This window comes from Dendrobates tinctorius, unplaced genomic scaffold (genome assembly GCF_039654945.1).
Source record: "Dendrobates tinctorius isolate UK_male_01 unplaced genomic scaffold, ASM3965494v1 ptg000241l, whole genome shotgun sequence".
Classification (NCBI taxonomy): Eukaryota; Metazoa; Chordata; class Amphibia; order Anura; family Dendrobatidae; genus Dendrobates; species Dendrobates tinctorius.
In genome coordinates this window covers 21,954,506-22,026,594 of record NW_027361908.1, presented here as the reverse complement: position 1 = coordinate 22,026,594, position 72,089 = coordinate 21,954,506, and the positions used below count along the sequence as shown (strand labels likewise).

Sequence of the window (72,089 nt, the reverse complement as noted above, 5' to 3'; positions counted from 1 at the left end):
GGCTCATCTCAGTTTTGCCAGAAAACAACTTGATGAACCCCAAGACTTTTGGGCAACTACTCTGTGGATTGACGAGAAAAAAGTTGAACTTTTTGGATGTTGCATGTCCCATTACATCTGGAATTGAAGTAACACAGCATTTCATAAAAGGAACAACAATCCAACAGTAAAATATGGTGATGATACTGTGATAGTCTGGGGCTGTTTTGCTGCTTCAGAACCTGGAAGACTTGCTGGGGTAAATGGAACTATGAATACTGCTGTCTACCAAAAAATCTTGAAGAAAATGTCCAGCCATTGGTTCATGACTTCAAGATGAAGCGCGCTTGGGTTATGCAGCAGGACAATGATCCAAAACACACGAGCACGCCACCTCTTAATGTCTTAAGAAAAGCAAAATTAAGACTTTGGAGTGGACTAGTCAAAGTCCTGCTAACATGAAGGGAACCCAAAAATATAATATATAGTAATAAAATTTAACTTTTAATGAGTATAATGAAAAGGACTAACAACAGCCAAACAACACAGATACCACACTGAAAAGTGCACTCTAGGTCAACCCTATAAAAATGCCCTCGCTTTTAATCCTGCCTATCAGCAGAGGTTGGCACCCTATATCAAATGCCACACAAAAGGTGTTCCCACTCCTCAATAGCCATCCCTCTCTGCCCTGGAAACACTATGTACTGTAAGTGATGACAGGGACCCACTCACATCATACCTGGGGTGAATCACACATAGAAAACAGGGGCAAAAAATGGCAATAGGTTTTATGGATGTGGTCAATTCCAAGAAAAAGTGGACCGAGGTGCATAATCCTGATACATCATGATATAAATTAAGATAGCATAAGCAGTAATCCTCTATGGAACCTCAACTGTCTCCTAAAAATTGGACACTTGCGTAGACACCGGAGGTTGGCACCCTACTTAACAGCGGATACGGCTCCCCCGCTCCACGGCGACTATCCCTGGGAAGTCCTATTGTAAATAAATTATCCCAGGGAGTACACAACTGTCCACAGGAACAAAGGCTAGAGTCCCACACTTGAACAAAACAGGTCTCAAGTATTGATATTATAAACCTGTCTCATAGATGTGACAACGTGGAGAAACCAATTAATTATTCCAGTATATGGAAAAATGTGTAACTTGTTGAACCTCTATGCTTTTCACCCAATATAAGCTCATCAGGTGGTGGGATAAATTGATTCTAGTCAAAATCCTGACCTTAATCCGAATGAGATGCTGTATCACGGCCTTAAAAAGGCAGATCATGCTTGGAAACCCTCCAATGTGGCTGAATAACAACAATTCTTCAGTGATGAGTGGGCCAAAATTTCACTATAGCGTTGAAAAGACTCATTGGCAGTTATCACAAACATTTGATTGCAGTTGTTGTTGCTAAGGATGACCCAACCAGTTATTAGGTTTAGGGGGCAATCACGTTCTTCACACCAAGCCCTGTAGGTTTGGATTTCTTTTTCCCTCAATAATAAATACCTTCATTTAAAAACTGTATATTGTGTTTAATTGTGTTATCTTTGTCTAATATTTAAAATTGTTTGGTGATCTGAAACATTTAAGGGTGACAAACATGCAAAAGAATAGGAAATCAGGAATGGGGCAAACACTTTTCCACACTACAGTATGATAGCTAATGGTTTGTAGCTATAGAAAACCTAATGTTAATCACAAGTACCAAATGTTTATTTTTTCTATCCCCCATTCTAGGTACCCCTATCCCCTTGCATGCAGCAACATTTCTTAGGTTTTCGAAAACAGATTGTGGCTCCTCTCCATAGGAGGCCTGTTTTTGGAACTTCTTACAGGATTAATCTCTTTGGATCATCTTCTTACAGAAACCTTTCATGGATGGGTGGATTTCACACTTTCATGGTACTTAATAAGAGAAAGAAAACAGATTTCACAATACAGGTATAAAATCTCTGTACCTTAAGAGTAGAAATGATTATTTTTGCCAAGATCATGTTACGAATATAACATCCAACTTATGTCCCATGTTTTGAAGCTGAAATGGAGAGGAAAAAGGGTTTGGTTCTTAATCCGTTAGTGTTGATCCAATGATACTTGGTATTAAACCTTCATTCTCCATTCTTTCCAGTATGAAGCTTTCTGATTAATATGTAATAGTCTTTTTGACCACTTTTTATATTAGTTTTTCATATTTTATATGCTATTGATCACATTGACAGAAGCTATGTCCACTAGTATATGGGGAGCATTGATGGAAATTTATACTAATAATATTTATGAAAATCTATGTGTGCTTGTTTCCCTAACATTTAAACACATTGTTATTTACTATTGCTTAGAAATGGTAAAAGGTTATAAATTAATTAAGTTTAACTGCATATCACAAGGAGATATGTAAGGCCACATTCATATGTTCAGTATTTGGTCCGTATTTTACATTAGTATTTGTAAGCCAAAATCAAGGGTGGAACAATCAGAGGAAAAGTATAATAGAAACACGTCACCACTTCTGCATTTGTCACCTGCTCCTGGTTTTGGCTTACAAATACTGATGTAAAATACTGACCAAATACTGAGCATGCGACCGTGGCCTTAGATGTGTGTTACTTGTGTTATCAAACCAATTTGTTAAATTGAAACCTTGCATCTAGAGATGAGCGACTTTGCCTTTTTTCGGGTCGAGTCGGGTTTCATGAAACCCGACTTTCTTAAAAGTCGGGTTGAACGAAATCGGCCGACTATAGGGAAAAGTCGGGGTCCGACTGAAATACGAAACCCAATGCAAGTCAATGGGGAAGCAAAGTCGGCAGGGAGTGGCGGACAGAAAACATACCTACAGTGCCCATTTCAATGCCAACTACATCAGTTCTTATTACTTAAGCTTGTCAACCTTAATTTACTTTATAATAATAATTACGCATTGAAAACTGGGGGTTATGTGGCTAAAGTTGTGGGGGGAGGGGCTGGCGCCAGGTTTTCATGTGCCCTGGGCCAAAGAGTGTCAGTGCGCCCTTTTAACACATACCACAATTCATAATGCTCCGATATGGCACAGAACTATAGGTATAGTACAATGACAAATACTTCACTGCTTACCTGACATGACTGAGATCTATTTTAAATTCCACAGTAGCTCAAAAAACAGACAGTATATTACTCCATACAGTATTATGGCCACCACCTAGAGCGCCATACAGAATAATGAGCCCCATATATTTCTCAATGCAGAATAATTGGTCCGATATTATGTTCCCTACAGTATATGATGAGCTCCACATAATGCTACAGTATATGTTGGTCCCCATGGATGATACTCCACTGTCTTATGGGCCCAAATAATGCTCCATAGAGTCCATATATAGTGGGCCCCATTTCTATTGCTCCAGTGTATAATGGACCCCGTAAATGCTGCTCCAGTGTCTGATGTCCCCCATTTGGAATGCTTCAATATATGTTGGTCCCCATGGACGATGCTCTAGTGTGTTATGGGCCCAAATTATGCTCCATATATAATGGGCTCCATTTCTAATGCTCTAGTGTATAATGGGCTCCGTAATTGCTGCTCCGGTGTCTGATGTCCCCCATTTTGAATGCTCCAGTATATGATGGGCCAAATGGATGATGCTCCAGTGTACGATGAGCCCCACATATCATTCTCCAGTGTAAACTGATCCCCAAAAAATCCTCCCAAAATTTTAAAAAATTAAATAGCTCTCCCCGCTGGGCACTGCTCTACTCAGGAGTCCTCAGCATTGCCATCTTCAAGCTCTCTGAACTTGTACTGTTTCGGTAGAGGGCTTACAGCCATGATGTCATCGCGCTCTCTAACCTGAATGTCACTGTCAGAAAAGGCGGAAGACGTCACGGCGGTGGAGCAGGGAGAGGTAAGTATTGCAAGTGCTGTGGCCCTGAGCAAGCATGGGGGGCCCACTCGTGGGCGACGGCACTGGCACAGGGCCCCTCATAGTACGACGGTATGTCTGATGGCGAGTGGGCCCTCCCACCAGCAGAGACACTTTATTGTACTATGAGGGGCCCTGTGCCACTGCCGACGCCCACAAGTAGGACTCCCCACCTGCTCAGGGAACTGGCACTTTCATGTGCACCTTCCTCTGTGTCACCGTGTAAGGTGGTATAGTATGCGGGAAGGGGCACCTGAGTTTCATCAGTGTCACATTCTGGCTCTGTAGAGTGCGAGGGGAATGTAGTGCTGTGGGTCAATGTACCAGCAGAATCATCTAGCAGTGGCTGTGCATCAGTGCACTCCATCTCCGATTCATGTTGGACTGGGGAATTCAGAATTTCACTTGATAACACAGGCATAGCCTGTGAAAAGAGCTCCATGGAGTAATCTGAAGTGTGGGCTGCCGCATCCTTCACTTTTAGTGGGGGTGAGGGAGACAAGGAAAGGGGTGGTTCTTGACCAGAAGCCTGCACTGACGACTCAGTGCTTGCATTTTTTTAAACTTCAGAAGAGGAGGCGATAGAGCTGGAGGCTGTTTTGGCAATGTAAGGCAAAACCAGTTCCTGATGCTCCGGATTTAAAAGCATTTTACCTACTCCCAGAAAAGGGAGCCTTAAAGGCCTTCTCTGCCAGACGATGTCGCAGGCTCAACACCTCCTGCCTTAGCTGCTATTGTGCTTTTGCACTACCAACAGATGCACCACCACCACCATCAGTACCAGCTGCCCCCCCCACACACCCACGTCCACGGCCTCTTCCACCATGCTTAATAATTTTTGGGAAAATGGACTCAAAATACAAGCAGATATATGGTACTGTTTCAGAAGCAGACAGCTCTATACAGTCTAGGGATAATTGTGAATCTCCGTATATATTTCATGAGTCAGACACAGACGGTCACAGGCTCATTATGGATTAGACAATAATATAAAAATTTGCAAAAGGGTACAGTATCACTAGATACAAGATATATATAGTATGGTTTAAACATACTGAATCTCCGTATACATTTCAGGAGGCAAACACAGATGCTCTCAGGCCCAGTATGGATCCGACAACAATACCGAAAGTTGAGAAACGGTACTATGGCGGCCCTGAGAGTATGGTCGCCACAGAGGTACTGCACCTCATCCAAAGGTGTGGTATCCCACCCTCAGGTAAGGAGGGATCGCCACTCAGGACTCCTAACCCTGCACTCAACACACACACTAGTTAGTCAGTGCTTTCTGGGTGTACCCGGCGGGAGGATGGCCTCATCCCATACTGACTAGGAAAGGGTGTTGGGGGTTAGTGTGGAAGGTAGGTACAGTGGGAGGAGCTTAGGTAGTGGAGTGATTGTGGGCATCCAATCAGAGAGAGCAAGTTGACAGTTGGTGGGTGGAGCTAGTCTGAGGTAAATGGATCTTTCTAGAGAGTTGTCAGTCAGTGACAGGACAGAGAAAGAGCAGGATTGCTGTGAGAGGGCTGAGGGTCAGAGAAGAGAGAAAAATCTTGTCCAAGCTCCTAGACTGGAAGGAAGGGATCCTTGGGGCACGGGAAGTACAATAAGCCACCTGTGAAGACCGTTTCTGGAGAAGGGAGGACCAGGCCTAGTTGGGGAAGGTGGCTCCTGAAGGTAGTGGAGAAATACAGGGCTCAGCTAGAAAGACAGAGGCTGAGGTAACTTTAAGTGCCTCAGTCGCAGCCGCATTCAATACTCAAAAAGGCAGCAGTTGGAATAAAGGACTGCGGAGCCTGACCCATGTCGCCTGGTGTGATCTGTGGCTGCTGCCTTGGGACACTGTTTGCGAAGGTGCACAGCAGGAAGGAAGGGAGAGATCAGCGCAGAGACTCGGCCTAGAAAGAATACACAAGGAGGAGTCTTGAACAGGTGTTTCTGATCTACCTCGGAGTTTGCCGGACCCCTCCCTCGGATGATACAGTATCAAGCGGGTCATCTTGTGCACAAAACTTTTGAGGAAAAACTCAGAAACTGCACCCAGCTGTGTCCTTGGTGTCTTTTACAACTCGCCTGCTACACACGCTACACTCACCATCCCCGTCAACGGCGCACAAACACCATCTCAACTGCCCTGGGATACAGTTCTGCCCATGGAGAGCTTCATCATCTTGTCTGCTTTAACACCGGCCCAGAGGATCTGCATTGCAGCGTCGGCTACCCTAGCCGAGTACCACGGGTGCCGTCACGATCCCCCTTTTCCAATTTAATTATCATACCATCTTCCCCCTCATCTGAACTATCATCTTCTTTATTGGACACCCAGGGCTACAGACCGGGTCCCAATCACCACCGTGACATACTTCCCCTTTAAAAGAGCCTGAAAGACCTGGTACTGAGTAACCCCAGCCCTGCGTGGCATTTCATTTTAACACCAGATAACAGGGATATATTGTATAGTTTCAACATTAAAAATCTGCGTATATATTTGGGGAGGCAGACACAGATGCTGTCATGGCCAGTATGGATTCGACAACAATCTAAAAAGTTGAAAAAGGGTACAGTAGCACCAGATATAAGGTATTTATTTCAGGAGGCAGACACAGATGCTCTGAGGCCCAGTATGGATTACACTACAATATAAAAAGCAGTAAAAGGGGAATGGATCCCAAGTGTACTGCTGTATACAGTATACAGTGTTGGGGTCATTTCAAGAGTAACACACAGCCTCGCACAGGCTCAGTATGAATCACACCATAATATAAAACGAAGATCCGCAAGAAATAATCACACATGTGGGCCAATGTTCCAGGTGTCAATGCTGCACTGCCAGTGGTGGGTGGAGGAGCACTTTCTGGCAAATCTACATCCCTCCAGTCATGCACAAACCCTGTACCTGACCTTGGCACGCCCACATTTTCTCTTGCCCCCTGAGAAGCATCCTCCTCCCCAAAATAATCATCCCCTCATCCTCCTCCTCATCTTTCTCTTCTTTCTCCACCTTGTCCACGCCAGTTCCCTGAACAGACAATGGCTGACTGTCATCAAGGCTTCCCTCCTCCTCCTAATCCACCTCCTCCTGTTGCTCCTCAGCTGCAGACGCCTGATCCTTAATGTGCGTCAAAGTTTGCATGAGCAGACGCATAAGTGGTATGCTCATGCTTATGATGTCTGAGTTTACCAGCCGTGTGCATTTCTCAAAACACTGAAGGACTTTACAGAGGTCTTTCAGCTTTGACCACTGCACACCCGACAATTCCATGTCTGCCATCAAACTGCCTGCTTGTGAATCCTCCCACAGATGCATTACAGCCTGCCTCTGCTCGCACAGCCTCTCAACCATGTGTATGGTAGCGTTCCATCTTGTAGCAACGTCTATGATTAGTAAAAGCTGCGCCCCACCGCCCACGTCCGTGGCCTCTTCCACCAGACTTCCTCATGTTTGGGAAAATGTACCAAAAATACCAGTAGAGAAATGGTACTGTATGAGTAGCGTACAGCTGTGTAAGGTGTATGTAAGAAGTGAAATCTTTGTATATATTTTGTGAGTCACAGACACTCACCCAGTATGTATTTCATCGTAATCCAACAAGCAGATATACAGTACTGTATCAGAGGTGTACAGCTGTATATGTTGTTGGTGAAACTGTCAATCTCCGTATGTATTTATGGAATGTCACACACACACACACGCTGACTCTGTGTAGATGTGACCGTAATAAGAACACCAGATATCCGATACAGTTTGAGAATCGGACAGCAGCTCAATACGGTGTATGGAGAAATGGAAATGTCCGCATATGTATTTACAGAGTCTCACAGACACATGCTGACTCTGTGTAGATGTGACCGTAATAAGAACACCAGATATCCGATACTGTTTGAGAATCGGACTGCACAATACGGTGTATGGAGAACTGGAAATGTCCGTATATGTATTTATGGAGTGTCACACACACGCTGACTCTGTGTAGATGTGACTGTAATAAGAACACCAGATATCCGATTACTGGTTGAGAATCGGACACCTCTATACGGTGTATGCATGGAAAAATGTTAATCTCCGTGTATTTTTTTACGGAGTCACACACATATAGCATGTATTTGTCCACGATACCAGCCGGTACACGGTAGTGTGTGAGGAGCGTACACCTCTATACGGTGTGTGAAAAAATTTACGCTCAGTATCTACTGTACAGAAAAAAAGGAATAAAAGGATTTTTGCTTTTAAAAAAGCACTCTGCACAGCAGTGTGCAAACAGCACAGCAGCTATCAGGGAGCCTTATACGGCAGCCTAATTACCAACAGAGCTGCTGCACAAAAAAGTGTGAAAAAATGAACGATTGGTAACTGTGCAGAAAAAAGTTATAAAAATATTTTTGCGTTTAAAAAAGCACTCTGCACAGCAGTGTGCAAACAGCAATGCAGCTATCAGGGAGCCTTATAAGGCAGCCTAATAACCAATAGAGCTGCTGCACACAAATATATCCTCCCCTGTCACTGCACGCTATACAGTTGTGTTTTACTGTGACATTCACTATCAGCACAAGCAATTTTTTTGACTTTTTCCCTGCCTAAACACTCTCCCTATTGAGAATGATCAGCAGCAACCTCTCCCTATGCTAAGATCGGCAGAAGTAAGATGGCGGTCGGCGGTCATGGCCTTTTATAGGCACTGTGACGCCACACAAAGCCAGACAATCACTTGAATGCCCTTCTCTAACATGGTGGGGGCCGCTGCCTGTGTAATCGCGTTGCCCCCAGTGTGCATCCTTGAGGATTGGCTGAGAAAAGGCGCTGGAAGCATTGTGGGTAACGCGACTTTGGCGCTCAAGTCGGAGACCTCATGGTCGACCTCTCGCTATGGTCGGGTTTCAATCGGCGAAACCCGACTTTAGCCAAAGTCGGCGGATTCTGAATTTGGCCAACCCATTTCGCTCAACTCTACTTGCTTCTTTATTATCAATGGGCGCTCCTGCTGTCTTTTGTCTTTTGCTCTCTGATCAGAAGCAGTGTTTGCCGTGCTGTCATGCATATTGCAGTGCAGCAAACACTGGATGTTTGGGCCCCCCATTCAAGTGAATGGGGTCCAGGTTTTATTTCGGGTCCGGGTACTGTTCTGGTACCCGAACCCAAACTTTTTGAAACTGTTCGGCCGAACCCACTGGACTCGAACATCCAGGTGTCCACCTATCTCTAATCACCATAACTGGGAGAACCACCCCCTCCAAAAATGCTTCTATTCCTCAAAGGCCAACTTGATAGCAAGTAACACCCAACATCATAATTTCTCTCCTCCGGTGAAAATTTTTTAGAAAGAAAAGGACATGGACGCAGGTTAGTCAGAGTTTTGGGCTCCTGTGATAAGACTGTACCTACTTCGATCTCCAAAGCATTCGCCTCCACAGTGAACGGTTTTTGGAGGTCAGGTTGGATCAGAATGGGTGTGGACATAAAACACTCTTTTAATCTTTCAAAAGCCCTGATAGCACCCGGCGACCAAACCTTGAAATTCGCCCCATTACATGTAAGGTCAGTAAGTGGTTTAGCAATCTGTGAAACCCCTTAATACATTTTCTATAATAGTTGGCGAATCCCAGAAAACGCTGCAAAGCCTTAAGATCACGAGGTTGCACCCTATCAATTATGGCCTTGACATTCCCAGGGTCTATCTTAAACCTCTCTGCTGACAAGATAAACCCCAAGGAAGAGATCTCCTGCACAGAAAAAAAACACATTTCTCTAATTTAGCAAACAGAGAGTTCTCCCTCAATCTCTGTAACACAACACGGACATGTTCCTGGTGAGTATCCAAGTCTGGCGAAAAAATTAGAATGTCATAGAGGTATATAACAACAAATCTTCCAATGCAATCAGAGAAAATAGCATTCATAAAATTTTGAAACATACCAGGTGCATTAGATAATCCAAAAGGCATGACAGATTTTCCAAACAGATCCTCAGACTTTAAAAATGCCGTTTTCCACTCATCACCCTTCCGAATGCATATCAAATAGTAAGCCCCTCTAAGATCAAGTTTATAAAACACCCTGACCCCCAGAAGCTGATTATATAGGTCAGGGATGAGTGGAAGTGGGAAAGAATTTTTGACTGTAATCTTATTTAGTTCTCGGAAATCAAGGCAAGGATGGAGACCACCATCTTTTTAACAAAGAAAAATCCAGCAGATATAGGGGAGGAGGAAGGACAAATATGACCCTTTTGTAAATTTTCGTTAACATATTCTTTCATGGAGGCCCATTCAGGCCCCGACAAATTGTAAAGGTGATCTTTTGGCAACATGGCGCTAGGAATAAGGTCAATAGCGTAATCATAGGGATGATGAGGAGGTAGTATCCCACCTCTTTTTCCGAGAACACATCTCCGAAGTCCTTCACGTACCCTGGAAGACCAGACTAGCGGAGCATATTTGTACATTCTTTAGACATTTCTTGTAACAATTGGGGCTTCATTTCACAATCTCCTTCTGACACCAATCAATAACTGGATTGTGAATCTACAACCATGGAAACCCCAGTACCAATCCAGCAGGTAATTTATCCAACACAAAACATGAGATGGATTCAGAGTGGAGAGCTCCCACTTGGAGAGTGAAATCCATCTTTGCTCTCTTGACCAAATTATGAGCCAATGGTGTCTTATCAAGGACAATGATTTGAGTTGGTTTTTCTAAACTAACTCTCCCTAACCCTAACTTCAGAACCAGTCTCGAATCAACAAAGTTAACAGCAGACCCACAGTCAGTGAATGCCAATGTTGATAACACCTGGTTCTCAAAAGAAATCATCTTACTGAGGATCACTCTGGCGGGATCCCATTCATTTCTCCCATTGGACCACCAGCGGCAGTGGTCCCTAGTTAGCTAGATCTGAACTTTTCAGACTACTGGTGGTAGGGACGTGTCTTGGTGTGAGTGGGTGGTTACTCTACCACTCTGTACATTTTGTGAGTGACTGTCTAGGCTCAAAGACTGTACACGTTGGCAGACAGGTAGCACACTTATAAGGTTTCGTACTCATGGCCCAATGCCTGAGTCTCTAGTCTGCTACATGCTTAGGGTGCCAGTCAGGCACAAGTTCAGTAGTGTCTGGACTGGGGTAACTAGCTGCTTGGCTTAGCATCTGTTTTGTTCATGTATGCGGACAGCACAGTTCAGTTACAGAGCAAGCTCAACCATTATGCTTCCTCTCTGTGAAGGTACCAGGGGATAGTACTTAGCATTCTTAGTGAAGTACCTCTCTGTGAAGTAACCGAGGTTGGTACTCAGTGTTCCAATCACACTGTGTGGCGGTAACACAGTGTGTTTAAGGTAACGCTCACTGTTTTGTTTCCGTCATTGTTCCCAACAGCAGGCTCATCTCTGCACGGTGGACCCCGGGTTGCGATTGCATTTTATTTTATATTTTATTTAGTGCAATATGCCAACCCTAACACTTATTTTTTGGTGCAATGAGTTGTATTTTTGAATAACACCATTCATTTTACCATATAATGTACAAAAAAATCAGAAAAAAATAAGCCATAATTTTCCAGTTCAGTACCATTAAAGCAATGCCAAACACATATTGGGGCTGATACATCAAGACTTGCATGGTGTAGAAGAAGAGCCAAGTTCATTAAGAGGAGTACACCACTTCATGGATTTGGTGCTTCTGCTGATTAATGTGCGCCTCCATGCGATGTGCCAGAAATCCTACTCTAATCAGTGATTGGTGTAGCATTTCTGCAGTACAAAACTCTGACAATTTTTGGTGCAGCTTTGACCCACTCCGGTTTCACCACAGCTCTGACCATTTTGGCGGAGCTGATCCATACTGGTTTAAAAATGCCAAATTTTGTGCAAAAATTGTGTGACTTCAGAAGTTTGCATAAAAAATATGGTTTGCGTGAGACACATAACTTTATTATTTTTTGTCTATAGAGCCAAATGAGTGATCATTTTTTGAATGGTGAGCTGTCCTAATCATTGGTAACATTATGGGGTACTTAAAGTGGTTCACTATTTGGACAACTCCTTCTCAATTACAATATTCCTCCACATAGAATAAAAAACAGTTGATACTCAACTCCGTGCATGCGCCATACCAAAGACATCAATGACAGGTATCCAAGGGCTCGCATGACGTTGTTTTGTCATGTGAGCCATGCAGCCATTCAGTGGCTGCTAATGGGTCACTTCTCTTTTTCTTCCTTTGGATGAACTGACAATTGAAAGAAATGACAGCTTCTGTTGCTCTCTAACTTCCTCCAGATGTCAGTTTTGTCCGAAGGAAGTGAGTGTAAGGCAAACCATTTGTGGTTGCTAATTGGCTGCAGGGTTCACGTGACATAACATTATCCAGCGGGCCATGGGAGACCCATCACAGACGTGCTGCCTCTCTGATGTATTATGTGATAAACTTGGGGTGCTGAGTTAAGAACAGGCTGCTCACACTAATGTCCACCCCGTCTGTCTTATTTAATGCTTTAGAAACTAGGGGAGCTAATGCATGAAGAAGCTACACAAACAACTGTCAACCCTGTCTTTCTGATTTAACGCTGTAGATACTGTAGATACTGGGAGTGTTCAAGAAGAGGCAGCTCACTCTGCTGTCCACAATGTCTTTCTGAATACTGAGTGACTCAGTATCTACAGTGGCTTGAGAATGTATTAACCCCCTTTGGTTTTTTCCTAATTAGTTACATTGTGACTTGTACTTAAATATTTATGTAATTCGATTTGCATGTGGTGCATCAACACTAAATAGTCTAACTTGATAAAATAAAGAGAGAAAAACATAGGCAGAAATTAAATTTATGAGATCAAATAACTAAAAATTGGCAAGTGCATATGTATTAACGCCTTTTGCTATGAAGTCCCTAAAAATTTCTGATGCAAGCAATTACCTTCATAAATCACATGCTTAGTGAAAGGAAGTCCACCAGTGTGCATTCTAAGTGTCACATGTAGTGATGAGCGACTATACTTTTTACCTGTGTTTCCCGAGCATGCTCGGGTGTTCTCCGAGTATTTTGGCATGCTCAGAGATTTAGTTTTCATCGCCATAGCTGCATGATTTGTGGCTGCTAGACAAACAGGCAAACCCCACATGTAGTCAGCCTGTCTAGCAGCCGCAAATCGTGCAGCTGCGGTGACACCCAAGCATGCTTGAGGAAACTCATGTAACGAGTATACTCGTTCATCACTAGTCACATGGTCTGTCTGTAATAATACAGCCGGGGGGTAGACTCATCAACACATTCTGTACTCACTGTGCTATCTGCTTCTTCTTCCCGGGTGTATCCCACATTCTTCCTGGAGTTTAAAGGATTGGAGGCAGAGCCCAGGATAACTTCAAACAATAAAGATTTATTCTCTTTAGGAGACAGCACATCCAGTACACCTTTAGCACACTTGATACGGTACCAGCAATACATTTTCTTCAGCTTTCCCTAGCTTCTTCTGCTTCACTAGAATAGACCACAAAGTTACAACGAGACGAGGAGCCCGGTGAAAATGGCACTTCAACCTATCTCCCTGGAGCCGACTTCAGCCCAAACACAGAAATAATCATCTTCTAGGTCATCCACCCCTTTTGGTTATCCTGCCTGTACACTCGCTGGTGGCCCACTCGACTACTTCTTCAGCATCCAGACTTCTGCTGACACTTCATCAGTGACTTCTTCACTGATGTCTTCACTACGTTGCTGCAGATACCATATACTTTACTCTTCTTTGCTCTGCTAAATTCTCCCACATCTACCATGGATGACTAGGAACTCCACTTCACACGTTGTGTGGCAGCTATGCAGCTCAGACACAAGACTGTTGTGAGTTCATTTTCCCCTTCACCGTCGATGTCTGATGAACTCCCTCTTCTGGTGAAGGAAGGTAGTGAGGCTGATTACCAAACACCTGATCTGGTAGATGATGACTGGGTAACAGGAAATTCTGACTGGATATAAGGCAGCCAACGCCCTTCTGAGTCGCTGGTGATTTCTCTGCTGGATTCTTGGAGACCAGTCTGATTCCTGCTTCCCAAAGATAAATTTTTGCTCTGCTATTGAACTTAATAGTTTTGTTTACCTTGTTTTTTGGAGTTCAGTCATCCCCGGTCGGGGGTGTGCTGAGTTCCATTTTTGTCTCTGATCAGTTTGTCTCTTTGCTCTGTCTTTGGAATTTACCTGAGTGCTGATATAGTCTTTTTGAAGTCCTAGCAACTTCAGGGCCTGTTTTTCCTATCAGACAGTTGGGACATTTTTTGGTAGGGTTTTTTACGGATTGCAGACAGCAGCTTTTCTATCCTGTCCTTTTTAGTTAGCTTGGGCCCCATCGTTTGCTCAACCTATCTCTCTATCTGTGTTAGTGTTTTCATCTTGCTTCACCGTCATTATATGTTGGGGGCTGCCTATTGCTTTGGGGTCTGCTCTGGGGAAGTTTAGATTTCCCCTTTCTTTCTTTAGGCCTATTTAGTTCTCCGGCTGTGACCGGTTTTCTGGACTTAGCTTGTATTTTTGTTTTTTTCCTCCTTCGGTGACTCATTCATAACAGAATTGATCAGGCTGGTGATTCTGTTATGAATGAGTCACCGAAGGAGGAAAAAAACAAAAATACAAGCTAAGTCCAGAAAACCGGAGAGGTTGGTAGCTATCGGATTGCGGACCCCTAATCCTATCCACAACAACTAACAGCAGCCGTGGGGGGTTCCTACGATGCCCTAGACCCCTCGATCACAGCCGGAGAACATATAATGACGGTGAAGCAAGATGAAAACACTAACACAGATAGAAAGATAGGTTGAGCAAACGATGGGGCCCAAGCTAACTAAAAAGGACAGGATAGAAAAGCTGCTGTCTGCAATCCATAAAAATCTCTACCAAAAAATGTCCCAACCGTCTGATAGGAAAAACAGGCCCTGAAGTCGCTAGGACTTCAAAAAGACTATATCAGCACTCAGGTAAATTCTGAAGACAGAGCAAAGAGACAAACTGATCAGAGACAAAAATGGAACTCAGCACACCCCCGACCGGGGATGGCTGAACTCCAAAAAACAAGGTAAACAAAACAAAACTAATAAGTTCCATAGCAGAGCAAAAACTTATCTTTGGGAAGGAGGAATCAGACTGGTCTCCAAGAATCCAGCAGAGAAATCACCAGCGACTCAGAAGGGCGTCGGCTGTCTTATATCCAGTCAGAATTTCCTGTTACCCAGTCATCATCTACCAGATCAGGTGTTTGTAATCAGCCTCACTACCTTCCTTCACCAGAAGAGGGAGTTCATCAGACATCGACGGTGAAGGGGAAAATGAACTCACAACACATGACCATTTGAGCAGCACCAGGGGTCTACCCCCGACTGACTATAACCAGGAAATCTCTCTCTCCTATTCCCAGCTGCCACTCCTAGAATTAACCTCTAAAGTATTCTATAACTATAGCTCACTATGTAGTGTACTCAGTGCCCCCATCTAGTGCCCGTTTTCCCTAACTGCACTGTCCCTAACTTATATATAATACACAGGTATGTAAATACGTCACAATTACATATATACATGACACATACAAATATGGCAATCATATACAGGTAACTAGTAGCAACAACATTTACAGGGTTAGGCCCTGATCCTCTTACATGTCAGTATATACACACCTTTTCTTAAAGGCCACAAAGACTGCAACACCATCAAGAAAGATACACCACTAACCAAATAACACCATGAAGACCAAAGAGATCTCCAAACAAGTCAGGGATGAAGTTGTTGAGAAGCACAAGTCAGGGTTGGGTTATTAACCCCTTTATGACCCAGCTTATTTTTACCTCAATGACTTGGCCATTTTTTGCATTTCTGACCAGTGTCCCTTTATGAGGTAATAACTCTGAAACACTTCAATGCATCCTAGCGATTCTGAGACTGTTTTTTCATGACATATTGGGCATCATGATAGTGGTAAATTTAGGTCAATAATTTTTGCGTTTATTTGTGAAAAAAATGGAAATTTGGCGAAAATTTTGAAAATTTTGCAATTTTCAAATTTTGAATTTTTATTCTGTTAAACCAGAGAGTTAGGTGACACAAAATAGTTAATAAATAACAACATTTCCCACATGGCTACTTTACATCAACACAATTTTGGAAACAAAATTTTTTTTTGTTAGGACGTTATAAGGGTTAAAAGTTGACCTGCGATTTCTCATTTTTACAACAAAATTTACAAAACCATTTTTTTAGGGACAACTTCACATTTAAAGTCACTTTGAGGGGTCTATATGGCAGAAAATACCCAAAAGTGACACCATTCTAAAAACTGCACCCCTCAAACTACTCAAAACTACATTCAAGAAGATTATTAACCCTTCAGGTGCTTCACAGGGACTAAAGCAACATGGAAGGAAAAAATGGACATTTTAATTTTTCCAACAAAAATTTTCTTTTAGCATCAATTTTTTCATTTTCACATGGGTAACAGGATAAAATGGATCCTAAAATTTGTTGGGCAATTTCTCCTGAGTACACCGATACCTCATATGTGGTCATAAACCACTGTTTGGGCGCACGGCAGAGCTCAGAATGGAAGGAGAACAATTTGACTTTTTGAATGGAAAATATGCTGGAATATTTGGCGGTTGCCATGTCGCGTTTGGAGAGTCCCTGTGTGCCTAAACATTGGCGCTCCCCCACAAGTGACCCCATTTTGGAAACTAGACCCCCGAAGGAACTTATCTAGATGTGTGGTGAGCACTTTGAACCCTCAAGTGCTTCACAGAAGATTATAACACAAAGCAGAGAAAATAAAAAATCATTTTTTTTCCTTAAAAATTATATTTTAGCAAGCTAATTTTTATTTTTCCAAGGGAAACAGGATAAATTGGACCACAAAAGTTGTTGTCCAGTTTGTCTGGAGTACGCTGGTACCCCATATGTGGGGGGGAACCACTGTTTGAGCGCACGGCAGGGCTCAGAAGGGAAGGAGTTCCATTTGACTTTTTGAATGGAGAATTAGCTCCAATCGTTAGTGGACACCATGTCGTGTTTGGAGAGCCCCTGTTTGCCTAAGCTTTGGTGTTCCCCCTACAAATGACACCATTTTGGAAACTAGACCCCCTAAGGAACTTATCTAGATGCATAGTGAGCACTTTGAACCTCCAGGTGCTTCACAGAAGTTTACAACGCAGAGTCCTGAAAATAAAAATATTTTTTTTTCCTCAAAAAATAATTTTTTAGCCCACTAATTTTTATTTTCACAATGGTAACAGGAGAAATTGGACCCCAAAAGTTTTTGTCCAAGTTGTCCTGAGTACGCTAGTACCCCATATGTGGGGGGAACCACTGTTTGGGCACACGTCGGGGCTTGGAAGGGAAGTAGTGACGTTTTGAAATGCCGACTTGATGGAATGGTCTGCGGGCATCATGTTACGTTTGCAGAGCCCCTGATGTGCCTATACATTGGAAACCCCCACAAGTAACCCCATTTTGGAAACTAGACCACTCAAGGAACTTATCTAGATGTGTGGTGAGCACTTTGAACCCCCAAGTTCTTCACAGAATTTTATAACGCCCAGGCGTGAAAATAAAAAATCATTTTTTTCCACAAAAATAATTGATTTAGCCCCCTATTTTTTATTTTCCAAAGGGTAACAGGAGAAATTAGACCCCCAAGTTTGTTGTGCAATTTTTCCTGAGTACGCTGATACCCCATATGTGGGGGTAAACCACTGTTTGGGCACACGTCGGGGCTCGGAATGACTTTTTGAACGCAAAATTGGCTGGAATAAATGGTGGCTCCATGTCGCGTTTGGAGACCCCCTGATGTGCCTAAACAGTGGAAACCTCTCAATTCTAGCTCCAATCCTAACCCCAACACAACCCTAACCCTAATCATAACCCTAGCCACAACCCTAATCCCAATACACTCCTAACCCTAACCGCAAGCCTTTCTTTAATCCCAACCCCAACCCACCCCTAAACCTATTCCTAACCCTAATTCCAACCCTAACCCTAATCCCAAACCTAATTCCACCCTAACCTTAATTTCATCCCTAACTCTAATTCCAACCCCAACCCTAATTCCAACCCTAACCCTTTTTCTAACCTTAACCCTCATTCCAACCCTAATCCTAATTCCAACCCTAGCCCTAGCCCTAATGCTAACCCTAGCCCTAATGCTAACCCTAGCCCTAACCCTAGCCCTAACCCTAGCCCGAATCCTAACCCTATCCCTAGCCCTAACACTAACACTAACACTAACCCTAGCCCTAACCCTAGCCCTAATTTAAAAATAAAAATATTTTCTTTATTTTATTACATGTGCCTGCCTATGGGGGTGATAAGGGGGCAGTGATTTACTTTTTTTATTTTGATCACTGTGAGAGTTTATCACAATGATCAAAATAAAAAAAATTAATCTGCAGCCGAGAAATGCCGGCGGGCACACTGCGCATGCGCCCGCCATTTTCTAAGATGGCGGCGCCCATGCAGGAGGCACGGTGGGACACCGGGAGGCAAAGCGGGACATAGGAGGTACCGGGGAGGGTGAGGGGGGATCAGACAGCGGGGGAGACAGGAGGGAAGGGGAGGGGGAGTAGATCATGACAGCAGCAGCCCATCGCTGCCATCAGTCCGTGGCGGGGGCCGATCACCCCCGCCAGCCATGTGGGGGGGTCATGTTAGTGTCTCCAGCCATGTCCGATGCTAGTGCAGTATCGGCCATGGCTGGATTGTAATATTTCATCAATTTTCATTGATGAAATATTACTATCGCTCTGATTGGCTGTTTCACTTTTAACAGCCAATCAGAGCGATCCTAACCATGTGGGTGCAAAGCCACCCCCCCAGGCTTAACTGCATGTTGTCCTGTATCTGGGAGCTCCTAACATAACATCCACTAGCATCTCGGTGAGTCAGCGGAGGGGAGAGACCTTGTAATGTGCACCATCTTGGGGAAATTGCTGGAATTGTTCTGTTTGCTACTGGGTGTTGTGGTTCAATAAAGTATTGCCACACTGTTTTACCCTAACTCTGTGTTGTCTGTGTAGTATGTTGCCTACGGGGAGATAGAGTGGGCATTCAGTGGTATGAGCCCTGGTCCATGCAGTCATTCTAAAGGCAGCTGGGCCAGCGAACGAGAGCACCCACTGACCCCGTTTCTCCACAGGTTAAGCAGACAAGAGGAAATTATTTCAAACAAACAGTCAATCATGAAATATGTCAACAGAAAATAATACTCTTAAAACAAAGAGATGAATATATTAACGAAAATTATTCTTTGTTGAAGAGGAACTTTAAACATCACTCCAGTATTTTTTTCTAGAGTGCTGGAGTGTTGCAAGTAATCTATGATCCCTGATCCTTTTTTTTGCTCTCATAGACGTACATTGCGTAGTGACTTCTGGATCGCCCAGCAAACATTGGCGTGATCTGGGAGGTCACAAACTGCAGACGAACGACCAGAGTGGAATCAGGACCAGCTGAAGATAGCAGCTAGTAATTTTAATACTAGGGGCAGGGAACTTAGATTACTTGCACCACTCCAGCACTGAAATATAAAAAAAAAGCTGGAGTGGTGCTTTAAATAACTATATCAGAAGACTTACCATATTTGAAAAATACTAATGCTACATAGTTAATGCTACATAGCTGTTGCAGCTTTCTCCCAGCACGGACTCAGTGGACCGGTGGATCTGCTGCAGTGGATATCTCTACAAGCCTGTTTCGTGGCTCAATCTGTGCACGAAGTCCAAAAAAAGCTCCATAGGATTTGATGTGTCGGCGGTCACTTGTTTGACTCTTGGACGCGCAGCAGCTGATCACTAACTATGTGCTTTAACCTCTCCTATAGCAGGTGAGTAGATTCTACAAACATTTATAATTTTGTCATCGGATAAGACCCTTTTTGCGCTTTTGTGTTCTTATAGTGCAAAACATTGTTACCTCTTGTGGTAGGACATTCCACAGTCTGACTGCTCTATCTGTAAAGAACCCTTTCCCATTTAGATGCCAGAATCGCCTTTCTTCCATCCATAATGTCATCAAACAAGAACTCTGGCTGTTAAAGGGGATATTTCACCAAATTTTTCAAGCTGTACTTGATAAACACTGTAATAGTGGCGGCAAAGTGGACTATTTTTTGTTATTGCGCCGCGGTGTTCAGAAGATAATGGCAATGAAAGTACTGACACCTAATTAGTTAACTTTACATAAGTCCAAGTGGGACTATTCAGATAGTAACTTACACAGGGGGAAGAAGTACATGATCCAAGTGAAAAGTATCTATGAACACCCACTTGGACTTAAGTATAGTTAACTCTTTAGATGCCAAATATTCTGATTGCTAATACTGTATATCCATAACAGAGTGGCAAAATATTTAATCATGTGTCCAACTCAGCAAAAAAAAATTAGTGAAAGGTCCTCTTTACAATATTTAAAGAAGAGTGGAAACATTTCTGTCAGGAACTCTGCTACCGGAGGTTAAATTGTTATTAAAGAAAAGGGACTAAATGAAAAAACAACCTTATCAGAGTCACAGATACATCGTATTTACCAGAGTAGAGAGAATCACGCCATGGCGGTGTGCACTCTGGGAAATGGAGAGCCTTGGAGCTTCAGATAAGGTTTTTATTATTACCAACGCGTTTCGGTGCTGGATCGGTGCCTTTGTCAAGGTCAAAAAAATAAATGACCCAATGACAGATATATCATAAACTCTCTTAGAATCTGGCTGAATCATTTAAAACATCTATAATGGAACTTTTACGTTAGGGAAATTTTATGGGATAAATGAGTTTCAAACAAGTGGAATACATAGATGCCTTATTTCCCTAAATCCCCATATTTCACACCCTTCCAAAGACCCATTAGTGGAAATTCCCACCACCATAGTTTTGAATATAAGTTCTATTACTAGGAAATGATGTGCTGGGTTGCATGAAAGACTGTATCTCTTATTCAGATATCTCCTAATTATATGATGGCATTATGTAGCATATCATGGATAAAATACACTTGGCAGAAGATTTCAGGTGGTTTACATGGGTCGTCGATACACTTTATACCTCCATTCCATTTGGATGCTGCAGCTTATCAAGCATACCAATTATTCCCCTAATGTTCTAATTATTTGGCTTCTTTATGTTAAATACAATCATAAATGATTGCCAGTACAAACAACAACAATGCTATTCTGATGTCCTCCTTTAACGTGGACTCATTGACTATTCACTACTTGAGATTCAGCTAGCCGGTGTCATTCATGTCATAAAATTATCAGTCAAATTTACAGAAAACCCATGAGTTGTAATTCTGTATAGTATGCTAGCAGCTGTTATCCCAAGCTGTTAGGGAATATGTGAGAATATGTCAATGTTTAGCCAATTGGAAAACTAGACAGCAATGCATATCGCCTAGGACTAAAACACTAGCGATCGTAATCTTCCATATTATATTATTTTTTTTCCACTCAATAAATAAAATATTTAAGGAATGGAAATAATCAATGTAATAATAAAACCTATTCTGTATAAGGATATTTCCTTGAAGCAAATAATAAAGGAGGGCTGTAAATTTGTCCCAAAAAGAGTCTACACAATAGGAAATTTCTCCACATGATCACACTACTGCTTTTGATACTAATGCTTTATCATGGCTAAGTATAAAGGTTCTTGTGAATATAGTCAGCGTCAGTGTGGGTTATGTTCCCATATGGAAAATACAAGAAAACACCATTCATTCTCAAATGGCCAGGAATTTAATATCAAGTTCTTACATTAATTGGAGAAGGTTTTTTTTGTTATTTATGTTATCAGCTGTCAGGATTGTAATTTTCACTAAATAGGTTGTATTGTAAATCACACACACTGACTACAAGCAAACAGGTCACAGGTGAGGATGTTACCTTTAGTTGCCATTCAAACTCATTTGTGTCAACTTCTGTGCATGCTATCAGGCCAAAATCACCAGGGTATGTGAACTTTTGATCAGGGTCATTTGGATGTTTTGGGTTGTCATTATGATTTAAAAAGAGAAAACACAGTAGTTTGGCAGTAAACGGCTTCACCCAACCACTAACCATGACTGGAGAGTAAGTTTTGGAGTTATCATTCATATTCTCTCAAAAAAGGCCAAGAAAGCAAAAATAAAGCCGGGGTATGGAAACTTTTGAGCACAACTGTATCTATCTTTCTATAGATTCACAGATAGATAGATTCATAGATAGATTCATAGATAGATTCATAGATAGATAATAGATAGAGAGAGAGAGAGATAGAGATTCTTAATTTTCTCCCCGAGCAAAGCATCCTCAGCAAAAGCCAAGCTGGGTCCATGCCAAACTACCGCACTACCGACCACATCTATACCCTACACAGCCTCATTCAGAGCCATGTCGCCAACACAAAGCACGGGAAGATGTACGCTTGTTTTGTGGATTTTAGAAAGGCTTTTGACTCAGTGTGGCACCCGGGCCTGTTACTGAAACTGCTGGAGAGCAGAAGAGGAGAAAAGACCTATGATGTAATCAAAAGCTCCTACACCGAGAATGGCTGGAGCGTGAGTGTGAACGGTAGAACAACTAATTTCCAGCAGAGCTGGACAGTCAGACAGGGCTGTGCCCAAAGTTCAACGCTCTTCAATATTTACATTAATGAGCTGGCCACCACTCTGGAATCTTCCACGGCACCAGGTCTCACACTCCATGATGCGCAGGTGAAATTCCTGCTGTATGCAGATGACCTAATGCTGCTGTCACCAACTGAGAAAGGTCTCCAAGAAAACCTGAAAATCTTGGAGAAATTCAGTTCCACATGGGCTCTACCAATCAACCCAAAGAAAACCAATATCATGGTGTTCCAGAGGAGAAAGCCAAGATCGAATCAGCACCTTCCATTTGTGCTAAACACCTGCGCTCTTACAGAAATGGTCAAATATACCTACCTGGGGCTGGAAATTCACCAGTCAGGGAGCTTCAAACAAGCCATAGAGACCCTGAAGGACAAGGCCTGCCAAACCTTTTATGCCATCCGAAGGAAACTACCATCTGAAGCCACCAGTGAGGGGTCTGGTTTTAAATCTTTGATGCCATAATTACCTCAATACTCCTGTACGGCAGTGAAGTCTGGGGCCCTCACACATACCCAGACTGGTCAAAGTGGGATTCCAGTACAACAGAAATATTCCACCTGGAATTTTGTAAACACCATCTCCAGGTCCATCGGAGCACCATCAGCAGTGCCTATCGGGCAGAGATGGGCAGATTTCCACAGCACCTAACAGTCCTGAAGAGGGCGCAGTTCTTCCAGGTTCACCTACAGAGTAGCAACCCAAAGCCATGCTACATATAGGTGGTCCGCACAAACCAGGACCCCCAGATCAGCTCGCCTAAACCCAACCTGACCAAACAGTCAAAACAACCTGACAAAAGCCAGAATCAGGAAGATAGTAGACGAAGGCCGGGAGAGGTACATCAGTGACTGGAAGAATGAGATCAGCAGCTCTCAGAAACTGACCATGTTCCGGAGTTTACATAGAGACTCCATATCTGGAGAAACTCTCAGACCCCAGAGACCGCCAGATCCTGAGCCGGTATAGACTCAGTGCCCACAATCTGGCCATCGAGGTTGGAAGGCATAGACAGAGCTACAAACCCAGGGAAGACAGACTGTGCCTACACTGTGAACTGGAGGATGAGACCCACTTCCTGCTACACTGCACCAAATACTAAACAGTGAGGGGCACTCAGTTCAGGAGACTATCTGATCTTTTCCCAGATTTCAGATCCATGAAGGAGGAAGAGAAAACATATATCCTGCTGGGGGAAGAAGAGAGCGTGGTGGAGATAGCAGCGCGGTATGTGAGTGTGTGCCATAGGCTGCAAGAAATACAACCATGATATGCCATGGACTTCCTTAGCCCTACCCTGTACCTCATCCATTGTTCCTACAGTCCCCACCCATTATCCCCACAGTCCCTACTCCCTATTCCCTACTGTTCACATGCTTTGGCAAAAATAACATTTACTTGATCATTTGATCATGCCAATAAAGCTTCTTTGAATTTGATAGATAGATAGTAGATAGCGATAGATAGATAGATAGATAGATAGATAGATAGATAGATAGATAGATAGATAGATAGATAGATATGGGATAAATAGATATGGGATAAATAGATAGATAATATATAGTTGAATAGATAGATAGATAGATAGATAGATATTAAAAAAGTACAGCGCAGCACTATAAAAAGATAATGAGTCCAGGTGCAAGAAGAAGCCCCCCTAGGCAAGTACTAGACCTTGTATCCAGAGATCAAAAAAATAGGAGCAGCACACCATGTTGAGTGAAGTGGGGCTATAATAGCTCCACTTCACTCAATAAGGTGTGCTGCTCCTATTTTTTTGGATCTCTAGATAGATAGATAGATAGATAGATAGATAGATAGATAGATAGATAGATAGATAGATATGAAATAGATAAATTGATAGATAGATAGATAGATAGATATGAAATTAATAAATAGATATGGGATAGATAGATAGATAGATAGATAGATAGATAGATAGATAGATAGATAGATAGATAGATAGATAGATAGATATGATCTAGATAGATAGATAACTAGATAGATAGACTCCAGGACTCCCAGGTCTTTCTCATAAATTCATTCGAACATATCCTACTTAATCGTCCCTCATTTCCAGGCCACATAATTCCCTTAAATCATCTCCACTGTATTTCATGAATTTTGCATTTTTGAACTCCATAATAGACTTTTTTTTGAAGATCGCTCCTTTCTCACTCATGTCAAGCAGTTTGGAATGTGACAGGGGAAAGGGGAGGAAAAGTAAATCAAAGCATGCAATTCTCCAGATGCAGCAGATTTTTTTCTTTCTCTTTTTTTCCACAAGGGTTCTTGCTACATTTCTGACATTTTAATCCCTTTCGTGGAAACATTTGAGGAATTATAATAGTTTGCTTCTTATTGTGGAAATATGCCTGGATTCTTTTGCAGAATAAGAGAATAAGAAATTAAACTACGGCAATTAACATTATACATTGTATTTAGAATGTTTATGGGATGAGATGAGCAAATAATTGAAAATACCCTTGGGTGTTGATTTATTGGTTTACTGTGTAACCCATTCCATACAAAATTGTGAATAGATCAATTACTGTATAGACCCGAGAATAAGCCAACCCTAGTATAAGCCGAGGCCCCTAATTTTACCACAAAAAACTGGGAAAACTTATTGACTCGAGTATAAGCCTAGGGTGGGAAATGCAACAGATGCTCCATACAAAATATGCCCCATATAATGCTCCATAAAGTTGATTATGGGCCCAATAACATGCACCATATAATTCTCCATAAAGTTGATTATTGGCCCTATAAGATTCTCCGTACAAAATATGCCCCATATATTGCCCCATAACGTTGATTATTGGCCCCGTAAGGCTAGTTTCACACTAGCGTTTTGGTGCGCAGCGACGGCCTGCGCACGGCCGCCGCTAAGCCCCGCCCCCGCCGGTAGCTCCGCCCACCGGCGCATGACGCTGCATGCGCCCTGCGTCCCCTATCTTTATCACAGGGGGCGCAGGCCGTGCGCAGTATGCGTTTGGCGGCGCATGCGCCTTTTTGACGGTGCGCCGACGCAACCAAACTGCAGCAGGTTGACGCATGCGCCGCCAAACGCATACTGCGCACGGCCTGCGCCCCCTGTGATAAAGATAGGGGACGCAGGGCGCATGCAGCGTCATGCGCCGGTGGGCGGAGCTACCGGCGGGGGCGGGGCTTAGCGGCGGCCGTGCGCAGGCCGTCGCTGCGCACCAAAACGCTAGTGTGAAACTAGCCTAACATGCTCCATACAAAATATGCCCCTTATAATGCTCCATAAAGTTGATTATTGGCTCCATAACATGCTCCATACAACCATGCAAAATATGCCCCATACAATATGCTCCTTAAAGTTCATGATGGGCCCCATAAGATGCCTATATACCATATAATACAGCTGCTGCTGCAAAAAGAAAAAAATTACATACTCACCTATCATCACTGAACACTGCTCCTCAGCATCGCCGTCTCTCTGCAGTTACTGTTCAGGCAGAGGGCACACACTAATCACGTCATCATGCCCTCTGACCTGAACGTCACAGTCAGAGGACGCAGAAGACACAGCATAGAGGTGGAACGGGGACAAGTGAATAACGCAAGTACCAGGGGCCTGACCAAGCGGTGGCACAGGCACCTGGAACCCATAGCGCACTGGTGTCCCCGCCTGCTCAGGACCTGGGCACTTGCCCCGGTGCTAACGCCGACCGCCGGCCTTGTCAGCAGTCACCGGAACTCTCACAGAGGCTCCAAGCGCACACAGATGAGCCGGAGAGACAGGGGAACAACCATACTGCAACGGTGGTCAAGTAAGTGGGACCGTGACTCATGTATAAGCCGAGGGGGGGGCTTTTTCAGCAAAAAAAGATTCAGTTTATACATGAGCATATGCGATACTTTTTAAAATATGACACCATTAATACTATTTCATGGACGTTTTAGTCCTGTGCAAAAAACATTCTAACCAGAGATAATCTTGAGCTAGTGTTGAGCTGACCATATATGCATTAGGTTACAGTCACAGGAGCCATCTGTCCCGACTCCCTCATAATGACCGGACTAATCGACTCACCTGAGCGTTCTTATATTTGTAATGGGAAGAGAGGAAAATATTGCTCTCAGATTCCTCTGGCAGCATCTTCTCTCCCCTGAAAATTAAAGGATCTGCCATTTGACTATAACTACCTGATGCTTCACACCCCCAACATCATCTTTCAGGGTGGTATTAGGAGTCGCTGTCATATTAAAAAGCATTGATTATCCTATGTCCGGTCGACAAGAAACATATGATTCTGTCCTGTCTGCCTCCTCCCTTTTTGTATAGGGCTATTACTTCAAATGAGAAGCGCAACATGATGCGCTCCAAGGCTAAGTGCAGAATACCCTTATGATATAGTGAGCTTTATGGGGACTCTGGGGTGCAATATGTCGCACCAGTGAGATATCACACACAGTAGACAGCATGTAGCTCTTTATCATATGTGACAGTAACTGACAGGGAAGCTTTATTATGTACACTTTCATTGTTGTGACATCTGCATTAGCTAAGTTCTAATATATATTTGACTCCTAATGAACCTTTAAAAAACAACAAATGGGAAACGTTTCAAGTTTTGAGCATTATTATTTATGAACTTTAGAGAGTAGGGTTCTGAATATTTATCCCTAAAAGGATGTAATAGAATCATAGAATGTTAGAATTCAAGGGTCATTGTGTCAAACCCACTGCTCAATATGAGACATTTGCTCCATCTAAGGTGAAGTTGTTGTGGAGAATTATTGCAGGTTTCTCCCATATTTGTTGCTATATAAGGATATCGAACACCAACTGTGGTTGTTCTCTGTCATAACCAAAATGTAATAATTGTTATTTTCTGCTATATTTGCTGGCTCCTATTGCCCTTTATACGTGACTCCAAGGGTGTTTTTTGTGGCTATTAATAGGGTTTACTAGGGTTTGATTAGGGGCTTCACTGAGCAGGGGCACCATTTGCGCTTTTAGGGAGCCAGCCTCCTTGGCTAGGCAGGGTGCAGTTTCCTATCATGGCACTATAGTTTGATATTTCATATTTTTCACACCTGCTCCCTCAAAGTGATCTAGGATGTATTTGGAACGGGAGCGAGGTGAGTATGTGTTGCTGTTTTCGTTCATGTGTATGGGATGTTTACAAGCATGTAAATATGTGGGGGCTCATACTGTATATAGGAGGCTATGTGGGGACTCATGCTGTATATAGGAGGCTATGTGGGGGCTTATGCTGTATATAGAGTCTGTGTATGGGCTTTTATGGTATATATAAGGCTGTGTTTAGGCTCTTATGGTATATAGGGGGCTGTGTTTGGGCTTGTATGGTATAAAGGAGGGTTGTGTGCAGGCTCAAACATTACATGGGGGGTCAGCATACATAGTTCTGCTCAAAATTAAGTCATACAATTAATAATAATATAAGATAATTATCATTGTAAAGTTAATATTAATATTGAGCAGAATTAATTTCAGCCTATTGGTTAGGCCCTCCACTACAGTCACGGTCTCTCATGTGGCCCCTCGGGAAAATTATTTGCCCACCTCTGGGTTAGATAATCCATTTAATTCAGTTTATTTGTGAAGAGAGATCTGACTAAAGCTAGGGCTATACCTACTAAGCGCCTAAGGCTGTATGTCCCGTAATCTCCTAACGGTACAGTGAAAGATTTTACAGCCCAAGTTTATTTGCAAGGGGAATTATATAAAATAGCTTGTTTTAATTGGCGGCTAATCACCAAACTGTGTGAATAGCTGAAATTTGCCAAAAACTCAATCATGATGAAATTCTATGCTCTACTGTGCATTACTCTGATATACATATGATAATTTTCTGTTTTTGTGTGCTATGCCAATTTAGAAGACACGTAAGATACTACTTGTGGACTATTCACTATTTCCTTGTAAATGTAACTATTGGTTTAGATACTGTTAGGTTTTTATACGGTGAAAAAAAATGAAACTCTCACAACATGAACTCTTTCAGTATGTTCATTGCTTCTTATGTATGCCTTCTCTCTTCTAGGCAGCCTCTGCTTCTTATTTTTATAGCGCAAGGAAATTCTTCTTGACAGAAATTGCTCTCTGCACGTAGTTAAGTATGGGAGGGTTATTTTCTGTGTAATTCTTCTGGACAGTACTATAATCAAAGAGAAAACAAACTACCACAATTGTGCCCTTTACAGCAAATACTGTCAGGGTAAATATCAAAGCAGAGAATGGAAAATAGTAGCAAGTTGCAATGATGGCATTGTAGAGGTGATGAAGGCTGTACATAGCAAAGCCTAAATGGTATCAGCCTCATCATAGCCGGCCAGGGGAAATTATTTCTGCACCATTGATGTAAATTGGATCGAAAGTATATCAAATCCTCAAATTCACATGATAATAATTTAGAATATTCTGCGTGTTTGACCTTTTCTGCAAGATTAATCCAAATGGAAGTTGTTTTGATCTTCACATGTGTTATTTATAGTCAATAAATACAATGATATAATAGGTTAGGAAAACTTATTTTTTTTTGCTCTCTCTTCTATTTTTATCATTCACAATTATACAAATTTCCAAGGCAATAACAATTCCAATTGCTATAAAATCTTTCCAAAATACATGGATCAATTATATTTAAATTGTACAATAGAAATGTCTGCAAGTAAAATGTAATCAGTGCACAATAGAAAGTTCTACAATTTGGGTCAAATGGTTTATTTCTCATGAAATTACTAGAATGTTTTTTCCATTATGTGATCATGTGTAAGGACGGTTGTATTGTTTGTTTTGTTGTATTGTTCTGTAAGTGTTTTGTGAAATTTCAGTTGGGAAATGTACAGCTCTGGCAAAAATTAAGAGACCACTTCTAAATGTTCAATTTGTCTGATTTTTCTCTTTATAGGTATATTTTTGAGTAAAATGTAAATTATTCTTTTAGTCTATAAACTTCTGACAACATGTCTCTGAATTTCCAAGCAATACATTTTGGGGTTTTTTTCTGAAAAGGAGAAATGGTCAAAATTTAAAAAAATCAATGCTTTCAGCCCTCAAGTAATGCAAAGAAAACAAGTTCCTAATCATTTAGAAGCAACAATACTAATGTTTTAACTCAGGAAGAGTTCTGAAATCAATATTTTGTGAAATAACCATGATTTTTAAAAACAGCTTTCATACGTCTTGGCAGGCTTGCCACCAGTCTTTCACACTGCTTCTGGCGCAAAAATTTAAGCAGTTCTTTGTTTGATGGCTTGGGACTATCCATCATCCTCTTGATTACATTCCAGAGGTTTTCATTGGGGTTCAGGTCTGGAGATTGGGCTGCCCATGACAGGGATTTGATGTGGTGGTCTATTATTTTTTGCCAGAGCTGTATATATTCTGAAAAGGATCGAAGGAAACAAAAATGTTGTAAAATTCTTTTGTGCATAATGATAATAAGAATATAGTTGGGAGAGAAATAAATTAAAATGAAAACTTCACAAACCCTACAACAAACATCGTGGCTACCTCTACTGTAGTATATGCCATTGTGCTGAACTTATAATACCTAAAGTTAATGTAAAGAAATTGGTTCCCAGTAGAGATCAGCAGATTAGGCAAAAATCAAATTTGCCTGTTCATACTGATTTTCCCCCAAAATTTGATTTGAAGAGAAGTTATTCTCCATGAATTTAATGTCCCTTAAAGGGAAGCTGTCACCAGGTTTAGCCGATGCGTGTTAAGGCCACTGCCTTTCAGGGCTTACCTACAGCATTCTATAATGTTGTAAATAAGCCCCTGATCCAACCTGCAAGAGAAGAAAAATAACTTTTATTATACGCACCTGTGGGGCGGTCCAGTCCGATGGGTGTCGCAGGTCTTGGTCCGGCGCCTCCCATCTTTTTGTGATGCCGTCCTCCTGCTTGCTTCATGGGGATGGCACATCCCTGCATCATCCACACAGGCTCCCGGCATCATGCTCCTGCCCGTTACGGTTCAGAAAAATAGTGGCAAGCCGCCATTTTGATGAATCCGTGCAGAAGTGAATTACAAAAAGTCTGTATTTTGGTGAATGCGGATTTCGTTTTCAAATTCAAGTAGAATTTATTTACACTCAAATTTATGTGCTCATTTATATTTTCCAGTTTTATGTAAGCAAAATGTAATAATTGCAAAATATAAAGGTACTACAATTTTTTAATGTATTATGGGGGAATTAATGATGACTGGCATTTTATACTGAAGTTTTGAACCAGGGTCCACTCGTGTAAGGTACCCAAAATGTATTCCTTTCTTAATGAATTAAGTGCATTTTCCAGCATTTTTCCACTTTTGTGGAATAAATGATAGTGTATTTGTTAGGCAATGCTTGGCCTCTTCTTCTAAGCGCTGCTCAAAAGATTTTTTTACCCAGTTTTTTTACAAAATGGGATTGAAGAATCAGACCCTTTGCATATCAATTTTACTACCAATTTTTCTGTAGGCTGCACAGGCTGATACATATTACAATATTAATACATTGTACCAAACTCAAATCAAGTGAGAAATTTGTATAGCTGTGTTAACACTGTGTTCACAGGTGTTGGATTTTCTATCAGCAAAGCTTACATGGATTAGTTAAGGAATTTGCAGCAGAAATCCAGGGCTGAGGCATAATACTGTATTTTTGAAGGATATATCAGCAGATCTTCAAGCAAATAACCCATATTTTATCTATTTAAGCAGTGGTATGAAACTAGCATTGATTGTAATCCTAAATGTCTACTGAATGTAATAATCTAATCCCTTGTCTAATATACTGTAATTAAAAAGTCCCTATTGTTTCCTCTGTAACTGATTTTTTTTTACATTGTAAAGAATATTGCAGTGATAAGGGAGCTCATACATCAGAATTGAAAAATCGCCGCATGCTCAGTAGAGCAGGGACTAGCCCAGCTGCTGAAACGAACGTCACTGATCACGATTCATTTCATGGTGGGGGCGGAAGCTGCGACAATGATTGCAGCCTATGCCCCCTGAAAATGTCTTGTTGGAGTATCCCAGGGGATGCTCAAATGAAATGTCATCAAATAGGAAGTAGGTAACAAGAAGAGGGAAGGGTACGGCCTTTTTAATTAAAGTCTATTAGGCAAGCTATTAGATTATTGCAATCATAGAGAGACATTTTGGGAATATTTTGGTTTCAGACCACCCCTTTAAGCTAATCTGCAGCTTTTCAATGTGGAACCGGTAGCAGTAATGAGCATGCTATGGATTGTGTTCCTTATTCCATGCACATTTGTATGTTTCATGTATAAAATACTGTACATATATTAAAAATCCAATTAACTTGCTTTAACTGCAGAATATAAGTGGACTACTGCATGACCATAACCTCACAGAGTAGATTGTGGCAAACACTCATCTGTTTCAAACTAAATCCGATCTCTGCTCTTAACCATTTAAATGTCACTGTCAATCTTTGAGAGGGGCATGTTAAATGTAGCTATTGCTGTGTCTTGCACACACTGGCTCCTATTGGTCTTCTCATGACATGGTTGCTGAACACCAATGGGTTATATTGGCAGCCGAAATTCTACTGAAGGTCCCCATCACTGCTATCAGGATACTCAAGGGAAGATCAGTCACATGCTTAGCTTCAACGAGGACCACAATTTTTACTATATATTGCAATACTGTGATTTTGCAGTGTATAGTTTAACAATTGGACAATCACAGGTTCAGGTCTCCTAAGGGGACTAAAAAAGAACAAAGTAAAATATTTAATAAAAAAGTTTTAAAAATATATTTAAAAAAAACATTCAAATAACCCATTATTTCCCCAATAAAAATAAAAAAAATGAAACAAAAAAACCTTTTTGAAATCTTAGCATTTGTAAAAGTCTGGTCTATCAATATATAAAATTATTTATCCTATGCAAAAAAAGTTGCAATGAGGAAAAAATAAAAGTGCCAGAATTGTTGGGGGTTTTGCCACCATTCCTCCTTTAAAACATGCAACAAAATGTTATATGTTTCTGAAATTGATATCAATAAAACCATTAGCTCACCATTAAAAAAAATCCTTACCCTGCAAAGCTCTGTCAATGGAAAAATACAATGAGTCTCGGAAAGCGGTGACGTGAATCAAAAACTTTTTTCAGATACTTGCAAATTTTTTTTTCTCTTCATCAAAAAAATCTATGAAAGTTTTGCATTGCCGTAATCATACTGAACTGGAAAATAATGTTTCCGTATCATTTTTTTTAACCTCAGAATGAAAGCTAAAGAAACAATAGCAGAATTTCATCTCCTTCAGTATTTCATCCCACTTGGAATTTTTTTTCCTGTCCACTTACTGATCACATACTGCCACATCAGTTAATGCTACATGTACAGATGTACATGTTTTATTTTTCTCTTGGATTGGAAAATCCTGAGAAGTATTTAGAGATGACCAGCTTTGAGAAAAAAATATTATTTACTACACCTAAGGTTGGTTTCACATCTGTATCTGTGTGTGCAGCGTTTCATCCGCAGCAATCTATATGCATCATGCGCACCTATCATTAACATGGTGTATGCAGGGGCATGCGTTTGCATCCGTTCGCATTGCTTGCTTTTCGGTATGTGGTGAGGTCTGGCGAACGCAACATGTTGCATTTTTGGAAGCGACAAAAAAATCGTCAAATATGAGCAGTCATGTGCATGCGGATGAGTGCGTCAAAAAACGCATTACTGTCTATGGGAACGCATGCGTACACAAGGACATGCGTACGCATGCGTTCTTTAAAATGTAAATAGAAACTCCATGAGACACGCCCATTTTTGTCTGATGTCATATCGAACACATGGCATAAACAACACAAACACATGCAAAAACGCATGCAAACGCAGCTTTTTTTGCCGTCAAGCGTAAGATGATGCAGAATTAAAAACGCCGCGTAAACATGCGTTTTTGCATGCGTTTGTGGATGCAGATGATACGCTGCGGACTCAAACGCTAATGTGAACTAAGAGTAATACAAGGTGGTAATTTCATGCCACTCATCTCAGGATACCATGAGCCAGTAAGAAAGGACACATCTGCAGATAAAATAGATTTTACAAAAACATTCTCACATGATGCAAGAGAGAACCTTATAGCACATCCTTAGCAGCAGTTCTAAGACAGTAGCAGAGATCTGCTTTATTACTTTTAGTAAAAAATATGGGTTAACAAATGAGACCTAACAGTATTTCGAAATGATACCATTTCTTTTTAAAATTTGCAACTGCACATTAAAAATTCAATATATACATGTATATCCTTGTCCTTTTTACACATTCTCTAAAATATGATTGTGACCTCAAATGTTTCAGGAATTTTCTATTTATTCTTACAAATGAAATAGTTTACAAGCTTTACAAAATGCAACAACCATGAGTTGAACATCAACAACATAAACTTCACACTGCCTTTATACATCGTTAAATATTACAAAATAGTGTATTCATTTTAATTATTACAAAGTGAAATAACATTAATTTACATAGCCCAGGAGATATTTGCTGTGTGTTCTTTGGCTTTCATTCGAAGAACTGCAATACTGGATGATCGCCTTTCAAATTCCGGTTTTGTTTCAAAAGAATGTCCATTTGTAGAACCTGATAATAATGATTCAGTGAAGAAGTTGTTGAGTGGCATATGACTAAATTGGTTCTGATGATTTGTAAAGCCAGCATATGAGGAATCGGTGCGGGAAGAATGGGAGTAAGGGGACATGCAAGATGAAGGTTCTCGAGGCAGCATGCAGGAAGTCACCACAGATCCTCCACTTGTGTTACCTGTCCATAGGTTATTCTGTATCTAGAAAAATAAAGGAAGATATTCAGGATTTACAAAAAAAAGCTTGCAATCAAATTATGGAATTAAGAAACTATAGATTTGTTAAGCATTTCCAACAGAAACAACTTTTCTTGTAATGACAACTAAAAGTTGATTTGTATAAATAGGACTATAATGATTTTCTAATAATTATGTACAAACACATTAAAAACCACAAATCAATAGGTAGCAAGGTTTACCTACCACTTCTTTTCCGTAACTTACTAAAAAGTATAATTAAAATTAAGACAAAAAGACAGTACTGTAAATGAACGCTGTATTAAAAAAAGTTATATTTCGTAACAATAACATCAAAGTTTTTTTAAGAAACGGAGACATAGCATTGAAAGTTGCACAGATTTCATAGCTTTTTAGTGTTCCAAAAATATTCATCTAATAACTGAACCCCCTCTGAGTGAGCAAGAATGCTAATTTCATTGCATTGAAACTATGGGATCTGTGTATTTTTTTTTGCCTGTTGAGAGCACTTGATATATATTTTCCCAATATATAGGGCATTCCATAAATGTGTTATTTTTTTCTTGTAAATTAAGCATTGTGTAATAAAAAGTATTTACAATACACTTAATGTACATATAGAGTATGTGTGTATAATGCTTTCAGGATGGTATTCTACTGGGCCACCTTATTTGGAAATATAACTACACGATCGGTAAAACTGCAATCTTTTGAATTTTCTGCCTAGAAAGCATACAAACTAAGTGCTAAGGGTGCTAAAAATCAGACTTTCTCGTGAAGCTATATTAATACAAATATCAATATTAGAACAGTTGTTTCTAGGTGATTTAGGGGTTTTTAACATAGCATAGTGAGATTTCCACACTGACTTTATCTATATCCACATATTATACGAAATATAGATAGTATAATATTAATTCACATTCGTCCATTTCCTAGCAATTTTTTATAGGATTTTGAATGTCACCATTAACAAGTTACAGTATCTGCTAGAGTGATAGACACACTTAAGAATACAGTGTACAATGCAATATATAAACAGCAATATAAAATCAATAACTTTACACTTAACACGTTATTGTATAACAAAGCTACAAACATTTTCAATGGTCTTCAAGGGCAATTTAAAGCACCTCTACAATGGGACTTTTTTTTAGTGCTGAAATGGTGCTTCTAATGTATGGTCTCTGACCAAAATGTTATACTCACCTGCCACTGCCTTTAGCTCTTATCAGTGCCACTCTGATCCTATGGTGCCATCTTGTGACCACAACTTCTGACTGTTCTGAAGTTAAACGTAACGGTCACAAGCTATCAATGTAAGATTATGAAAACCAGGATGGGGTTCTCGTAGGCTTACATTGAAAAGTGCCCTTTAGCTCGTTCCAGCATAGACTGGAGCGATCCGGCAGGTCACAAACTGCTGAAGACCAATGGAAGCGGTGGCGATAGAAGGTGAAGATGGCAGCAGGTACATATAAAACTTCGGTAGGGACATTGAATTTATAATCGCTGCAATAACAAAAACGCTGGAGTGGTGCTTTAGGCTGTGTGCCCTCGTTGCGTTTTTTAAGCGTTTCCGCTGAGCTTTTAGACAAGCGTTTCTGCTGCGGAAATGCTTAAGAAAAGCATCTAATGTAATGGAAGGGAAAACGCACATGTTGTGCTAATGTTTCGTTTTTTCCACTGCAGAAAAAACGCAGCATGTTCATTAATTGTGCGGAATCGCGTGCGATTCCGCATACATACACTGTAATTGCAAAAACGCTTGACAATCACGTCAAAAACGCGTGTCAAAAAGCGCATGCGTTTTCCCTGGCAAGGGCATGCGTTTCTGCTCAGGAAAAAAACACTTGAAAAACGCTACGTGGGCACATAGCCTTAACGTTTGCTGCTCCGTGCATAGCACGTTATTTATCAATTTCAAGTTTGCTACTACGTCTGCTGGTTGGTTGGTCATATGATACGTAAGCATCTAATGTAATGGAAGGGAAAACGCACATGTTGTGCTAATGTTTCATTTTTTCACTGCAGAAAAAAACGCAGCATGTTCATTAATTGTGCGGAATCGCGTGCGATTCCGCATACATACACTGTAATTGCAAAAACGCTTGACAATCACGTCAAAAACGCGTGTCAAAAAGCGCATGCGTTTTCCCTGGCAAGGGCATGCGTTTCTGCTCAGGAAAAAAACACTTGAAAAACGCTACGTGGGCACATAGCCTTAACGTTTGCTGCTCCGTGCATAGCACGTTATTTATCAATTTCAAGTTTGCTACTACGTCTGCTGGTTGGTTGGTCATATGATACGTATAGTAGTTTTCAATACAATGGCAGCAGAGACTGTAGAGCAAGAGCAATAGTCTATAGTGGTAAACGTTAGAAAGAATCAGATTTTTCAGTTGTAAACAACAGTGGAGCTTTTTAGATTTAACTTAAAGCTCCTGGAATTTAAGACAAGATTTTTACATCAGTTTTTTTTCCAATAAGTTTTTTTGTGTGCTATCTCATTTGATCCACTGTTATTTACCGATTCATTACACTTCTATTAATAAAAAAAATTCCTTTCCATTAAAATGTCAACTATAAACAGCACATTGATGACATCTGTGGGTTATCTAGATTTTTTTTATCAGTGCCAGCCATTGAATTGCATTGGTGAATTTGATCTACAAAATGGATCAAACTAGGGAAATTTCTTTTATTATGGGGTACAATCAGTCTGCAAAAGAAAATAGAAATGTCAAAAGGCAAATTCATTGTAATAAGTCCATCGCCTATCACGTAAAAATAACAGCACACAAACTAGAAAATCTAACACTAGCCCTAACACTAGATTTATTTTGACAGAAGGGTCTTTGAGCACTCTTGGTTACCAGGGCACCGGTGGGACTGCTACCTACACACAACCTACAGCTTTATATCTGCTGTGGAATTTTATAGGACCCAATTATTATTTTGAATAATAGTGGGAATTCATTTTTGATTGCACCTTTTCCGATCTGTGTTGTACTTGTGACAATTGAAAGATCATTATAAATTGTCTTATTTTGGATATTTTATTCAACATTATTTTTATTTTTAACTTGACATATAGTAAATGACATGTAAGAAATAGATTAAAAAAAGTTATTAACAATGAAAAATATAAATAATGTGTAGTATACATGGGCACCAATGATTTCAGTTCTGAAAACCAAACATATATCTATTTCAGCAACAACTCTTTGAAGAATAGGAAAAGTTTGTCTTGCGTTTGAAAAAGGAGAAACGCAGAATAGTCATTGAAAAAGAATGAAAACAGATGTATTGGCTGGAAAAGGTTATTTAAAGCAATTCTTTGCCACTGGGGGCCAAGGTTCAGTAAAAAAAAGTCCCCAAAGGTACAATACTATCTTATATCAACTAGTTTATTTATTCAGCAGTCAACAAAGCCAAAGGACCTACAGTTAAAAACTTCAGAGCTTAAAGAATTTCAGTTGCCGTGCCTCCAGATTTGGCAGCTGTCGTCTTGTTTTCCCTCTAATGCTCGTTGTACATTAAGTCGATTTCTCACAGCAGAAAATGGTTAATGAAAATAAAGGGTGGGTAACAGCACTGTTCTGTCCGCTCCATCCCAAAAATGGTTAACAGCATGATGCATGAAGCTAATAAGGGTGTATACTTCACTGACTGCTGTAACATATTCCCAGTGGGAATGGGAACAATGTCAACATTAAATATAACATTAGAAAATAAAAAGTAGCTGATTTAGCCAAATTTGTCAAAATGGCACCCACACTAGCCATATTAAGTACATTTCTGTCACTGCATACCACCTAATAGCTGGCACACATGTGCAGAAATAATTTGTACTCAAATTATGGTACATGTAATACATTTGGAAGATTTTACTTAATTTGCACTGCACTTTTCTAAACTGTTAAGATAGTCATAATTTTGGCTAAAGAATCTAATGAATTTGGCATATGGCATGGTATTTTCCTTTACAAAGTGATGAAATGTGAAATGTAGCAAAGGAAAGGCTTGGATGACAAGTTAGGGGTAAGGTGAGTTGTAACAGCAGTACACGTCTTGTCATGTAACAGTAATGCAGTAGAAAATATGCAGAAAGTTGTTCAACCAAAATTGTTGCACCCCTTATTTATTAGCATATTACAGGAACAAACATTTGTATTCTGCTTTTCTCACAATGGACTCAAATCACATACTCTATTATTAAAGGTGTTGTCCGGTCTAAAATGATAAGTCTATAGTCACCCTGAGTGACTGCAGACTTATGAATCCCCCACACTGTGCGCTGCGAGGATTTGCTGGTTTTTGAGCCGGGAATGGTGGTGATGTATGCGATATGCATAGTCCCAGCCAGAGCCCATCTAGTGGACATGGCCTTGCTCCATACCTGTTAGATAATCTGATTTGTGCCCTGCAGGTTCTGCAGACAGCATTATATTCTTCCTTAGATATGCCTCCCTCTTTCCATTTTATAAACATTTTTTTCTTCCTTTTTAGCATGTGCTTAAGTTCTGTGTTCATCCATCCTGGTTTCCTTAAATGCTTCCTATTCTTCCCTCTTTTCGGAATTGTTAACAACTGTGCTTTGAGAATTTCATTTTTCAAGATTTCCCATCCTTCCTGGACATTTTTGTCTTTAAGGATATCCAGCCATTGGATCCCTCCAATTCTCTTTCTGAATCCCTTAAAATCTGCCTTTCTGAAATCTAACCTTGACATCTGAGTCTTCACAGGTCTTCCACCTCTAGTTATCCAAAATTCTAAAATAGCATGGTCGCTACCTCCTAGGGTCCCAGCCACTTTTACCTCCTCAACCATTTCCTCCCTGTTTATAAGGATTAGATCCAAGGTAGCAGTTCCCCTTGTTTTCTCCCTTACCTTTTGGAAGATAAAGTTGTCAGCAAGAGAGGATAAGAATTTCCTTGACCTGTTAGTTTTGCCTGAGAGAGATTCCCAACAAATGTCTGGATAGTTGAAATCTCCCATGAGAACTATGTCATATTTTTTGGAGAACTTGGCCATCTGATGCATAAAGAGTTCATCTATATCTTCGGCTTGCACAGGCGGCCTGTAGTAAATGCCTACAATGGTGTCCTTTTTATTGTTCTGTCCTTGTATTCTTACCCAAACAGTTTCCACAGAACTCCCAGTCTCTGAAGCTTCAATCTCTGTGCAGATATACGTGTTTCTAACATACAATGCAACACCCCCTCCTCGTTTATCAAGTCTGTTTCTTGCAAATAAGTTGTATCCTTCTAGTCTTGTATTCCAATCATGTGTATTGTCCCACCAAGTTTCAGTGATTCCAATTACATCATATTTCTTTTCCTGTGTTAGTAGTTCCAATTCTCCTTGTTTGTTGCCCATGCTTTGTGCATTAGTATAGAAACATTTTAGTTTGTGATTGGTTTCTCTTTCTCCAATATTTTTATTAATTAGATTCTTTCGTCTTTGTTCTTCCTTTCCACTTCTAATAGCAGAGTTCTCAATAGCATTTGTCAGGTGTATGGCTTTTTCTGGTCTTTTGCTTCCCTTCCCATGTTGTTCTAGTTTAAAGCTCTCCTTACAAGTGTAGCAAGGCGACTTCCAAATACATGCTTTCCAGTCTTCGTAAGGTGCACCCCATCTCTAGCAAGTAGTCCATCGTATAAGTAGTTCACTCCGTGATCCAGAAATCCAAATCGTTGCTGACGGCACCATCGATGTAGCCAGTTGTTCACCTGCAGAATCTTATTCCACCTCCTTGTTCCATGGCCATCCACTGGGAGGATGGAAGAGAAGACCACCTGCGCTCCCAGTTCTTTCACTTTCTTGCCTAAGTCTTCAAAGTCTCTGCAGATGATTTCCAGGTCGTTTCTTGCGGTGTCATTTGTCCCCACATGTAGTAGCAGGAATGGGTAGTCATCTGTAGGTCTGAAGAGTCCTGATATCCTGTCAGACACATCTTTAATTTTTGCACCTGGAAGACAGCACATTTCTCTTGTAGTTATATCCGGTCTGCAGATAGCGGCCTCTGTTCCTCTCAGCAGGGAATCCCCCATGACCACCACTCTCCGTTTCTTCTTCACAACATTTTTCTTTCTCCATCCAGGAGGACTCTGAGGGCGTACAAGGTTGCTGTTTGTTGGCAAAGTCTTATCCTGATGTATTTCTTCATCGTTTTCCTGCGTGAGAGCCTGGTACTGGTTTCTGAGCAGTATGGGTGCTGACTGCCTCCTGATCCTCCTGCTTCTCTGGGTCACATGTCTCCATTCCTCTGTTTCTTCAGGTGCACTTCGAATTTCTTCTCTTTCTGTAACATGAAGAGATAATTCTGCTCTGTCCAAGAACTCTTCACCTTCCTTAATGATCTTCAACGTAGCTAACCTCTCTTCGAGATTTTGCAACTTTTCCTCCAACAGGGACACAAGCTTGCATTTGTGGCATGTGAAGTTTGGCATTTCCACTGGTAAATCTGTGAACATGTAGCAAGAAATGCAGCTCACCAAATGGCTCCTGGCCTCTTCCATCTTGAGATTTCTTAAAAACGATGAAAGATGAGCCAAATTTCGCGCGCCGACAGGCGCGCGGTTTTTCCGATTTCCTCTTTTCAGCTGCAACCACCAAAACCCAGTGATCGTTGAGCTCGCGGAGACTCTTCACTTATCCCAGAAGGCACTGGGAATATGCAAATGATCTCCTCAAGACTCTTCCCCTGGTTTTCCGATTTCCTCTTTTCAGCTGCAACCACCAAAACCCAGTGATCGTTGAGCTCGCGGAGACTCTTCACTTATCCCAGAAGGCACTGGGAATATGCAAATGATCTCCTCAAGACTCTTCCCCTGGTTTTCCGATTTCCTCTTTTCAGCTGCAACCACCAAAACCCAGTGATCGTTGAGCTCGCGGAGACTCTTCACTTATCCCAGAAGGCACTGGGAATATGCAAATGATCTCCTCAAGACTCTTCCCCTGGTTTTTCCGATTTCCTCTTTTCAGCTGCAACCACCAAAACCCAGTGATCGTTGAGCTCGCGGAGACTCTTCACTTATCCCAGAAGGCACTGGGAATATGCAAATGATCTCCTCAAGACTCTTCCCCTGGTTTTCCGATTTCCTCTTTTCAGCTGCAACCACCAAAACCCAGTGATCGTTGAGCTCGCGGAGACTCTTCACTTATCCCAGAAGGCACTGGGAATATGCAAATGATCTCCTCAAGACTCTTCCCCTGGTTTTTCCGATTTCCTCTTTTCAGCTGCAACCACCAAAACCCAGTGATCGTTGAGCTCGCGGAGACTCTTCACTTATCCCAGAAGGCACTGGGAATATGCAAATGATCTCCTCAAGACTCTTCCCCTGGTTTTCCGATTTCCTCTTTTCAGCTGCAACCACCAAAACCCAGTGATCGTTGAGCTCGCGGAGACTCTTCACTTATCCCAGAAGGCACTGGGAATATGCAAATGATCTCCTCAAGACTCTTCCCCTGGTTTTCCGATTTCCTCTTTTCAGCTGCAACCACCAAAACCCAGTGATCGTTGAGCTCGCGGAGACTCTTCACTTATCCCAGAAGGCACTGGGAATATGCAAATGATCTCCTCAAGACTCTTCCCCTGGTTTTTCCGATTTCCTCTTTTCAGCTGCAACCACCAAAACCCAGTGATTGTTGAGCTCGCGGAGACTCTTCACTTATCCCAGAAGGCACTGGGAATATGCAAATGATCTCCTCAAGACTCTTCCCCTGGTTTTCCGATTTCCTCTTTTCAGCTGCAACCACCAAAACCCAGTGATCGTTGAGCTCGCGGAGACTCTTCACTTATCCCAGAAGGCACTGGGAATATGCAAATGATCTCCTCAAGACTCTTCCCCTGGTTTTCCGATTTCCTCTTTTCAGCTGCAACCACCAAAACCCAGTGATCGTTGAGCTCGCGGAGACTCTTCACTTATCCCAGAAGGCACTGGGAATATGCAAATGATCTCCTCAAGACTCTTCCCCTGGTTTTCCGATTTCCTCTTTTCAGCTGCAACCACCAAAACCCAGTGATCGTTGAGCTCGCGGAGACTCTTCACTTATCCCAGAAGGCACTGGGAATATGCAAATGATCTCCTCAAGACTCTTCCCCTGGTTTTTCCGATTTCCTCTTTTCAGCTGCAACCACCAAAACCCAGTGATTGTTGAGCTCGCGGAGACTCTTCACTTATCCCAGAAGGCACTGGGAATATGCAAATGATCTCCTCAAGACTCTTCCCCTGGTTTTCCGATTTCCTCTTTTCAGCTGCAACCACCAAAACCCAGTGATCGTTGAGCTCGCGGAGACTCTTCACTTATCCCAGAAGGCACTGGGAATATGCAAATGATCTCCTCAAGACTCTTCCCCTGGTTTTCCGATTTCCTCTTTTCAGCTGCAACCACCAAAACCCAGTGATCGTTGAGCTCGCGGAGACTCTTCACTTATCCCAGAAGGCACTGGGAATATGCAAATGATCTCCTCAAGACTCTTCCCCTGGTTTTCCGATTTCCTCTTTTCAGCTGCAACCACCAAAACCCAGTGATCGTTGAGCTCGCGGAGACTCTTCACTTATCCCAGAAGGCACTGGGAATATGCAAATGATCTCCTCAAGACTCTTCCCCTGGTTTTCCGATTTCCTCTTTTCAGCTGCAACCACCAAAACCCAGTGATCGTTGAGCTCGCGGAGACTCTTCACTTATCCCAGAAGGCACTGGGAATATGCAAATGATCTCCTCAAGACTCTTCCCCTGGTTTTCCGATTTCCTCTTTTCAGCTGCAACCACCAAAACCCAGTGATCGTTGAGCTCGCGGAGACTCTTCACTTATCCCAGAAGGCACTGGGAATATGCAAATGATCTCCTCAAGACTCTTCCCCTGGTTTTTCCGATTTCCTCTTTTCAGCTGCAACCACCAAAACCCAGTGATTGTTGAGCTCGCGGAGACTCTTCACTTATCCCAGAAGGCACTGGGAATATGCAAATGATCTCCTCAAGACTCTTCCCCTGGTTTTCCGATTTCCTCTTTTCAGCTGCAACCACCAAAACCCAGTGATCGTTGAGCTCGCGGAGACTCTTCACTTATCCCAGAAGGCACTGGGAATATGCAAATGATCTCCTCAAGACTCTTCCCCTGGTTTTTCCGATTTCCTCTTTTCAGCTGCAACCACCAAAACCCAGTGATCGTTGAGCTCGCGGAGACTCTTCACTTATCCCAGAAGGCACTGGGAATATGCAAATGATCTCCTCAAGACTCTTCCCCTGGTTTTCCGATTTCCTCTTTTCAGCTGCAACCACCAAAACCCAGTGATCGTTGAGCTCGCGGAGACTCTTCACTTATCCCAGAAGGCACTGGGAATATGCAAATGATCTCCTCAAGACTCTTCCCCTGGTTTTCCGATTTCCTCTTTTCAGCTGCAACCACCAAAACCCAGTGATCGTTGAGCTCGCGGAGACTCTTCACTTATCCCAGAAGGCACTGGGAATATGCAAATGATCTCCTCAAGACTCTTCCCCTGGTTTTCCGATTTCCTCTTTTCAGCTGCAACCACCAAAACCCAGTGATCGTTGAGCTCGCGGAGACTCTTCACTTATCCCAGAAGGCACTGGGAATATGCAAATGATCTCCTCAAGACTCTTCCCCTGGTTTTCCGATTTCCTCTTTTCAGCTGCAACCACCAAAACCCAGTGATCGTTGAGCTCGCGGAGACTCTTCACTTATCCCAGAAGGCACTGGGAATATGCAAATGATCTCCTCAAGACTCTTCCCCTGGTTTTTCCGATTTCCTCTTTTCAGCTGCAACCACCAAAACCCACTGATCGTTGAGCTCGCGGAGACTCTTCACTTATCCCAGAAGGCACTGGGAATATGCAAATGATCTCCTCAAGACTCTTCCCCTGGTTTTTCCGATTTCCTCTTTTCAGCTGCAACCACCAAAACCCAGTGATCTTTGAGCTCGCGGAGACTCTTCACTTATCCCAGAAGGCACTGGGAATATGCAAATGATCTCCTCAAGACTCTTCCCCTGGTTTTTCCGATTTCCTCTTTTCAGCTGCAACCACCAAAACCCAGTGATCGTTGAGCTCGCGGAGACTCTTCACTTATCCCAGAAGGCACTGGGAATATGCAAATGATCTCCTCAAGACTCTTCCCCTGGTTTTCCGATTTCCTCTTTTCAGCTGCAACCACCAAAACCCAGTGATCGTTGAGCTCGCGGAGACTCTTCACTTATCCCAGAAGGCACTGGGAATATGCAAATGATCTCCTCAAGACTCTTCCCCTGGTTTTCCGATTTCCTCTTTTCAGCTGCAACCACCAAAACCCAGTGATCGTTGAGCTCGCGGAGACTCTTCACTTATCCCAGAAGGCACTGGGAATATGCAAATGATCTCCTCAAGACTCTTCCCCTGGTTTTTCCGATTTCCTCTTTTCAGCTGCAACCACCAAAACCCAGTGATCGTTGAGCTCGCGGAGACTCTTCACTTATCCCAGAAGGCACTGGGAATATGCAAATGATCTCCTCAAGACTCTTCCCCTGGTTTTCCGATTTCCTCTTTTCAGCTGCAACCACCAAAACCCAGTGATCGTTGAGCTCGCGGAGACTCTTCACTTATCCCAGAAGGCACTGGGAATATGCAAATGATCTCCTCAAGACTCTTCCCCTGGTTTTCCGATTTCCTCTTTTCAGCTGCAACCACCAAAACCCAGTGATCGTTGAGCTCGCGGAGACTCTTCACTTATCCCAGAAGGCACTGGGAATATGCAAATGATCTCCTCAAGACTCTTCCCCTGGTTTTCCGATTTCCTCTTTTCAGCTGCAACCACCAAAACCCAGTGATCGTTGAGCTCGCGGAGACTCTTCACTTATCCCAGAAGGCACTGGGAATATGCAAATGATCTCCTCAAGACTCTTCCCCTGGTTTTCCGATTTCCTCTTTTCAGCTGCAACCACCAAAACCCAGTGATCGTTGAGCTCGCGGAGACTCTTCACTTATCCCAGAAGGCACTGGGAATATGCAAATGATCTCCTCAAGACTCTTCCCCTGGTTTTTCCGATTTCCTCTTTTCAGCTGCAACCACCAAAACCCAGTGATCGTTGAGCTCGCGGAGACTCTTCACTTATCCCAGAAGGCACTGGGAATATGCAAATGATCTCCTCAAGACTCTTCCCCTGGTTTTCCGATTTCCTCTTTTCAGCTGCAACCACCAAAACCCAGTGATCGTTGAGCTCGCGGAGACTCTTCACTTATCCCAGAAGGCACTGGGAATATGCAAATGATCTCCTCAAGACTCTTCCCCTGGTTTTCCGATTTCCTCTTTTCAGCTGCAACCACCAAAACCCAGTGATCGTTGAGCTCGCGGAGACTCTTCACTTATCCCAGAAGGCACTGGGAATATGCAAATGATCTCCTCAAGACTCTTCCCCTGGTTTTTCCGATTTCCTCTTTTCAGCTGCAACCACCAAAACCCACTGATCGTTGAGCTCGCGGAGACTCTTCACTTATCCCAGAAGGCACTGGGAATATGCAAATGATCTCCTCAAGACTCTTCCCCTGGTTTTTCCGATTTCCTCTTTTCAGCTGCAACCACCAAAACCCAGTGATCTTTGAGCTCGCGGAGACTCTTCACTTATCCCAGAAGGCACTGGGAATATGCAAATGATCTCCTCAAGACTCTTCCCCTGGTTTTTCCGATTTCCTCTTTTCAGCTGCAACCACCAAAACCCAGTGATCGTTGAGCTCGCGGAGACTCTTCACTTATCCCAGAAGGCACTGGGAATATGCAAATGATCTCCTCAAGACTCTTCCCCTGGTTTTCCGATTTCCTCTTTTCAGCTGCAACCACCAAAACCCAGTGATCGTTGAGCTCGCGGAGACTCTTCACTTATCCCAGAAGGCACTGGGAATATGCAAATGATCTCCTCAAGACTCTTCCCCTGGTTTTCCGATTTCCTCTTTTCAGCTGCAACCACCAAAACCCAGTGATCGTTGAGCTCGCGGAGACTCTTCACTTATCCCAGAAGGCACTGGGAATATGCAAATGATCTCCTCAAGACTCTTCCCCTGGTTTTCCGATTTCCTCTTTTCAGCTGCAACCACCAAAACCCAGTGATCGTTGAGCTCGCGGAGACTCTTCACTTATCCCAGAAGGCACTGGGAATATGCAAATGATCTCCTCAAGACTCTTCCCCTGGTTTTCCGATTTCCTCTTTTCAGCTGCAACCACCAAAACCCAGTGATCGTTGAGCTCGCGGAGACTCTTCACTTATCCCAGAAGGCACTGGGAATATGCAAATGATCTCCTCAAGACTCTTCCCCTGGTTTTCCGATTTCCTCTTTTCAGCTGCAACCACCAAAACCCAGTGATCGTTGAGCTCGCGGAGACTCTTCACTTATCCCAGAAGGCACTGGGAATATGCAAATGATCTCCTCAAGACTCTTCCCCTGGTTTTTCCGATTTCCTCTTTTCAGCTGCAACCACCAAAACCCAGTGATCGTTGAGCTCGCGGAGACTCTTCACTTATCCCAGAAGGCACTGGGAATATGCAAATGATCTCCTCAAGACTCTTCCCCTGGTTTTTCCGATTTCCTCTTTTCAGCTGCAACCACCAAAACCCAGTGATCGTTGAGCTCGCGGAGACTCTTCACTTATCCCAGAAGGCACTGGGAATATGCAAATGATCTCCTCAAGACTCTTCCCCTGGTTTTCCAATTTCCTCTTTTCAGCTGCAACCACCAAAACCCAGTGATCGTTGAGCTCGCGGAGACTCTTCACTTATCCCAGAAGGCACTGGGAATATGCAAATGATCTCCTCAAGACTCTTCCCCTGGTTTTATATAGGCCGGTGAGTCTGACTTCTATACCAGGAAAGATCTTTGAACAAATTATTAAACAACATGTATGTCAATACCTGGATAAGAATGAAGTGATTAAACAGAGTCAGCATGGGTTTCTAACTAATAAGTCATGTCAGACTAACTTAATTTCCTTCTATGACGGTATCACTGATTGGGTGGATCAAGGAAATGCTGTAGATATAGTATATCTTGACTTCAGCAAAGCATTTGACAAAGTCTCTCATACAATCCTTATTGAAAAAATGACTAAGTATGGAATGGACAAGGCAACTGTTAGGTGGATTCATAACTGGCTTAGTGATCGGACCCAAAGAGTGGTCGTAAATGGCTGCACATCCAGTTGGAAGAATGTCTCAAGTGGGGTACCACAGGGCTCTGTCCTGGGCCCTGTATTGTTCAACATCTTTATCAACGATTTAGATGAAGGAATTGAGGGTAAACTGATTAAATTTGCTGATGACACAAAGCTAGGAGGGATAGCTAATACTAGAGAAGAGAGAGAGAGGATTCAAAAAGATTTAAATAAACTGGAGAAGTGGGCAGCAACTAACAGAATGGTTTTTAACAGGGAGAAATGCAAAGTACTACATCTGGGCAATAAAAATGAAAAAAGCATATATAGAATGGGAGGAATAGGGCTAAGTGACAGCACATGTGAAAAAGACTTGGGTATACTAATAGATCACAGACTGAATATGAGTCAACAGTGTGATGCAGCAGCAAAAAAGGCAAATGCAATTCTAGGATGTATTAACAGAAGCATACAGTCTAGATCACGTGAAGTCATTATTTCCCTCTACTCCTCTTTGGTCAGACCTCATCTGGAATATTGTGTCCAGTTTTGGGCACCACATTTTAAAAAAGACATCAACAAACTGGAGCAAGTTCAGAAAAGAGCGACCAGAATGGTGACCGGTCTGCAAACCCTGTCTTATGAGGAAAGGTTGCAGGATTTGGGAATGTTTAGTTTGCAAAAGAGAAGACTGAGAGGAGACTTAATAGCTGTCTACAAATATCTAAAGGGCTGTCACTTTGTAGAAGGATCAACTTTATTCTCATTTGCACAAGGAAAGACTAGAAGCAATGGGATGAAACTGAATGGGAAGAGACACAGATTAGATATTAGAAAAAACTTTTTGACAGTTAGAGTGATCAATGAGTGGAACAGGCTGCCACGAGAAGTGGTGAGTTCTCCTTCAATGGAAGTCTTCAAACAGAGGCTGGACAGACATCTGACTGGGATGATTTAGCGAATCCTGCTTTGAGCAGGGGGTTGGACCAGATGGCCCAGGAGGTCCCTTCCAACTCTACGATTCTATGATTCTATGATTCTATGTTAGGTGTCGGGTTCCTGCAGCTGCACAGCAGGAATCCAGAGTCTTGCATTCAGCGGTCTCTCATTCTCTACCGACCGCTCAGGAGCCTGCACAGCAATCCCAGCGTCCCAGACGCTCTGCTCAGACCAGCTCTGTGGGTCTGGCTGTTGCTGCCACCTCTGGGCCAGCAATAGCATCACAGGCTGCTCAGCAACAAGCCACTCCAGAGGCTAAGTCCTTCTGTCGCTCTACTGGGCATGCTCATGAGACGATCTCCCATTGGAGATCGGGAGTCACATGCCCAGGTCCTTCTCGTGATCTGATTGGTCTATCTCAGGTATCTGGAAGCTTCTGGAAGGTCCCGGCTATAAAAGGTTCGCTTGGCCACTCGGCCATGCGCGAGTATAGACTCTAGTGGCTAACTGTGTGAATGATGATGGATACATGTACCTGTGAATGACTCATTAAGATCCCCTCCCTCTGATATTACGAGTGTGTATAGGGACTTAGGTTTAGAGTCAGCGCCAGCCAGTGGCAAGCTACAGCCACAATAACATCCTCCACAGTGCTAGCGTCCGACAGTGTGCCTGCAACCGGGCATTGTCGATTAGCGGCAGTGTCTGTCGCCACGCTGCAGTCTGCTGCTCCTCTTGGCATCCGTAGTAGCGACGCCGCACGCACGGTAGGTCTAGATGGACGCTGACCCTCTGCCTATGGCCCAGCTCCTGTGACCATGTACCGTGCGTGGACTTCTCCGAGACCTGATATGTTAACAGGCTCAGCCTTTTGTGTTTAGCACTTAGGCGTCTCTGTGAATAAACAGAGATCGCTCAGCGCACCCGGGTGACGTTCAACCCGCGTGCGTTATACCGCCATATTGTATGTCCGCCATTATCTAGCAGCAGTGTTAACACCTTCTGCACGGTGGACCCCGGGTGGCGAACGCACTTTACGTTATTTAATATTTAGTGCGTTCCGCCGTCCCTAACAATACCCTTGTATTGAGCAAAGCCATGCCCACTGGATGGCTATGCCCACTGGACAGCCTTGCATTAGATGGGCATGGCCTTCCTCAATATAAGTGTACGGTGCGAGGCCATGCCCACTGGCCAGCAGTATGTATAACACATATGTACCCATTGGTCCTGGCTCAGAAACCAGCAATTCCTCGCAGTCTACAACACATGTGCTGGGGGAATTCAGAAATCTGTCATCACACAGAGTGACTGGAGACTTATCAATTTAAACAGGACAACCCCTTTAAGTTCAAAGGGTAAAGTCTTTCTTCTGAAGAGTGGCAAGATGGCATAAGTAAGACTTATAGGCCAAACAATGCTCCTCTGTAAGTTTAAATCTACATATAGAATAATGGAGTTTCTGGTTTGGCTCCATATTCTAAGTCAAGGCTCGTTAAAGGGTGGATACTGACTTTTAGGACTACTATGTCCAAAAGGTGGCCCTAGAGTTCTAGTCCACTTCCTCTCGGAAGAGGCTATTTGCATACATATTATTAAGTGAAATTCTTATGACAGAAATTTAGGTCATATCCACATGTCTCACAGGATGCTATAAATGTCTGGTAGCTGGTTTTTGATACAAGTGAATAAAAGGAGCCGCGGACATGCATGTCCACTTTTTCAGTTAATACCCTCTTCGATGCAACATATAGCAGGCACTTCACCTGGTGGGAGAGGTTTAAGGCGATCCCAGTTTTGGACAAAAGGGCAGAAGTACATTAAAAAAAAAGCTGCATATCCGTAAGGTAGATTACTGACTATTATTGACTATGAATGTAACCTTGAAAGGTTGTCAATTACAGATGCATTCTTTCTGTAAGTGAGGATTGCTGCCTCCTATCATTTACCGTACTGTTCAAATGTGGATGACTTTTCTGATATATTATTGAGGGCTCAATGCAAATTTGAGAAGCCCACCATTAAATATCACACTATAAGGCCCCGCTCACACGTTCAGTATTTGGTCAGTATTTTACCTATGTGTAAGCCAAAACCAGGAGAGGAACAATCAGAGGAAAAGTATAATAGAAACACGTCACCAATTCTGTATTTATCACCAGCTCCCGGTATTGGCTTACACATACTGAGGTAAAATACTGACCAAATACTGAATGTGTGAACGTGGCCTAACACGGATATATTGACTGTTCGCATTGATCTTTGGTTTAAAACATCCTTTCAATCTCTAAATCTGCAGTAATATGTGTCCACTGGTACCAAACACTTGTGATGACATGTTAACATAGCGGTTCTGTATTCTGCACATTCTTCCTGATCAGTTACATTTTCAGCATTCATATTTACCTGTGGGTAGCTTTCACTCCTTGGCAGGACAGAAATATCATAAGTGGCAGCAAAGTGGCTTTTGGCTTGCTGAATCTGACCATAGCGTTCTCGCTTTCTCCACTTAGCTCTGCGGTTTTGAAACCAGACCTTAAACAGATAAAAGGTTTCACTCAGAAAGTGCATGATGAATGCAAAAGTATGACCACTAATTTATACGTGAGCTGTACTGCAGCCTATGCCTCTCCGCAGCGACATTATAGGACAACATAATCTGTGAGAAGTATATTTCCAAGAGCTTTGAGATGGTTTCTGTGTCTGGCAGTTTTGTGTATGCAACCACAGCTCACTTGAATAGTGCCTTGTGGAAAGAAAACCACTTGGGCTGAGTGATGAGGCTGTAGCTACAGCCAAGATGTGAAACTATGTCAGGAATCCATATTTCAATAATACAGCTTCAATTCCTATCTTTATTTCACAGTACTGATGCTTTCATATATACAGCTTTTCAAAGTGTCAATTAGCCATTTTTGCATTGTTGATATTTTATCATAGGTGAGGTAGATAGATAGATAGATAGATAGATAGATAGATAGATAGTTAGATAGATAGATATGAGCAGGGACGGTTTTTGACAAAGTGGGGCCCTAGGCAAAAAATTAAAATAAGGCCCACATAAAATAATGCTCACATCTTTCACCATGACACTCAAACATTTTGGTTGTATTTACATGCGCTGAGTTTAGGCTGTTCAATGAGTGTGATCGACAATATTGAAGTCGTTTGGCTCTTGTTTCTCAACCTCTGTACAACGGCTAATGAAGACTGATGGGGACAGAACACTAGTAGCTCAATCTATCCCCATACAGTATCATGTTATAAGCATCGGGACTGTCAAGTCGGAGTCAGTGTCCATTTTGGTGGAGTCAATATCAAATGGACAGACTCTGACCCCTTAAATACAGTATATAAATTAGAGATGGGCGGACACCTGGATGTTCGGGTCCGGTGGGTTCGGCCAAACAGTTACAAAATGTTTGGTCTCGGGTACCAGAACAGTACCCGGACCTCATTCACTTGATGATAGATAAATATTAGATAGATTGCTGATTCACATGTAAAGCGCCATGGAATAAATGGCGCTATAAAAATGTATAATAATAATATCATTGCTTGGTATTCTGACTGCGGACCACTGCTTATATCTTATGGGATGGGGTTAAAATATAATAAGAGTGAAATAGATGATAGAGACAGACAGATAGAGATAGATAGATAGATAGATAGATAAGAGCTAGATAGATAGATAGATAGATAGATAGATAGATAGATAGATAGATAGATAGATAGATAGATACATAGATAGACAGACAGACACAGTGGGGGAAATAAATATTTGATCTTTTTCTGATTTTGTAAGTTTGCCCACTGACAAAGACATGAACAGTCTATAATTTTAAGGGTAGGTTAATTTTAACATTGTGAAATAGAATATGAAAAATAAAATCCAGAAAATCACATTGCATAAATTATATAAATTTATTTGCATTTTGCAGTGAAAAAATAAGTATTTGATCCCCTACCAACCATTAAGAGTTCTGGCTCCTACAGACCAGTTAGACACTCCTAATCAACTCATTACCTGCATTAAAGACAGCTGTCTTACATAGTCACCTTTATAAAAGACTCCTGTCCACAGACTCAATTGATAAGTCAGACTCTAACCTCTACAACATGGGCAAGACCAAAGAGCTTTAAAAGGATTTCAGGGACAAGATCATAGACCTGCACAAAGCTGGAGTGGGCTACAAAATCATATGTAAGACACTGGGTGAGAAGGAGGCAACTGTTGGTGCAATAGTAAGAAAATGGAAGAAATACAAAATCACTGTCAATCGACATCAATCTTGGGCTCCATGCAAAATCTCACCTCGTGGGCTTTCCTTGATCATGAGGAAGGTGAGAGATCAGCCTAAAACTACATGGGTGGAACTTGTTAATGATCTCAAGGCAGCTGGGACCACAGTCACCAAGAAAACCATTGGTAACACATTATGCCGTAAAGGTTTAAAATCCTGCAGTGCCCGCAAGGTCCCCCTGCTCAACAAGGCATGTGCAGGCCTGTCTGAAGTTTGCCGATGAACACCTGGATGATTCTGTGAGTGATTTGGAGAAGGTGCTGTGGTCAGATGAGACAAAAATTCAGGTCTTTGGCATTAACTCAACTTGCCATGTTTGGAGGAAGAGAAATGCTGCCTATGACCCAAAGAACACCATCCCCACTGTCAAGCATGGAGGTGGAAACCTTATGTTTTAGGGGTGTTTCTCTGCTAAGGGCACAGGACTACTTCACCGCATCGAAGGGAGAATGGATGGAGCCATGTACCATAATATCCTGAGTGACAACCTCCTTTCCTCCGCCAAGACATTAAAAATGGGTCGTGGCTGGGTTTTTCAGCAAGATAATGACCCAAAACATACAGCCAAAGGAGTGGCCCAAAAAGAAGCACATTAAGGTCATGGAGTGGCATAGCCAGTCTCCAGACATTAATCCCATAGAAAACTTATGGAGGGAGTTGAAACTCCAAGTTGCCAAGTGACAGCCTCAAAATCTTAATGATTTAGAGATAATCGGCAAAGAGGAGTGGACCAAAATTCCTCCTGGCAAAACTCATCATCAACTACAAAAAAAGTCTGACTGCTGTGCTTGCCAACAAGGGTTTTGCCACCAAGTGTTAAGTCTTGTTTGCCAGAGGGATCAAATACTTTTTTCTCACTGCAAAATGCAAATACATTTATATAATTTATACAATTTGATTTTCTGGTTTTATTTTTGATATTCTATCTCTCAATGTTAAAATTAACCTACCCTTAAAATTAGAGACTGTTCAGGTCTTTGTCAGTGGGCAAAATGACAAAATCAGCAAGGGATCAAATACTTATTTCTCCCCCATTGTAGATAGATAGATAGATAGATAGATAGATAGATAGATAGATAGATAGATAGAAATTGAACAAGTTTTAGAACAACGTAAGCCAATTAAAAGGTGGTATAAACATAGACGGTCTAAAACTGCAAAATGTGTTTCATCCATCAGTTTACTCTGTCTAAAATTAGCCACTAGAGATGAGCTAATCTCCTAGTTCAGGCAGATTTGCTTGGATAGGTCGACAGATTCTATTTAGACCCCAAAAAAGTCCTTGAAAAGATGTTTCTTATGCTTAGGTGTCTATTCAGAGCCCAAAGCATAATAAACAGAGGGGAGGGAAGGAGTTAATTTTATATAACTATTATACAAATCTATCCTGGGCCCTTACTTGTCTTCTTATCCTATTTCTAAAGCATCCACAGTTTCCCTGGTTTCCCACACGGGTTTTTGGTACTTCCAGCACTGTTGTCCATGCGGTCACACGGGGGATATGCATATTATTGATCATATTGGACTCAATGCCAGAAGTGCTGAAGACCTCTGCAGAGAACCATGGAAGCTGCTACAGAGACAGCGCAATCAGGTATGTGAGGGCCTATGATATGAGAGTGTAATGCAAAAGACAACATTTAACCTCTTCCCTACCCTCAAAAGAATTTAAAAACGTGAGAACTTAAAAGAAATCAATAACTACAGCCTAACCATTGTAATGTAAATTACCCTCATAACAACCTGTTCTTCCACACACTTCCTTTCAATTATCAGTATGACAATACACTGTCAAATAGAATCAAATCCAGAAAAAGTTTTCCGACGCATCCAGTTGGCTCATGTATGGCTGGTTTCACACTTGCGTTTTTTTGCGCTGCTTTTTGCGCAAAAAAACACATGCGTTTTTTTTTCCTATTCCTTACATGGGTGCGCATACACATGCGTTTGTACGTTTTTTTGTAGTGTGCGCTCGGGCGCACAAAATGCACTCTGTTGCATTTTTTGTGCATCTGACTTGTCCCAAAAAAACGCATGCGCACGCAATGTGTTTTTTTTCACCCAACCATCCATTATAGTCTATGGGTGTGCTGATGTGCGCATAGTAATGCGCACGTCAGCGCAAAAAAATGCGTTTTTTATTAAAAATGCGCGCAAAACCGCAAAAAAACACACAAAAACGCATGATGCGCTTTCTATGTGCGTTTGCACTGCGCACGGTGCGCAGCGCAAAAAAACGCAAGTGTGAAAGTAGCCTATGATGTCTGCTGTGCATTATTCCCTACAAAGTGTATTAATTCCAGTCTTATTCCTTTGGGTCCCTTTAGCCTTTCATCAAACTTTCCAGCCCTTGCCACCATATGACAATCAATAAGTGGAATTGACAACTGGCAACTAAAATAGTAATTATACCTCTGCATTAGTGACGTATGACATGGAACACCCCAGGCAAAAGTACCTACTAATGCCACCACCAATCAACATTTCCTTGGGCCCCAATTCAATACAAACTACAAATAGTTGGCCTACATTGCTAGGGGAATTAAACTTGCTGATGGGTTCCTTCACGTCTCAAGAGCTCATTCACACGTGATTATTATAGATCTGTATTTCTTCAATTGAAAAAAAAATGGCAACATTTTTATGTGATTTTATTCGCATTTTACCATTTTTTATGCCTGCATTTTTTTATTCAGCAAAGATCTGTCTGCATCTTGATTTTAGCACACAAAAAAGTCAATCGTTTAAATTTCAAAAACACAAATTTTGCTTTTTCCATAGTTTAGATGAGCGTTTTTGCTCCATTTTTTTACAAACGTATTTTGGCAGCCAAAACATAGTTAATCCATTAGCCATAAACTGAACAAACATGCAGGAAAGCGGACACGTCAGAAAAAAATATAAAAAAAAGATATACAAAGTGAAAAGAAAAGGCAAATATATTGTAAGAATTAGGCCGGGATCACACACAGCGAGATACGGCCGAGTCTCGCAGGTTAAAACCAAGCTCTGGCGCCGGCACTCCAGAGCAGAGCGTGCAGCCGCACAGCAATACATGGAGCTGCACGCTCCGCTCCGGAGTGCCGGTGCCAGAGCTTGGTTTTAACCTGCGAGACTCGGCCGTATCTCGCTGTAGTGTGACTCCGGCCTAACAATCCACATCATATCAGTATTTGATCCCTATTTTTACATGCTGAACCTTAAGCTTATGACTTTGATCAACCTATCATCAGGGAACTCATCTAGCAAAAAGCTTAAAAAAGGCAACTCCATTTAAGATCTGCATAATTTACTGAAGTTCAAACAGAACAAAATTTCGAAAAACCGTCTAAAAGAGAAATCTTTGTTGCACAAAGCAACCAATCACGGCGAGGCTTATATTTTTCAAGGCAACTAAAAAAAATGAAAGCTGGGCTGTAGTTGGTTTCTCTTTTTGTCACTTTTTAAAATCTCAACCACAATATTTTTTAGCTTGAAAGTTTTTTTTTTGCTGTAACTAATTCTATTTTATCGTTACCGATTGTCACTTCATTAGCTCAATCGGTAACAAGCAGCAGTGTATTTCTTCTATTTTATTTTAAGACTAATATTCTAAATTATACTAAATTTGGAATAGGAAAGAGTTCTTGACCAACACAATAATTCTTAGTGTTTTAAATCACTTCTACATAAAGCGAATATAAAAAAATATTACAAAAATACTGGTTGGAGAAAATCCCTATATTGTATTCTGCACTAGCCCTTTAAGGCCAAGCACGTCCTATAAAATATATATATTGATAGCAAATGGAATTTTTTATTAACTAAACATGTTGAATTTTTGCACCTTGCTTCACCATAAAATCTGGGATATGTTTCTAATATTAAATTGGCAGTAAAACCGACATTCAGTTTGACAAATATATTATATTGATTTAGCATCCAAGGCAAATACATAGTACATTACCATAAGATCCAGCCCATAAATATACGCTTGGGTTCACACTAGTGATCATGTAGCACGTATTTATCTATTTATTATACCGCTTTTTGGGGTTTATTTTTTATTGCAAAACTGATCCAAACTGAAAGAAACTGAAAGCACAAAGTTGATTTTAGTGTTCATCAGTTTTCAATGAATTCTTGAAATATTCTTTTATGAAACCCTGAGAAACAACGAGCTCTTTTTTTTTTTTTTGCTATTTTTTTTCGCTTTGGATACAAATATGTTAGGTTAAGAAAGACAGTATTTTAGTCAGTTTTTAAATCTAATAATTTTGCAGCAAATTTATAACAAATTTTTGGCCAAACTGATGCAAAACAATTTTAATCACATATGAATTAATGTGAACCACAACAAGAAAATATTTTACAAAACATTTAAAAAGAAAAAGAATATACAAACACTTAGGTTAATATGACATTCATCCTAAGGAAATGAATGCGGCCCTTTTTTTGACCTGGTTTTCTTTTCATAACAAAAAGTTGTGTTTTTGCTTTTTGCTTTTTTAATCTTGTCAAACAATAAAAATGAATACTGATTGAACTAACACTGTATTTACATATCAGTTTGTATCACATACAAATGAACTAAATATATGATACAATGTTTTGGAATAATTTCTACTTGCATAATAATTCTTCATTTTACACCACTCTTAGGACTCTTTGATAAAAGGCAAATTTGGTCTGTGTTTCGCATACAAAAAAAGGAAAGAATTCTGTAACAAAAAGAAATTAATTCCTACGGGAATAAAACTGATGCCAAAATAGAGTTTGGATTAATTCAGTCAAGATCTATTTCTATAGAAATTATTTTCAAATGTAAGTAAAATGTATAGCACCTCAAGAGGAACCTGCTAGCAGTTTCATGGTAGCATGGATCAGTTACTTGTTGCGCTACTGTATTTGTTCGTGTTTTACTCTGAAACTGTGGCATTTCAGACTAAGCATACTTCAGAAAGCTGGTCTGAGACAAGGCATCTCAGATGGCTAGTAGTGATGAGCAAGTATACTCGTTGCTCGGGTGTCCTCCGAGTATTTTGGCGTGCTCGGAGATTTAGTTTTCGTCGTCTCAGCTGCATGATTTGCGACTTGTAGACAGGCTGAATACATGTGGGATTTCCCTAGCAAACAGGCATTCCACACATGTATTCAGCCTTTATGCAGCTAAGACGACGAAAACTAAATTTCCGAGCACGCCAAAATACTCGGAGGACACCCGAGCATGCTCAGAAAAACCCGAGCAATGAGTATACTCGCTCATCACTAATGGCTAGTCTAATGAAGGTCCCTGATTTCTTCTCCCTGCCCGCACTCATAGGGAGAGGCCTTGTCAGTCTAGAGAAGCAGGGTGGGAACGGCTACTGGGGACCTTTGTCAGGTTAGTCAGCTGAGACACCTGGTCCGAGGCCGGCTTTTCAAAGTCTGCTTATTCCAAAATGTCACAAAACATACACAGCTGCAGTAAACAATTGGAGAAAAAGGAATTGACGGCACAACCATGGAAAATACAAAAGCTTTGCTTCTTTATTAGAAATCCATTAAAAAGGTATAAAATCTGTGATCACTATTGGTCACAGACTTTCGCGTTTCAGGCACACGCAGCGTCCTTAGTCACAGCTGCAGTAACTCAGCCAGAGGATCAGGGATCGGGGAACATAAACCTCTTGTCAGGTTCCTTCTAAGATCCAATAGATTTGGGTGTCATTTGCAAATAAAAACTTATATTGAATTTCTTACAGTTTAGTAAAATGGCTCATCAACTAACTAGGGAAGAAAAATGAAGAAAAAAACATATAGGGGCTGAGTTCTGTCCTAATTTAGTTGCAGATGAGTTAGATTAATGAATGAAGCTAATGTATGAAATAACGTAGGGGCTTGATCACATATGCCGGAAGCTCAAGCTCAGTTTCTTATATCAATTTTGGAACTTACCATTGGGAATCTGACAGTATAACCGATAATAGTGTTACCTATGAATGCTACTTTCTTGTCCTATGGCCATTAGGCACCATGATGGGACCATATTTGGACCTGTTTCTGGTGAGGGCTTTTTCTTATTAGACAGACATTATTAATTGTCTACCTGATACTTGTGAATGTAGCTTTAGTGAGTCACTCAGAATCAGCAATGTAAAGGAGGGACACAAGTACCAAGCCTAACAACAGACCAGAGAACAGACCTGTCAGTATTACAATAAGTATGTTCTCTTAGTAAAGCATGCTACACAGCTTTTTATGAAACCTTTAAAAGATCTTGTAAGCTTAGATTTGATTTTTTTGACTACTCCTCGTTGTGTGTATCTGCTACATGTTTAAAATACAGGAACCGAACTGTGTAAAATGCATAAAAGTCGGGCCTACAATGTTTAAAAGAAAAACTGTCTTCGTTGTCCATAGCAAGCACAATTTACATTTCTTAAACTGCTGTAGCAAAATGAAAGCTGAACTGTGATTGGTTGTTACGGGCAACACAACAAAGACAGTTTTTCTTCTAGACAGTTCTGCTCTATGTGTCCACAAATGATGACTGGATGTGGTTATGGTGGCTGTGAATAGTGGAGACATTTGAAGCACAAATATCTTATACATTTTGAGGCCATATTCACACATTCAGTATTTCGTGAAGTTTTTACCTCAGTATTTGAAGGCCAAAATGAGGAGTGGAACAATCAGAGGAAAAGTATCATAGAAACACGTCACCACTTCTGTATTTGTCACCCGCTCCTGAGTTTGGCTTACACATACTGAGGTAAAACACTGACCAAATACTGAACGTGTGAATGTGGCCTTAGTGTATTTGCTCCTAACAGAATTTATAAATTTGACTTTTCACACAGAGGAAAGTTACACAATCGAGGTGATGATATTAGCAAAGTCCAATGTATTTTTCCTTCCCCCTAATAATGACTATAATGTGATACAGATCCGACATGACATGTGTAGTGCTGTCACAACCTACATCACACGTAATAAATAGGAAGCAGATTTCTTCCATTAGAAACCTGTTTTATTGGAACGATGTATTTACTTACAACAAGCCTTGCTGTTAAAAGAGTTTGTAGAAAATAACTCAATTAAGTTCAAAGCCAAAAACTGCTAAGGATAATGAAAAATTCTCCCCTTAAGGTATACATAGCACGGCATCGCTGGTAATAGCGTCATTTCATGTGGGCCATTTTCAGCATCAGCTCTCATATGTATCCAGCACCATCGTTCCCAGTGGACGGGAGGCCTCTTAGCTAAAGTCTATCTTCAAACGGTTAATAAAGAGATTTACTGCTACCAAGAGACAATAAATATGGCACTGGTGAAATAAATGCCTAGGAATAAAAGAAAGGAAAAATTCAGCATGGTAAATGTATTCATCATGTCTGTGGGTGGAAAAAATATTTCCTGAAGTCTCCCCAGGGAACGTGGAGAACATGTTAGGAGAATTTAGTAATGAGACTCTTTCACTGGGGAGAAAAAAAAGACCTTGACAATCTCCTTTAAATGGGTGCCAATTACTACACTGATGTGAGGCAGGAAGGGCGACCGGTGAGATAAATTAGGTACAGGTTTACTTCTGGTGAATGCTACGGAGGTTACTATTAGACCTAATGATATGTTACACAGTGAAAAGGCACATGCACGTGTTATGAAGGGCACTTACAATGCCGGGGGAACTGGCTCCTCTGGTATAGCTTGGGGAACTTCAGATCCTGGCATAACATGTGTCATTTTTGAGGGACACGTTACTCCTCAAATCTGAAAAGCCACAGATTATGTAGGCCTGATAAAGCCACTAGATTTCATGACAGTGTGTTTAACACAAAGACATTCCTTTCAGATGACTGAACAATTCCAGAATCTTTAATATGAAAACACACTACATCATCAATCTGTGGGAACTAAAAATATAGAACACATGTGGGATTCACCGCTGAGTGAATCTGGACGAGACTTACCCAGATCTGGGGAACCTACAATGGCCAAACTGCATACAGGAGACATCAGGAAGGCTGGTGATACACTAATGGTTGTATCTAGGTTTTGACTTATTTTACAAAAATATATATGAAAAACTATCCATAAAAAATATGACTTTTTATATGATTCAATTCACAGGAAAATATATTTATTGTCATCAGTATCAGATTGGTCAAAATCTGTTTATTTTTTAATAAAATGGAGAAGAGCATTTTGATTAATGCAATATGTTGCACTCCAGTAGCAATGTGGCCTGTAAGAATTAATATGATTTGTCAGAACTGGGTTTTGTTTTGCTTCTTTGCTAAACATAATGCTAAAATATTTGTATAAAAAAACTAATAACGCCATAAAGCTGGCTCACGTGTATTCGTGTTTTAGACACACTTTAGACCCCTCACTAGTCTGTTTCCTAAAGTGTCTTGAATGGAGGTAATGGCTAATTGGACTCCTAAAATTAACTAAATTCATTATTAATCACACAAGTTTGCTGCCAATTTGTAAACTAAGCCAACCAAGAGATGGCATTTTCATGGAGAAAAGTTAAGAAAAATCCATATGTCTAGCAAAGTGCACTAAATGCATCACACAGTGTGTGCCACCGTCAGACGCTGGTGTCTCTTCTACTGCAAGCCTGGTCTTGTTTTACATTATGTCAATATTCCAGTGTTTGTGGGAAACATTCAGGCCAAACATTGCGAATATGCTCCGATTTAATCAAACGAGTGGTGTTTGTTTGTTTTCCCTGTGTTCGCGTCAGTTTCATGCAGGTAATTTGGTTTCATCCTAAATTCCAATATCAATAGGTTAGCTTATGGGTGTCTAGAGTAAGGGAATTAGATCGAGAGCTTCATCTAGGACCAGGGCCGGCCCGAGAGATTAAGGCGCCCTAGGCGAAACTATTTTGTTGCGCCCCTACTATTCTTGGCAGTAGATGAAAACTTGGGATAAAAATTTAGGAGCAAAATAAACCACAACAGCAATGATTCATTAACTCTGTCCTAACTCTTTAATCTTCTGAGAAGTTGTATAGGACAAATATATACAAAGTAATCAATAACACAAAACAAAAACGACCATAGGTATTTAAAATTTTTGTTTCCTTGCCTTTTTTTTTTTAAAAGGATGACACTAAGTCACCGAGATTAATTTGTTTAGCAACTTCAGATTCTATCGAAATTGTTGCCAACCCAACCAACCTCTCTTGCGTCATATTTGCCCTTAAATATGTACACTTTTCTTTCCATCCCTAAAACTTTTTGCCTTTTGAAAAGATTTTTTATAATTTTTTCGATTTTTTTCTCTGGTGCCCCCTTTGGGTCGGCGCCCTAGGCGGCCGCCTAGTTCGCCTATACGTTCGGGCCGGCCCTGTCTAGGACAGGGACTAATATGAATAGGATCAATCTGTACTGTGCTCAGGAGTATGTTGGTGTTATATAAATCACAGAAGCAAAAATGAAACCTGCTTTGAACAAAAGAAATACATTTCAAAATCACACAAAATAAATAAGTTGTAAATTATACCATTCCAATCACCGAGAAACATGTTGCTGATGTATGTTTCTATAGCTAAAACTTCCTAAACATAGCACCAAAAACTGTGAAAAGTAATTGAAAAACACGTGGATCTGACCTTTATGGCTTGAATTAGATTAATATGCTATTTTTACACTAGTGAGAAATGTTAGCTGAATGTTTAGTAGCCTGCTAAATCTAATATCAGATCGAACTGTAAGGAAATAGGCCAGATTCTGTTACTTTGTATTTGTTTTCTTTTATAAAATGTGTTTCCAAATAGTATAAGAAAGTTACATTTATAGAGTATATGTTAATTAAAAAATATTTATATTTATGGGCTAATATCAACTGATGCCATTCACTTTTTTAGGACACTTTCACCTATCAGTGTTTTATCAGGATTTTGCACCAGTATTTGTACGATGAAATACTGGCACATAATACTGGCGATAGGATCCATGTAAAGTGGCTGTACAATCCAAATATTTTGCATTAGTATTTGGATGTATAAAGGAAAAAAACAGGAGAGGCAAAATCAAGAATGGGAAGATTTGCACCTCTTCTTTGTGTTGGACCAGCCTCTGGCTTACAAATGATGATGCAACAAAGGGTCTAAATACTGCTATGTAAAACTGGCGTGGTCCTAAAAATAAAAAAATAAAAATAATTGAAAACTGATTACATCATTGTCAGCAACAAGATTAAAAAAAAAGTAAAAATATGGCAAAATAATGATTAATAATAATAATAATAATAATAATAATAATAATTTAAATGTGGAGATGTCTCTATTTTATTTTTGGAAATTGGGTTTTTATTTCTTTATATTATGTGAAATAAAGAATTGAAGTTGGACTGACACTTGTCTGTCTTTATTTTTTTTATCCTTATTTTTATTGAGATGGTTTATAATTGATTATTTCTGTTTAGGAACCATTTCACCATTTCTTATGGGGATAGAGGATGGAGCGAAAAAGAATTTTAAAATAATAATACACATTCATACTAATGGAATGTGTCAGCTTCAGGCTTCATTCAGATGACCGTTTTTCTCGCGTACAAGAAAAACGGACCGATTATTTTGATCAGACTTTGGTCAGAGTGTGGCCCGAGTGTCATCAGGTTTTCTCGCGCGTGGAGAAAAAAAAAAGTTTCTCTACCTCCTCCTATGTGACAATTCATGAAAATTGGACCACGCTCGGATGTTGTCCAATTCCTTTCTCATTTTTTCATGAACCCATAGACTTGCATTGCCGATTCTAATCCGACACTTGCATCAAAATCGGACATGTTGCCAATTTTTTGGCAATGACCACACGGAAAATCATAGACATGTGAATGGTCCCATAGACTATGACAAGTACGAGAGAGCCATCCGTGAAAACCACAGATCAGCACTTGTATGCAGAAAGAAAAAAACGGATGTCTGTTTGACCCTTTGTGAATATTAGTAACTTGCACACTTTTTCAATATATTAAGTGACGGTAAGAGAATGATATATATATATACTGTATATATGTATGTAGTGTTACTGCACAGCTCAGAGAGTCATCTGGCATCATAACAGAACTAATGAGAACATAAAACTGACAGATAACTTTGGAATCAGTTGTGTCATCAGTTTCCTTATTATATTGAAAGACTATGTAAAGAAACCCTATGCCTTTGTTTCCGCATATCACATCTATCAGGTAATCCTGTGTTTATGGAGCAGAAATAAAGCACTGGTTAACCGGACAGATAGAAACTGATGCTGATCCCATAGCATTCTATGAGATCATCACCAGTGATCTGGGGGATCATTTATTGCACTGGATTGTTTTTCTGGTGCTTTTGCTCCAGCTACGGATCCTGGATAGTTGTACAAAGTGCTCATCTATGCTTGTATCTGCCTCAGGCTTACAACAACAGGGCATCCACCACTGTCATATGGAAACCCAGCCTAAGAAAGAACCACATCAGAAATCCGAGATGATAAAACTTGGATCCAATATGGACTGACTAGACCGCTGCAAAAGACGATGCAAAACCAAGGGTGTCTCACATGAATGTGTTGCAATCACAAAAAAATTAAACTAATATATTAGAATTTATGGCGGACACTTTGCATTTTTTTAGAAGACATAACTAAGAAGACTCTAAATGCAAACTAATGACCTACAAATGGCTGAATATACACCATTTAAGACAATTGTTTTTCCTTCCTTTGTATTCTTTGTGCTACTGATAAAACCGATATTTCTACATGTTCGCAATGCCGCATTCACACACGTAGGATTAAGTAATATTTGCTGCAGGTTTTGATGCAAGCCTTTACCGGAGTGGACACAATATAGAGAGAGCAGTGTTAGGTTAGGTTCCAACCATGAGTTTTTGGAAAGATTTTGATGCTGCGTATTTTTGTTGAGCCAAAAATGCAGCTTCTTAAAGTTCCAACAATGTGGTTGCCCTCTGTGCTTTTTTTATGCAGTGTAAACTGACCTGCAGTGTTTTTTTTTGGTTTTGTTTTTTTAATTTTCAACATGTAAATTTCTCTTCCGGGTACGCTGAGTTTTATGTCTGGATTTTCCCCCAGAATTGCATTAGATGCAGAAGATCCTCAGGTAAAATTGCATATGCATTCCGATGAGGAAATGCACTAAAAATGCAAGAAGTCCAAATAATACCGTGTCAATAACATTTTCTCAAGGCCAAATACCCAAAAATATTAAAATCAAAGCTGCTTTATTTGCAACATGACTACAGCATCAAAGACATTATTTAAAAAATGCACAAACATAATGAAAAAAACACAAGTAGCCTAATAAAAATCTAAAGGTAAAAAAAAGAAATCTATTAAATCAAAAACTCACAAAATACTCATTGTGGGAACTTAGCCTAAAAGGACATTTTTACTGCAAGATAATCGTGAACCAATGTGATTAAAAATGGTAATTTCACAATTGTCTTGCTGGCGATCATCCAACGAACAAGTCAACATTTCAAGGCGTGAAATTAACTTTTCCCAGCACAAAAAATCAACTTTTTCTGAATTTCGACATCCTGTGTAAACCTAAACCTAGTATAGATCATTTGGTGCGCATCATTTATTTCATCTGCCTGTGTAAACAGGCATTCAAATGACCATTGATCAGTGAAACTTTACCAATCGGCAGTCATATCGTGCCCCCAGTCAGTCCATGTAAACCGACCTTCATACGTTCCTTTATACATTTTTTTTCTTATTGGATTCACTCCTGGGTTTAGCTCACAAATGGCATAAACTCTTTGGCAATATTGGTATTACAACTACAGGTGAGATTCCAGCCTAAATGATATTCAGATTTAATGGCATTGGTATAAAAAGAAAAAAAACATTATGTGACTGCAAAATCTCACATTGTGCAGATATACAGTGTAAGTGCTTATAGCGTTATCTGAAAAGATATAAATTTATGACGACCTTTGACACTCTCAGTGCTGGAATGAATGTGTCGCAAGGATTTATGTCTTTTTACATCAATTAAGGAATTTGCTTTCAAGACCTGGTGGGGTCATCACATCACATTAGGAGACCCCAATCAGAGGACTATAAAACATCCGGACTCCTTATCTATGAACTGGTCCAATGTTTATATTTATGTTTCTCCCTCTCCCATATTGATAGTTCTGCTTCACGTCACTTGTCTCATCTATTGCATTTTTTCTGTGCTGTGTTGTACATAAATATGTGAGTCTTCAGATTTTGTATTAGTCTAGCCTGAAGAAGAGACCTGAGTAGTCTCGAAAGCTTGCAATGTGTTACCATCTTTTCAGTTAGCCATTAAAAGGTATCAACCACTGAGGACTCTCAATTCTGAATATTTTTTTATAGGGTTATCTGGAACAAGTATCTGCTGAGTGATTGAAATGTGGAGTCTAATCTTTCTGCTTTTCTAATCTTCATATTAGAATAAAGGATATGTTATTAGGAATTATAATTCAGATGATGATGTCTGTAAAGCGCTGCGCAATCAATGGGGCTATGTAAGCGAGTAAAATAAACAAAATAAAAAATATTATTATAAAATAACATATGAGTGATCACATTATAATATTGCATACAAAGTATTCACAAATCCCAAAATATAATAGCTAGACAACCCTGACAATGTGCAGGTATCTTCCTCTATATAGGGTCATTGTATTACCCCCTCTGTTTTGTGTCTTGCTTTGCTGTTGTCTTGTGTTTATTACACCACTTTTAATTTCTATCTACAGAAACCATAGTGTCACTACCCAGCTGGAATCAGAAATTACACAAAAAAGTGCAACACAGGAAAACGCTGGACAGGTAATAGTGGGGCAGCCCATTACTTCTGCATCACGTGCAATATTACAGGAAGCAAAGGCAGCAAGAAAAATACAAATTACAGGTGTGGCACAGCTTGGAGTATAGGGCTGATGGTTATCCTATTTTATTGTAACTGCAAATAATAAACCTTCTGCTCCATCTTACTGGATATATGTACAGTATATACACACAGAGGCAGATAGACAGATAATAGATAGATACATAGATAGAAAAAACCTGACCAGCACCTCCTAAGTGTGAACAGGTGCAAGCTGCCATAGCTGCATTATATAGAAAAAGAAAACACAGCAGCGCTCTATATAAGCTAAGATATATGCAAACACTCATAATAACACTGAATCTAAACTGTGTTATTACACAGTAAGATGTACTTACAAATAAGAAGGTTCTTAGTGCATAAATTGGCCAATTCATGTATGCGCATCTTTTTTCTACATAGACAGATATTAGATAGATAGATAGATAGATAGACATAGATAGATATAGATAGATATATAGATAGATAGATAGATAGATAGACATAGATATATAGATAGATAGATAGATAGATAGATAGATAGATAGATAGATAGATAATAGATATATAGATAGATATAGATAGATAGATAGATAGATAGATAGAGAGAGATAGATAGATATAGATAGATAGATAGATAGATAGATATAGATAGATAGATAGATGATAGATATATAGATAGATATAGATAGATAGATAGATAGATATAAGAGAGATAGATAGAGATAGATAGATAGATAGATAGATAGATAGATAGATAGATATAGATAGATAGATAGATATAGATAGATAGATAGATAGATAGATAGATAGAGATAGATAGATAGATAGATAGATAGATATAGATAGATAGATATAGATAGATAGATAGATATAGATAGATAGATAACAGATATATAGATAGATATAGATAGATAGATAGATAGATAGACGGATAGATAGATAATAGACAGATCCGGTGCCAACCCTTGTGGCTCTCCCCCTGGCACTTACTTGGACCCTGGCCTCGGTGAGCTCGGTCCTGAGCGCCAGCTGCTCCCGCACATACACGTCCGGATAGTGCGTCTTCTGGAAGACTTTCTCCAGCTCCTCCAGCTGCAGACTGGTGAAGGTGGTGCGGTGCCGCCGCTTCTTACTGCTGGACACGTTACTGTCGCATTTCTCCGCCAGCTCGTCCAGCTCTCCCTTCTCCTGCGGCCCCTTCCCCGGCGATCCACGCACACCGCAGCAGGTCTCCAGGGGCGCCGCTTGCTGCCCCTCCACCTTGGCCATGCCATAGCTCACTGCCATAGACGGAGACACAGAGGGCAGATTAGCTATAGGTGTAGCCGACACTATGCAGACAGCTATACATGCAACCAAGAGTGCAGCGTATCTAGCCATCTACTCATGGATCTGTATATATCTGTGTCTGATCATACATACATATGATCAATGATCTACCTGTTATCTATCATCTATCGATCTACCTATTAGCTATCTCTATATATATTCTGCATATATAGTATATATATATATATATATCTGTATAGCTGATCTAACCATCCATATGCTGATATAATAGATAGATATTGATCTGATCTGTCGATCATTTCTATATGGAGCCATCCATCTAATTTCCCTATTCTCTGTCTCTTCTGCCTATTCTTTCTCTCTCTGTCACCCGCTGCACTATTGATGGGCCTGTGTTGGCGCAGCCATGTTTCCCAGGGGATTCCTGAGCCCCATGGCTGACAGTCGCCATCCAGGGCAGCCATGGGGACTAGGGGGACACAGCCACTTCTTGCTCCGATCACTTAGTGCCGGGACTGATAAGGGCAGGTATTTAGGAGTGATCATATTCTTCTCAGCCTGGCACGGTGCCCATGGGTGACTGTATGAGGAGACCGATGTGCACAGAGCTGCCGGACATGCTGATCAGTCCCATGTACCGGGTACAAAACACGGATCCACCCAGGACTCGCACGTTATTTGCTTCTCCATTTACCGCACATTCTCAGCCATTGAGGAATTCTTTGATTTTCGCTAATTTCTCACATACAACCCAAAAGTTACATAAAGGAAGAGGAAATGTGGTTTTCCAATATTATTACCAGAATAGATTACTAACACAGAAACCCATGAGCCAGATTCTGCCAATCTTTGCCCCTAGTTCAGCTACTTCATGAGCTTATATCTTATGGGATGGGGCTAAAATATAAATAGTGAAATAGATGAGATAGATAGATAGATCGATATGGGATAGATAGATAGATAGATAGATAGATAGATATGGGATAGATAGATATGGGATAGATAGGATAGATAGATAGATATGGGATAGATAGATAGATAGATATGGGATAGATAGATATGGGATAGATAGATAGATAGATAGATAGATAGATAGATATGGGATAGATAGATAGATAGATAGATAGATAGATATGGGATAGATAGGATAGATAGGATAGATAGATAGATAGATAGATAGATAGATAGATAGATAGATATGGGATAGATAGATATGGGATAGATAGATAGATAGATAGATAGATATGGGATAGATAGATATGGGATAGATAGATATGGGATAGATAGATAGATAGATAGATAGATAGATAGATAGATAGATATGGGATAGATAGATATGGGATAGATAGGATAGATAGATAGATAGATAGATAGATATGGGATAGATAGATAGATATGGGATAGATAGATATGGGATAGATAGATAGATAGATAGATAGATAGATAGATAGATCGATCCAGGATAAATGAAGGCAGCACACCAATAAATGAAAAAATCCCTGCAGTTTATTGGCCCATGTGCGACGTTTCGGTCCCAAGTGTGGACCTTTTCCAAGCCTTTTTCTCCTCTTGTATCTTATAAATGTGAGACAAATTTGAGGGATAAGTTAGTACACTGGCTTGAAAAAGGTCCACACTTGGGACCGAAACGTCGCACATGGGCCAATAAACTGCAGGGATTTTTTCATTTATTGGTGTGCTGCCTTCATTTCTCCTGGATCTATTGTAAAGGTTTGGTAGATGTCTGGAAGGCTTTTGCACCCTATTGCAATTTTGTGCTGCTTTTTGTTTTTATTTCTAGATAGATATGAGAATAGATATGGGATAGATAGATAGATATTATATAGATACTGATGATGAGGGTGATCTTAAAGCTTAATCTGGCCAATAAATGTTAGTTCAATATCTATAGATATAAACCAATTCAAGCGTTGTGCTATTATATCCTATTGGTTAATGAATATTTGTTGGTGATACATGGGTTTTATACTAATGTTCACATATCATAAATCATGATCAATAACAGAATAATGCGGATAGTTGTCAAATCGTGAGTTCTAACTATCCTTGGAGATGAGTGTAAGCACCTCGCCTGCTCCATGCCGTGGGCGGATCGTGGCTATTATATATATGTAGACACATGCACATTATCGCCAGCGATCCCTGGGAGTGGTGGTCTCTCAGTCTCGGGCATTGTCTGCCTGTGTCGCGTGCATTGCCGGTGCGTTTAACCTGTCCGCTGCCGCCCGCCTTACCGCTGCCGTCTTGCCCCGGGGGGCTCCTGTCCATCCGCCCGTGGTGCTCGCTCCTCTGGATGGCGCTGAAGGCCTGCTGCACACATTTGCCCACTGGGGTCTTGCTGTAGTAAGAGTCATTGTCCAGCGTGTCCATAACGTGGTCCAGGGCGCCCCCCGCCCCCAGGTAGAAGTCGCTGCCAGCTTTCCCACCCTGGGGCTTTAGAGAGAACTTGTCGCTTAGATGGTAATCCATAATCATGGAGCCTGCTGCTTGTCCCAGAACCCAGGCGGTGATAGTGGAGAGCTCCTAATGTCCAGAAGGGGGACACAGGGGGCTTATATACAGCTGAGGGCCGGGAGCAGCCTCCCATCCCCAACCCCAAGCTCCACCCTGACCCCTACCCCCAAATCCCAGCTACACTCCGGGAAAGAGGAAGCCCCCTTATTAGCCAAATCCATCCTGTCCCTCACACGTCAGATGGCAAATAGGTAATAATAATCCCCAATAATGGGCACACATCCTCTGCCTATATATGGCCTATATACTGCACTGCACAGCCCTGCAGCCCTCACTGTCTGTAGCCTATGTTCACCACTGTCTATCCATACAGATGGACAGAGAGAGAGACGATTAGATAGATAACTATAGCAGATAGATAGATAGATAGATAGATAGATAGATAGATAGATAGATAGATAGATAGATAGATATGGGATAGATAGATAGATATGAGATAGATAGATAGATAGATAGATAGATAGATAGATAGATAGATAGATATGGGATAGATAGATAGATATGAGATGGATAGATAGATAGATAGATAGATATGGGATAGATAGATAGATAGATAGATATTAGATAGATAGATAGATAGATAGATAGATATGGGATAGATAGATAGATAGATAGATAACTATATATGATAGATAGATAGATATGAGATAGCTAGATAGATAGATACATAGATAGATATGGGATAGATAGATAGATAGATAACTATATATGATAGATAGATATGGGATGGATAGATAGATACATAGATAGATATGGGATAGACAGATAGATAACTATATATGATAGGCAGATAGATAGATAGATAGATAGATAGATAGATAGATATGGGATAGATAGATAGATAGATAGATAGATAGATAGATATGGGATAGATAGATATAGAATTGACCACATTCTCATGCTTTTGTATTGGCTACTAGCTTTGCAAATTCAAAGCAAAACCAACACAAGAAAGATGGAAACCTTCTGGTAAGAGGATTTGTACCAATACCTATAGCATGAGACAGTTATAATAGCTAATAATAATTATAATGTATATATGTATACATATATGCATGTTTTATATATATATATATATATACATATATATATATATATATATATATATATATATAATTAGATAGATACTCTACTCCCTACTGTACACTTGATTTGGCAAAACTAATATTTATTTGGTCATGCCAATAAAGCTTCTTTGAATTTGAATAGATAGATAATAGACAGACAGACAGATATATAAATAGATAGATAGATAGATTTGCATTGCAAGACTGACAGATTTTTTATTTTTTCGCTCTGATTGCATATATACAGAGTTGTGGGAAAAAGCGAAGTAACAGATATATCCCTCCCTATGCACCAGAGGTGAGCTCAATCTCTGATGCCGGACCCTCGTAGGTCTGGGGGGGCACAGGGTTCTTGGCCTGATCTCCCTCTTGCTGAACTGCTGCCATTCCTTCTATAGGTCTGTAGGTCATGTGTAGCCCTCCTCTGTATTCTCCCCAGATGGCACCCTCTTCCTGCCCTTATCACTTCTCATTCCTTGCTTGCACATTTCGTTATTGGCTACATCTGATGTCGCTGGGGAGCCCAGCAGTGGTTGTCTGTGGCAGTGTGCTCGTTCCTGGAGGCAAGTAAATGGTAAGAGCCCCTACACACCAGAAAAGTGGCCCTGCAGAAGAAGTAGAGGGCTCTGCCCAGAGCTAAGAGAGACATAGGATCAGCTGCT

General features: G+C 40.9%; 1 protein-coding gene across 1 annotated transcript; it reads right to left on the bottom strand.

Annotated features, from left to right (window-relative positions):
- Positions 1-33,843: 33,843 nt before the first annotated feature.
- On the bottom strand, positions 33,844-70,352 carry ALX1 (ALX homeobox 1). The gene is made up of 4 exons (XM_073556868.1): positions 70,081-70,352; positions 67,526-67,815; positions 50,814-50,942; positions 33,844-34,327 (listed from the first exon to the last, which is right to left on the bottom strand). Exons 1-4 carry the CDS (start codon positions 70,319-70,321, stop codon positions 34,007-34,009), a joined length of 981 nt encoding a protein of 326 aa, XP_073412969.1. The 5' UTR covers positions 70,322-70,352; the 3' UTR covers positions 33,844-34,006.
- Positions 70,353-72,089: the final 1,737 nt, after the last annotated feature.

Bases quoted from the DNA above. Each gene is read 5' to 3' on its own strand.
- ALX1 (XM_073556868.1), bottom strand. From the start codon at position 70,321: ATGATTATGGATTACCATCTAAGCGACAAGTTCTCTCTAAAGCCCCAG. The intron at 50,943-67,525 runs GTAAGTGCCAGG...TATCTGTTTAAG, and splicing joins TCACCGAGGCCAGGGTCCAA to GTCTGGTTTCAAAACCGCAG. The intron at 34,328-50,813 runs GTAAATATGAAT...TTATTTTTCTAG, and splicing joins GGAGTGAAAGCTACCCACAG to ATACAGAATAACCTATGGAC.